We start from the raw sequence: 72,089 nt of genomic DNA, 5'->3' as shown, positions 1-72,089 counted from the left end.
AAATAAATAAATAGTACAATATACCCTGAATATAGACAGTTGTTGACAATAAGGATTGAAGAGAGGCATCAGGTCAGACTGGAATAGCTTAGATTATGCAAAAAGATTTTTTTTTGTCAAGATTGGTGGAAGAGATAGAGAACGCAAATACAAATTAAGTGAGATAGCTGAATGAGGCACTTAGAATCACATTGCACAGCACCAAGCACCATTAAAAAAATAAAATAAATAAAATAATATATATATATATACTCGTATATATATATATATATATATATATATATATATATATGTATATATATAAAATCACCTCCAAAGTCTGGCAACATTTAAATATGCATATCTCAGGAACTAAGCGATATTCTATTGCATTTTCTCTTTAAATGTTGTGTAATTCTGCTATCACATTCTGCCATGGTCATTACAATAATGGTGACTGTAATAGTGTAATGATGATTAATTTGACTATGGTGATAATGAGAATGTCAACATTGAAAGTAAAAGTATTATTAAAGTTTATTAAAGTTAAAGAAACAAGAGGAAAATAGTTTTACTGCATTATTATTTTAGTTACATTATTGGATAGTCATTCTGAGTCATGGTCAGTGCCATAATCCATGAATGCATTGTGGTTATCAGCATCAATGTCAATGTCAACCTCGGCAGCTGCCTCTCACTCTGGCTTTGGTGAAGAACTTCTCCCCCCTCCCTGTTCACCACTGATACAACTCATAGCAATCATATTTTGGTGGTAAAATAGTAAAGAAATAATAATGCTTGTGTCTCCACTTGAGTGTAAACAGTCTGTCACCAGTGATGGAATTGTGGATGCTTGATTGGCCAGGAGAGTGTGTCTCCTGCATTCTCACTGGCTTAGAAGTGCTTGATGGCACTATGCGTATTGCATGGCTAGCTCTCATTGGTTGAGAGTTCTCTACACCACGAGGTCCCTTTAAAGAGACGCTTGGTATCTTATACTTCCAAGCTCTGGACTTAGCTTGAGGCTGAGCAACAGAGGGGTCAAAGTTATGTTTACTTGATTCAAATTTCAACCGCTGACTCGTTTACCAGATAGAGGGATGTTAGGGGAACACAGTGCTATACTTAACTCAGTTTCAGGTACTATATCACTTAGTACAGTATGATTTTAAGTGCTTCAAATAAGAAAGTTAGTGGCAAAAGATATGATACAGGAAAAAAACATTCAAATGCTCTAATGTCTGGACAAAAAGTTAAACTGGAGAGAGCAACAGAAGTACAAATTCAAATCCTACATTAAATAAATTAAGCAAATACATACCATAAGAGTTGAAACAGGACATCTCATCCAGGTTGTGTGGTTGGCCACAGTTGATGTGATGGTCACACCAGAGTGATTCATGGACACACATCTCTTTCTGGTGGTCAATAAGACCACATGACCGCAATCCATCGGCACATTTTGACTCACCATCTGTTTAGAGCAAATGTTGATATCAGTGATGTAAAAGTGTCATAGCAAACTCAATATTTCCCCAAATTTGTCCCCAATGACTCAAGTACATCCTGTTGGCCAATATTTGCTACATTCCTGAAAACTTTTCCTTTTTTTCTGACAATTTTTTTTTAAAGGCTTCACACTTAATCACTGGAGCTTTACAATAAGACCTGAAGATTAAAGGACCTCTTTGAAGGAAGACATGGGTCACTAGCTTTACACTGTTTCAGCTACCCACTGCTGCATACCAATTTGAGGTCAGTATTTAAAATTTAAGTTTTATAAACACAAAACTAATATAAACAACCAAGTCATGTGTGATCACTGATGGCCCAAGAGGAGTTTCTCAGTATCAATACAGCAAGATGATAATGAAAGGTTAAGACAAATGATGAAGCAGCACTGATCTATCTACTGTATGTCTGATGCATGAACTACACCCCAGGAGATAGCTGTAGCATGAATCCACAGGGCAGTGGCCAACAACTCACAAGAGAAGAAAGTCTTATGAAATAAATATACTGGGATGAGTTCAGCCATGGCAAGCTCAAATAACAAGGATTTATGTTGTGGTTGTAAAAGCAACAACTGATTAACTGATGCTCAATGACTGGTTAAGTTGAGACATTTCCATGTCCTAGAAACAATGCTAGCTATTTTAACACCAACTTTCATTTTACACCATATTTACTCAAATTGAGACCCAATACAAGTAGGATGCTATGGATTTCTCCATTACCAACAATAGGTCTCAGAGGTATTCATATGAAGTATGGATTTAAGTCAAGTGGGAAGTTCACGGGGACATTCTCTACATACTAAGAGCCCACAGACAAGATTACCTCATCACCCAGGCAGCTTAGTGTTCCCACAACCAGCCTTACCAACAGCAAAGAAAAGCTCAGTAACATTCACCACTCATCCAGAGATCAGCCACCTGAAAGAAGCACATAAACATTGCATGTGCAAATCCTCATCACTACCTGGAGAATGGGATAAATGGATAAAGGTTAGCAGGACTCCATTCCAGCACCACCTTTGGGTATAATACAGAAGATTGATAAAGAATACAAAGGATGGTATGTGGTATGGTTGAGGACAAAAATCCTTACTTCTGGAAGAGACAAGTCATCAACTACATCACTGGTCATAACAATAATAATGATAATGATACTAACATAATGATGGAGGATGGATGTACAGATCATGGCAAGAGCAGCAGAAGGAAAATTACTGGATGATGGATGACTGAATGGGACTTACAAGAATGGCCATAGGCTGTGACAACCAGCCTGAATCCTCGGTGTCGTTCCCACTTCACATTGCTCCACAGGGGTAAGTTGTCTCGCTCTCCCACTGATACCTCCACATGTATCTCTGTTGATACCTGAAGAAGGAGGGAACAGTGAACGGTGATGGCACAAAAGGAGAGGAGGGGAATATGATAAGGACAGAACACAAAAGGAGGTAGGATGGGATGGTGAGGTTCAGATGTAAGGGAGGATGGATATGGGAGTGAGGAGTGAGATGGGAGAAGCACAGTATGGTTGATAGTAATATGGAAATGAAGGGAAAGCATGGAGATTCTGAAAGGAAAAAATGTAAAGATAGTTGAATGAAAATTAAGGGAGATAATGAAATGAAATATGGTGAAATGAAGAATAAGCAAGTAATGGGGAACATAAGTGTAATGAAAAGAACACAAGAAGAAGTAAGAAAAGAAAATAGATAGAGAACAAAAAGACAAAGAAAGCAATGTAAGGCAAATAACTGAAAGGAATGAGAATAAAGCACAGGGGAGTGCATAAAAAAAGCAAAAGGAAAAGATAAAAAATTAATGAGACAGCATACTTACACCACATCGTTGTGAGCCAGAGCTTGAAGCTGTTGAGTGAGTAGGGCAATACCCTACCAGTGCCCGCTTTGGCCCTAAAGGACTCAGTTCATCCCGTACTCCCACTGACCAAGACCCACATTGACGTCCTTGTGGCAAATCTGTCTGGTCTCTCACCTATGATAAGCACATGACAGTTCTTAGTGAAGATGCTGCTATGCAAACATTGCTTATAAGAAAAGTATCTATATTACTAACTGTGATATAACTATTTGTAGTCACTGACAGCACTGCATACTCCAGTACATCTAACATCATATAGCATATAAAAATACAAGTGGCTGCCTGAGACAAGGGGCCAACTGCCATCCATCCCAGTGTGGAGTTAATAATGTAATAATTTCTACAATTCTCCTATCTCCTGTGGCTGATGCTTAGCTTTTTGTCATCAGCCAAGCACCAGCTATCTCAGAATGGAGTAATCATATAATCAGTTCTATAATTTTCCTACATCCTGTGAGTGACACTTGGTCCCTTGTCACAAGCAGACACTCAAATATGAATATGATTGCCAATGTATTCTCTCTCTCTCTCTCTCTCACACACACACACACACACACACACACACACACACACACACACACACACACACACACACACACACCATGTTGTACAAGGGCAGGGGAAGGGGAGACTCACTATTATGTAGTCAACACAATCATTCTCGGGATGGTGATGTCTACTGGGATCGTCAAAGCGCCTCAGGTCTATATCCTCCAGCACACCAGTGAGTCCTGACCCTGAGAGAGGAGGTGGGAGTGTGAGATTGATAAAGGTCATACCATTAAATCACAGATTTCTAAACAGCTATTTTCAGCAGCTGGTTATGTGATCATAAACCTTTTCTTCAGTTTTCCCTGCAAGATCTTGCCAGATGACAATGGCAGAGTAATCATAGAAGAGTTGTCAAAAGTATACCAGCTACATGTGTCAAGCTGAATATTTGCAAGTGAACATTTGAATTACAGGGATTGAAAAATTATACTTAATTTAGAATGAAAGGTAGTCAGCCTCTAGGAAAGTACACAGGGCATGTGCTCAGAGAAACGAAAGCAATATATGAGGATTGTGAATATAATTACAGTATTACCCATGGAATCAGGAAGCTACTTTCAGACAATATATAATTTTTATGCTAATGCTCTACTTGTAGTGCAGCTTGTTAATATAAAGATGCACAACAATTCAAGTGATGATAACTTTAGCAGAGGAGAATCAGTCCCTGGAAAGGGGTCATCTTAAAATATGTTAATTATAAATCATGCAATATTGACAATGAGATGCATAACCTCAACAAAGTGAGTGAGAGAGAGAGAGAGAGAGAGAGAGAGAGAGAGAGAGAGAGAGAGAGAGAGAGAGAGAGAGAGAGAGAGAGAGAGAGAGAGAGAGAGAGAGAGAGAGTTTTGAGAATATGAACATGCAATTAAGTCATGTAGGTATAATACAATCTAGCATTTTCTCTCTCTCTCTCTCTCTCTCTCTCTCTCTCTCTCTCTCTCTCTCTCTCTCTCTCTCTCTCTCTCTCTATATATATATAAATATGCATATACTACTTCCTAAATTCTTACCAAATCACAAATAGCATCATCTTTGGGCTTTTCTCTGGCCTCTCCCTTTCCAATACCTGTCTCTAATCTCTCTTACTTCTCTTCATGCCATCATTCTACAACTCTCTGCCTCTTACTTCCCACATCCCTGACTCACATGGGTGCATGGAAGCAACAAAACGGATGTAGCAGTGCATTGGGGTGTAGTCATAGTAGCTCTTCGAGGTAAGAGTGAGAATGGCAGCTGAATTGAGTCCAGCGCCAAGGTATATGGTCTCGTTGCACACCTCCATTGCATCCAGAGTGGCTGAAGAAAAGTTTTAATAATTTTGATGCTGTAATACCTCTTTACTTAAGTACACACACACACACACACACACACACACACAGTCTCTCCCTCTCACTCTCTTTTTTTTAAATAAATGACTAAATCTATGAGATCAAGAAAAATATTTTTATTTATTTATTTATTTCCATGGTCTTGATCTACTTTGGTATATAGCTATTTATATCTGTCCTGCATTCTAGCTTTGCATTACAAACAATGAATTACAGAATAGCTCCAGTTGCAGAATTTTATTACCTAAGTCTGCTTCATCATTTGGAACATAATTCCATATTAATCAGTATCTAAAGTTTTAAATATTGTTAATTCATTGCTTACTACATCATACTAATGTTCTATACAAATCTTGCAATTAATGAAAACTGCATCACATATGTTGGTGACTCACATATCTTGTAGCTGAAGGATGGTGCAGCCAGGGACAGCAGGAGGCCCCATACTGTCCATGCATTAGTCATGATGGGCTAGTAATCTTCCACTTCTCAGCCCTGCTCTTCACCCTTTAGCTGCTGGAAAGGACTCATTGTTGCTCACTTCCCTCACTTGACTTGGATTGCACTGTAAATAATGCATGGAACATCAATTAAAAGGCAATCACAATGTTATCATAATTAATATTAACATTCATAGCATACTGCTGTTATAGTCAGCCTGGGTGTATGAATTTTTCAAAGGGTACCTGGAAATGAGGGATACATGGAGGAGTACATGACATTGCAAGTGTGCACAGTAGGAAGAAAAGGTTTTCAGTTAGGAAATTATTTCGAATTGTGATTAAATGTACTGTTAAATGTACATGATATGTACATTTAAAAGTAAAAATACAAAATGTATAAACATATCAGTTTTATTATACTGTACATTTATAGCGTATGTAACAATTATTTAGGATCGACTAACTATTTTCTGTTTAAAATATAACTAATACTTTTATTTAAATATTTTCAGTCTTAAAACTAGAAAAATGCGTAAAATATTGATGTATTTTCTTTGTCATCAATTGTCCTAATCGTGACGGCACATGAACTTCTTCAAAGCTACCGGAAGCGTGCAAAAACTTATAAAATGTTGAAGAACACTTGAATGTTGTAATCGTTTAATTTTCCATTTGTCATTCTTAGAGTAGATGTGAATAAGTAGTCACTAAAGTCTATAATCGCTTCACGGTATTGCGAAAGAAAACTGGATAACTTACAATGTCTATCTCTACTTGTTTACATGTATGTATACATGTACTCTGCATGTATATGTGTATAAATAAATTAATATATATATATATATATATATATATATATATATATATATATATATATATATATATATATATATATATATATATATATATATATATATATATATGTGTGTGTGTGTGTGTGTGTGTGTGTGTGTGTGTGTGTGTGTGTAGCCTTGACATGTTAGTCCCCAAATAAGTCTGCAAATTTGATCAATCTAAATGTGGATAATAAACACGCCACGCCTGCCTCCGTGCCTGAAGCAGGCGCCAGATGCAGACGGTATGAAATCTGGTCACACACTCCGAGGATAAACCACATCCTCTTTCGGCAAAGTGACATGTAAGAAACAAGAGCACTAGCACTACAGTACCTTTCCCAACAGGGACTCCTCACCTCTCTACACACTCCAGTAAGGAGAGTTACTCAATAACGTTCATCACCACCAAGGTCCAGTGTTATCCTTATACTCAATTTCGCCACCGCCATTTGCTAGTATTTGTCTCTTTACTTCTCGCCGTAATGCAAGTTTCACCCTTAAGGCCATGTGTTGACTAAATGCATCCTGGAGACGTACGAATGTGGCGGACACACCTACTGTAAAGATATCCACACGATGTCTGGCAGGGTCCTCGCGGCCAGGCTGAGGCCAGGCACAGGTCCTCCCTCATCCCTCCCAGCCGACCCACCACCATTGCCTCACGCCTCTTTCTCGCCTTTTTTACCATTTTCTCCCAAATTCTACGGATTCCATTTCTTCCAGTCATCAAACCAAAATACTGCCTATATCAGTTATATAAACGATGAGGAAAATAAAGAAATATGTCAGTTTCAGTGACTCAATAATTGCGATTAAACTACGATGAGGCAACTGCAAACCAGACGCGAGGGGAAGAAACATCCTCATTCTGGTCTGCCGGGAATTATCATGCCTCACGCCAGCCCCGCCTCGCTCCTTCTTTCATTTCCCTCTGCCTTCCCTCACTCTCCGCCTGACTCAGACAAGACTAAAGACCAGTCAGTTGTTGAATGAGTAAGCATCTCAAATAAACGTAGTTGTTCTACGCGAGCATGTGGTGAGGTAGCAACACCACAATCAACTCGGCAACTGAGCGCTTATTGATCGGTACTTTGTGCCATGAAAGAGACTAATATGAAAAGGAAAGCCACCAGTGCTGCATTAATTTTATTTGGTACTGATATATATATATATATATATATATATATATATATATATATATATATATATATATATATATATATATATATATATATATATATACACGCACACACACGGAATCACAAAATAAGTTGTATAAAGATTTTTCCTCCGTCACAGATTCACACGGTAAGTGAACGGCTATATGTAAGATAGCTATACCCGAGGTATAGTTACACATAGGTACGCTTTCCTAAATTCACCATCTAAGGATAAATCATGAGTTGTAGGAAAAAGTATCACTCGTGTGGCAATATATATATATATATATATATATATATATATATATATATATATATATATATATATATATATATATATATATATATATATATATATATATATATATATATATTTATATATATATTAACACATCTCTATTTACCTCTGCTTAGTCTTCTAACTTACAAATGGGTGTCCGTTACATATGGCTAATGTATGTATCATACAGACACAGCATGTATTCAATATCAGATTCACAACTCTGTTTATGCTGATTCGTTACTTACGGATCTGATAGTATTGTGAAGCGCACGCGCGCACACGCACGTGCAGGCACGCACCCACCCACACACACACACACACACACACAGAGAGAGAGAGAGAGAGAGAGAGAGAGAGAGAGAGAGAGAGAGAGAGAGAGAGAGAGAGAGAGAGAGAGAGAGATATGGTAAAAGGGGTTTGTAGCCACAGTAACCTTAGTGGCCATGTAATATTTTGAGATAGAAGAAAGGCATGAAAAGATTTTGAGCGTGTGAATATCCTAGATTTTGGAATATCGAGAAACAGAGCTAGTCTGCATATGATTTATGTAACATTTACTGTGGTGCGTTATGAAGTAGCCTGGAGGTGGAAGAGCTATGCCAGATTAGGAAGACGAAGACAAAACACTAGTGACACTACTGTCTATTCCACCTGTGTATATCAGTACTGCCAAAACTAAAAGCGAGAAAATGTGTCAATCTATGCATATAAATCAATCAAAACAATGAGAGAAAAGACGAAAAGATGATAGAAAGTAAGATATATAATTTCACAGGTATTATAAGCATCTCAGTTTGTATTTATGAAGTTACGAAGTACTCTTATGTATGTATGCAAAGGAGGGGATCATTTCATCAGTCAACCACTCACCTTTTAATACATTATTTACTATCCTAGGTGTTCATGACGTAGATAGGTACTTCATTGTCATTATAAGAGGGAAGTGTAGTACATACGTACCTTAATTTATGAAGGCATCGCCTCTTATAGTGTGCTCTGTTTCACAGTAAACACATCTTAATGTATTGTTCTCCTCAAGGCGAGATACTTTCCTTTAATGTTCTCCCTTTAATGACAAGAATTAAAGGTATGAGAGAGAGAGAGAGAGAGAGAGAGAGAGAGAGAGAGAGAGAGAGAGAGAGAGAGAGAGAGAGAGAGAGAGAGAGAGAGAGTTTTAAATAAAAGACCAAACGCTATATACATTATTCTCTAGAGTTATATTGTACTTCTATTTGAACTCAGGATGCTATGGTCACAATCTAGTTCCAGTGACACACTTATGAGACATAGGTATAGAAAACATGTCAATCAAACTATTCTCAGTGTATTCCATTGTCCACGTACAGAATAACATATCCCAACTTAATAGGCAGTATCTTCTCAACTCCAGCATGGAAAAAAAAAAAAAAACATAATACTCAACAATAACATTGTACATGCCCAAAAAAGATTTGAATACCACTTACCACAACAGTGATTAACAAAAATATAAATAAATAAAAAAAAAATAAATAAATAAAAAAAATAAAAATAAAAATAAATAAATAAATGAATAAAATAGATAAATAAATAAAATAAATAACTAAATAAAAAAATAAAATAAAATTAAATTAAATTAAATAAAAATAAATAAATGAATAAATAAATAAATAAATTAATAATAATAATAATAATAATAATAATAATAATAATAATAATAATAATAATAATAATAACAACAACAACAACAACAACAACAACAACAACAGCAGCAGCAACAACAAAACAACAACAAAAATAATAATAAAATAAATAACTAAAAACAAATAAATTAATGAAAAATAAAAGTGCATGGAGCCTTGGAACATCCCAGGTAGTTTTAATATTTTTGACACCAACCTACCCTTGTTGCCTGTCACCATCAATAACATCCCTCTGCTGGGTGAAAAAGAGGAGCTGTTGTGGTAAATGGGAAGTCTGTGAGGATAAAGTTTTAATGAAATACACATAATGATTTGTTTGATAAGGGAGGGCATGTCTTTAAGAGTAAAAAATATACATGTAGGGAATCAAGATCTAATTCTTTTTACAACCAAGCAGCAATACATACATCTTAGATCAGTGTAATCACACACACACAAACTCTCTCTCTCTCTCTCTCTCTCTCTCTCTCTCTCTCTCTCTCTCTCTCTCTCTCTCTCTCTCTCTCTCTCTCTCTCTCTCAAACACAATTTTAGCACAACCAAAAATCTATCACAATACAGGTTTCAGAGAGCTCCAGCCTCTGACTAAGGCTATAATAATCTCCCAAAAATAATATTCAAGGAAGGTGACACAAGACAAGCCTAATTGATTTTAACTTTACAAAGGCCTGTAACTAGTGAATATCATTACTATATACAGTGGAACCTCGGCTACCGAACATCTTCTTTTCCGAACAACTCGGTTTTCGGAAAAAAAAAAAAAAACTTGTAATTGCTTCGGTTGTTGTACCATAATTCGGTTTTCGAACAAAGTTACTTGATTTCAAATTCTACAAGACGTAGCAAAAGCTGTCATTTATTACTAATTTATAGTTTCTATAAATATTTCCTGTTTTTATATATTTGGAGGAAAGACACAGAGGGTAAGACCTGGAAATGTCGTGGAGCGGCCATCTTAGCAGTGGAAGCGTTGGTCATTACCCGCCAAGACATGGTAATTCAATCACTGAAACAAGTTAATGTGATGACGTTTAAGAAGTTGAAGAGCTTCGATGTAAACAAACAAGGTTTAGCGCTCAGGAGTAATCCCGAGCCTCCTGATGCTCTCTCTATGATTCACAACGCCATCACTACTGCCATCACAACTGCATTTTCCCAGCAGCAAGATGCCTAAGTGTTATGACCACCTTCATTTGGGCGATAAGTGGGTTGCTCCTCTCTGTATCACTCTGTAAGGCTTCTCTCACTTGATCGGTGACAAAGAGAATGCTTGCATGGTCTAAACAATATTTTTTGATGAGTTGTGTCACTAAATTCATTCAATACATCTTTTCTGGATAAAAAAAAAAAAAAAAAAGACCTGGAAATGTCGTGGAGCGGCCATCTTAGCAGTGGAAGCGTTGGTCATTACCCGCCAAGACATGGTGGAGCGCTGCCTGACAACATAATAATCTATTTTACATTGATTCCTATGGGGAAAATAGTTTCGGTTTTCGAACATCATTAAGAAACAAATTAAGTAGAAAAAAAAAAAAAAACGAGATTCCACTTTGTGTGTATGTGTGTGTGTGTGTGTGTGTGTGTGTGTGTGTGTATATATATATATATATATATATATATATATATATATATATATATATATATATATATATATATATACACACACACACACACACACACACACACATACACACAAATATATATATATATATATATATATATATATATATATATATATATATATATATATATATATATATATATATATATATATATATATATATATATATATATATATATATATATATATATTACACACACACAATGGAACCTCTGTTACCGAACGCTTCGCTTTTGAAACTCAATTTTGAACTCATTATTGTTTCGGTTGTGGTACCATAATTCGGTTCTAGAACAGAGTTACATATTTTCAAATATTAAAAGACATAGCAAAAGCCGTTTCTTACTAATTTATATTTTTTTATAAATATTTACTTCGTTTTTTTTTTTTATATATCTGGAGGAGATACAGAATTTAAAACAGTAATTTAATCTTTGAAATACGGTAAATGTGATCCTGTTGAAAAGCCTCGATGTAAACAAATAGTTTTCGGAACTCAGGAGTAATCCTGAGCCACCTGTGGCTCTCTCGTTGACCCCAAACGTCATCACTGTTGCACAACTGCATTTTTTCAGTAGCTTTCCCCAAAAGCAAGATGTTTAAGTGTTATGATCACCTTCGTTTTGCCGGTAAGTGGGTTGCTCCTCTCTGTGTCCCTCTGTAAGGCTTCCCTCACTATATCAGTCTAAACCAGTAGTTACCAAACTGATGGTCATGGCCCACTGGGGGGCCATACAGCAAAATTTTGGGGACCATAAGCAGAAGCTATGTACACATAAAAATCCCAAGGCCCACCACATTAGGACAATATGAGGTGCAATAAAATTACAGGTATTGCCAGAGTTTTTTTTTACATAATGGATCTTTATAAATGTAGGACTAGAGACAGTCACTGTAGTCATGAGATGTGGATTGGGGAAAGGGGGGGAGGGCATGGATGAGGATCATATATGAAAAAAAAAAAAAAAGTTTGGGAACCACTGGTCTAAACAATATCTTGTGATGAGTTCTGTGTCACTATGTTCATTCATTACATCCTTTCTAGATAAATAATTTGTGAGCTAGAGATGTTGTGAAGCAGCCATCTTGGCTATGGGAACGTCTGTCATAAGCCGCTAAGACAGGGTAGACTGGTGTCTGGGAACGGATTAATCCATTTTACATCGATTCCTATTTCAGACTTTGAACAGCATTCAAGAATGAATTAAGTTCAAGAACCGAGGTTCCACTGTGTGTGTATATATATATATATATATATATATATATATATATATATATATATATATATATATATATATATATATATATATATATATATATATATATATATATATATATATATATACCACACACATACATACATAGAAGGATGTCCAGCACAGCACTAGTGAAAGGATGAAAGACTCCATTTTTGTACACAGAGGGATGACAAACATTATATTATTGTCATTTCTGGTCATTTCAGGCAGGAATATTCATATTGATATGTTGGTACTCTTTCTCCAATATGCATGGACTTTTTGAGTGGCATCTGATCTAAGCACTGGAGATTTATGAGATAATCTTTTTAAAGTTGTGAAGAAATACTCACTGTCTGAAGACTGAATAAGATAATTTTTTTAAGGATAATTACTTTTCTCTTACTATCAGTCTATTCGGAAACGTATCTCCCTTTAAGGATAGCCATAGCTAAAGAATTCCCATCTACATCTGTGTTTGCATGTTCTGATCATCTCATTCTCCTATTATCTGTCTTTCATATACTTCAGCTGTCCTCACATCTCAATGAAAGTTGTCTTCTTGCACCCGATGCTTCTACTATAATCATGTGTAATACTTTCATAGTCACTCACTTCATTATTCTTTTCATGTTGCCAGAGGAACTAAGGATGCTAAATTTGACTCCCTCAGGCTCTCTATTTTTCATTCTTTCATTTTTACTAAATATACCAAACATTTCATACATTCTTTCAATGCTTTTACCATCCATTCTTCACATACTATAGGTACTTCTCAAGTAATTATCTTAAGCTGTTTGTATCATTGATCCTTATCTTTCATTTTACACCCAACTCTGACATGCATATGTGGTTGTTAGCATAATTAATCCATCATATAGTTCCTTTTTTACTTTACTGTTCTTTCATTTCATCATCTGCTCAAGATATCCAATCCCTTTTTCTCCCCTGCACCACTCTATCTTTTGTCCTTGTTTTAAAAGTTACATGATTTGGATGTTGCCTTTTGTTCACTGCATGGAGAGGTGGCCTCCACATGGACTACTCCTTTCAGTATCACAGGGAGGCCTTTAAGTTTTAAGAAGTAGCCAGCATAAATGGGTGCTCTTAAAATCAACTGTGTCATTCTTTGTCTCTAAAAATAGCAAATCAATACTATGCATATATCACTGCCATTTTATAACATTGTACAAATAAACTATTACATATCACTGCATTCACTTCAACCACTAAACAGTCACTATTTTCACATCATCATCAAATAGTCTTTTTTTTTTTTTTCACAAGAGCCATCATTGCCTTCCTGTCTTAACACAAGTGTAGGAGATGAGTGCAAAAAATATTGCTGAGGGATTCTTCTACCTTCTGTTCCCTACTGCCACACTCGGGCACTACACAATGTCACCATCACTCTCAGAAGATGCAGAAGTTACCCGCACCCTGACGCCCTGTGGAATGGCCAAGTACTCTGAAGTGCAATGGGAAAAAGAGAGATTAGTCTGAGTATATTTTCCCTTTGAAATTTGGTGATTCACTCAGTTGCATTTTTTTTTTTCAAGTACATGTGAAACCAAATTCCATAAGTGATCCATAAGTGATCACTAAGGCCTCAGTGATTTTTGGTTAGCTTTCACTCTCCTGGCACTACAATTTAATTATGGTTTGCAGGCATATAGTAGAAAATACACACTGAATATGCATGATAAACTGTATGTAACTAACTTCTATTCATAATAAAGCTATCTTGTTAGTGACATACTGTAACTGCACCAATGGGTCATATACAGTACTACCCACTTTCCAATAGGATTTTCATTCTCATATAAGATAATGCAATAATGCTTCACTTTGAACTGCAGTTTTTGTATATACCGCAAGGCATCAATATCCACAATTTTATTCTGGATTAAATGATCAAAACAGGAAAGTATCAGAGCTCCAAGAATAATTATAAACTGAGGAAGGGTACTTTAACTACTACAACCTATGAAATAATATTTTGTTGATATCTAGAGGATGTGACAATTGCAGGCGACTAACTTTATTTGTACTTAAGTACACTTAGAATGGTCTTATACTGTAATGCAAATGCCATTTGATTACTTGTTAGTACATTGGTGACCAAAGATGAGTGGATTATATAATAATACCAAATAAACATATTTTGAAAAAGAAAAAAATGGGAGTTTTCATGGATTTAGAAAATGTTGATGACCAGGTTGATTACAAAGTGATGATGCAGATATGTGAGGTAATTTCTTCTCTCTCGTTCATTTCTTACAACTCTATTAATATTTTCTTGCAGTTTTCCATAACTATTTATTAAGCTGTAGTCCTTCACTTCATTGTTAATTTAGATTTTCATCTTACCTGTTACCAAATCTAACTATTGTCTTTCATTTCCTAATTTTATATAAGTATAATACTTTGAATTTTATATATTATGTCATCTTCCTTTATCTTACTATCTTTTATGATAATTTCCTTTGAATCTGCATTCTCAGCTTCTTATATAAATATTATAAATTTTTAAAGAATGTTCTCCCAGACTGTCCTCTTTCTTCATGCATAATTCTGTACTGGGTATTTACCAATATTAATCTAATGAATACGTGATTCTCTCATACTGGATACTCTTTCCAGAATATTCAGTGACTGTCAAAACATTTTGGAGCAACTAGTTTACTTTGGACTACAAAAACACTGTGTAATTAAATGCCTTCCTGTCCTTTATTGAACATTTTCCATGATTGATACTAAAAGCAGCTTAATACTGAACAGATGGAGCTATAAAACATCCAAGAGAACAAGCCAATCAAAGAAAAAAGATGATAAAAATTAAAATGCTTCTTTCATTAAACACAAAGAATGAAGTGTAATGCATAAAATTTACTTTACAAATAACTAGTATTTGACTGCTCTCACAATGTCACAATGTGGAATGCTGTGTGCACACTATTCATGGTGGAATCAGAGATCCATTTTGTTACTGAACACAAACATAAGCTCACATCACTGACACACAAACACACAAGAAGAGAGATGGAGTATGTTCAATAAGGCTACAGGGATCCAAGAGAAGTGGGATGAGTTTCTTAAAATAAACAAAGGAGAAAAGGAGTTTGTGCCTAAGAGGCAGACAATAATATTTGGTAAAAAAGGGTGGTTTAATAAAAGGTGTAAAACAGTAAGAAGGACAAAAGAGAATTCATGGAAAAAGTGGAGGAAAAGTAAAAGAATTAACCTATGGAATAATTACAAACAAGCAAGAAATGATTATGTGAAGATCCTGAGAGATGAACAAAGATAGTTTGAAAAAGATATAACAGACAGGTGTAAACATGAGCCCATTCTTCTACAGACAAGTGAATGGAAAACTGAAAAGCAATGTGAGCATATAAAAACTAAGGGTGGATGGAGTGGTATATGAGGACCTGAAAGAGATAGCAGAAGTGATGAATAAGAGGTTCAAGGAAGTTTTTACAATGGAAAAAGAATTTATAAGGCCATTGGACATACAGGAAAATAAAAAAAAAATGGAGGAATTTCAAATAACAATACAGAAAATTAATGAAATTATCAAAACATCAGATGTGAGATAGGCCACAGGAGCAGATGGAATGTTGGGATGGATATTAAAAGAATGCAATAACCAGCTTAAAGGTAAATTACACACCATCATAATTATCTCTGTTAATGAATGAATAGTTCTACAGGATAGGAAAATGGTGAACATCATGACCATATTTAAAGAGACACACAAAACCCACTAAATTACAGACCAGTTTTGCTGACAAGTGTGATAGTAAAAAATATATGAAAGGATAATAAAAATAATTGGACCAAATTTTCTGGAAGATAACAAAATTCTTGCAAATTGTCAATTTGGTTTTAGAGAGGGGAGATCTTGTGTTACCAATCTGCTGTGTTACTATTAAAGAGTGATTGATATAATACATAAAAGAGATGACTGGGCAGACTGCATTTACCTAGATTTAAGAAAAGCTTTTGATAAAGTGTCACATAAAAGACTTCTATGGAAATTGGAGAAGATCAGTGGTGTAAATGAAAGACTGCTGGAGTGGATGGAGGAAAAAAAAAAAAAAAAAAAAAAAAAAAGAGAGAGAGAGAGATGAGAGCAGTAATAGGGGACCAGACATCAGTGTGGAGCCTGGTATTAAATGGGGTCTCCTAAAGGTCAGTGTTAGCACCAGTAATGTTTGTGGTGTATATAAATGATATGGTGGAGAACATATCCAGATGCAATTCTTTTTGTTGATGATGCAAAACTTATGAGAAGAATGAAGGAAATTGAAGATTGTGAAGAACTGCAAAGAGATCTAGACAAGGTGTGGGAGTGGAGCAACAGATGGCAAATGGAATTTAACTCTGAGATGTGTAAAAAGATGTAGTTTGGAAAAAGTAACAGGAGGTGTAGTCATAACTAAGATAAGGAATGAAACAATTAATAAGACAACAAAGGAAAAAGATCTTGGAGTGATATTCTCAGAGGACTTATCACTGGAAAAACATATTAATAAGGTAAGAGGTGAAACTCTCAACCTACTAAGAAATACAAGAGTTGCCTTTACTTATCTAGATGAAGAAATGATGAGGAAAATAATTACCATAGTGATATGTCCAAGATTAGAACATGCAGCTGTAATTTGGTCACCACATAAAGAATGCACAAAGGAAAGTTAGAAGCATACAGAGAGCAGCAACCAAGATGATACCAGAATTGCAAGATCTGCCATACGAGGAGAGACTAGCTAGAATGCAGCTTCCAACCTTGGAAAGGAGATGAGGAAGAGATGACATGATTGCACTTTACAGATTACTGACTGGGATGGAAAAACTAGATAAGGAAGATCTATTTGTAATCAATGAGAGAAACAAGGGGACATGAAAGAAAACTAAAGGCAACCACCTGCAGTAGGGACATAAAAAGTTTAGCTTCCCTAATAGAAGCATTGAAGCATGGAATGGACTGGAGGGGGAAGTGGTGTGTGCTAGAAATATTCATTACTTTAGGAAAAGTTGGCTAAAAACAGTTAAGAAGATGGGACAGTACAAGCCTAGCTCCTATCTGGTATGTCACAATTAGGTAAATACAACTAGGTAAGGTAAACACACACAAAATGTTTATGAGTTTTGAAGGAAAACAATGCAAATGTTGTAAGAGAGAAAGGATAATATGAAAACTGAAAGAAAACAATGTAAATGTATAAAAAAAAGGGACAGGACAACATGAATTGAAGCTCAAAGCCTAGATATTATAAGTAATCACCCACTTGAAAACACTAGAGAAACATTATCTGGCATGTAACCCCATCAAGCCCTTCACCTGAACATGTGGCATGTGAAGTGTTTACAAGTTATGACTTTAATGGATGAAAGTAAATGCATGATCCTAATTGCATGATGAAATGTTGCTCCTAAAGAGTCAAATGAATGAAATGTTAAAATGCATGATATGACAGCATAATGGGAAAGTGCATTCAGAAACCATTAGAAAACACCTCACCACAAAATTTTTATTTTCTTAATCACAGTATTGAAGACTACAGCTAATGAGCTGATTTCATAAAAATAAATATTCTGACACAAGAGAATGCAGATATAACTATACAGCCATATATATATATATATATATATATATATATATATATATATATATATATATATATATATATATATATATATATATATATATATATATATATATATATATATATATATATATATATATATATATATATATATATATATATCAATTGTACTTCATTTGGCATTGACTTGAGTACTGGTAACTTAAAAAAAAGGTTAGCTTGAATACTTAAGTGTTGTGCTGCAATTATTTTGTTTCCATAGTAAAGGCCATGACTGTTGAGTTTGACTTAACCAAATAAATGAAAATAAAAAATGAGTTTTTAGTACAGAAGCAGAATGTGTAAAACAAAGGGTGAACTTTGGCCCTTGATCATACCACCTACAAGTGACTGTGAAGAGGCAGCTTTATTGAATTAAGAAATATGTCGTTTCAAGACAGTCTCTCATTATATTACTATGTTTACTTATAATCCACACATATGAGCTAACAGAAAGAAAATTTTATTTTCTTACCAAATGAAAGCATGCACATGTGATTAGTCATTGGTGTGGTGGTATGTGATCACTGGCCATATTACATATATCCAACTTCATAAGAATGAAAAGAAGCAATCCACTTTTAATGATATTTGAAACACTGGCAATAAACAAAATGTACTGACTCTTATGTGATGACTTCATGTCTAATGTTTCTATCTGAATTACTGAGCTGAGCTATCTGGAGAGAGAGAGAGAGAGAGAGAGAGAGAGAGAGAGAGAGAGAGAGAGAGAGAGAGAGAGAGAGAGAGAGAGAGAGAGAGAGAGAGAGAGAGAGAGAGAGAGAGAGAGAGAGAGAGAGAGAGAGAGAGAGAGAGAGAGAGAGAGAGAGAGAGAGAGAGAGAGAGAGAGAGAGAGAGAGAGAGAGAGAGAGAGAATGTAAATTGCATTCAAGAACAAGTAAGTCACTAAAAGAATATAAATTCTAATGTTAATGGGTCAAATGTATAGCAGTGATACAAGTAATGCCAAGCAGTGTTCCACAGAGTTCAATTCAAGATCCAATAATATTTCTTATATAAAGCATATGCTTGACACAGAAAATGAAGCAAGTTAATTGTACAGAATATGAAGCAAGTTAATTGTTGCAATAAAATTCCAGAGACTTGAATAAGCTCAATGAGAGGAACCAATGCTGAAATTACTGTTCATGCCTACAAATGCCACATCTTAAAAAGGAAGCATAAAAAAAAACTTAATTGGAAGTACAAGAGGATTGCACAAACAACTACGAGTATGTAAGACGAGAATTTCAAGTGAATAACAACATATTGGGAATTAGTAGCATCTATATTATATTCATCTGCATATGGAAAACAAGCCAAAAAAGAAATGTAGAAAATAGTGGGTATAAAGATATTAATAAGTTTGAAAGATGCCTTATGAAAAGAGACTGGAAAACCTGGAAACTCTCAAAGAATTATATCAATGACTGACCCATGGTACTAACAACGTGGAAAATGTGGATGAAGAGAAAACCTCAATGGAAACTGATTGAAACATAAATAAAAGACTGAATGTTTAAATGATGTATATATATTCAGCTGCTTAAACAGAAGTATGAACATTTGCAAAGTGCTGGAAGTTGTGGTAGTTTGAGCAAAGAAAATCCATAAGTTTAAGACTAGATTTCATGAAAATAAATAATTAAATAATAAGAGAGGGCATGAGCTTAGTCTTGTATACTAGAACTCTTTATAAACAAATAAATAAACAAACAAGCAAAGAAGAAAACAAAACACACATATCCAAACCATACATACACAGCAAATAAAAAAAAAAATAAATAAAAATAATAATAAAAAAAAATAAATAAAAAGTAAAAAGATAACAGTATACAGTTGCAAGTCAGCAGGGTTTTGGGGATGACCATTCAAAAAATGAAGATGTTTCAAGACACTAATAAATGCACATACATGCACAACTCAAAGAAATGCTTGCAGTCAACATTAAATAAATATAAAACATTAACTTGAGCACATTACCCTCATCATGCAAGTTCTCTTTCAACCAACATACATGTTAACTGCTGGAAATGTCATCACACTGACATAACCTGGAAAAAAACTGGAACTGGTGAACTGAAATGCAATTAATCACCTAAATATACCGCTGAAAAGTGAACAAGACCTTGCACAAAACATAGCACCTATGACCTGTTCTGATAAATCTAGTGGTTGAATACTTCAATCCTCCTTGCAATAGAGGTAATTAACTAGATGGATAAGCTCTATTCCTTCAACTTCTACCTGCAATGTATGTTATTTAATGGTGCTTCATAGATGATGATGCTGGGAATACAAGAACAAGAAATTAATGAATAACTGATCACACTCAAGTGACCAAATGTACTAAAGAATATCAAAGCAATGAACACAAGAAAGGCACGAAGTGATAAAATGAAGCAATTCTTATCAATGATGAACAAGGCTTGCTCATCACTGAACTCTAAATGGACAACACAGAAAATGGCTGCACTAAAAGGCAATTAACTACATCATTTTATCATTCTATGTATAGGCTAAAGTTACTATCTGGAAGTGAGCAATGCACCATAAGTATAATGCACCATAAGTATAAAAAAAATGTTATCAACGATCTCAACTTCCAACATGCATGATCAAGCTACAGCCACCCAAGGTCTTCTTTGACACTGTTATTCTGAGCAGCATTTGCAGTACCTCATCTGTGTAGCATTATTTTATTTACTTTTTCATAAGGAGTCTGCATTTATTTGTAATTTTGCATACTTTAATCCTCTCATCCTTCCCTTTGAACCCTCCAGCACACTGTTCTGTCATCTCACTAGAGATTGTTGTTTTGCATTCACTGCACCTAAAATGTTTTAAACTTAAAATTTCCAATATCTACTGATGAAAATATGAATAGATATCATATGCCAGGGGGGGTAACCTCAACCTTGTTGAGAAGAAGAGACTTGCATACTCCAATGTTCAGGGAAGCTAAGCTAGACAGACGCAACTATACTTGACAGACCCACTAAGAGAATCTGATTAACAATTTTCCCAAGTAAGACAAGTAAGTATATCCCCTAACCATGGCTTTATAATGGACAACAATTCCAACAATAATAAGCTGACTGTTCTGTTTCAGAACAGAGGATGCTACAATTTTGATTTTCAACAGGATGCCTTTTGATTTATGACCTTGGGAAATACGAGGTATCTACAACCAAAGGGGCATCCTTGGTAAACCAATGGTTTTCAAAGCACTTGGTCTCTACTATCACCTATTTCACACATACCCCTTTATTCTATTTTTTTTCCACCTTCCAAATGGTGTTCCTCTCCTATTAGCACCTTCAACTTTGCTCACATCCATTTTTGTTATAAGCTCTTTGCTCTTCAGACTCTGAAGAGTGAAGATTCAATATTAGCTATAGGATGATAATAATGAATGATGATGATGATGATCATAATGAGTGTACACAATGTGGAGTTTGTAGCATTAGGACATTAGCTCAGTATGCTTTACTTTGCTAGCTAATGAGTAATTCTCAAATCTTCTATTGGCCTCATACATCAGTGTTACTGGACAGAATATAAAAAGATCAGCAGCCTTGAAAAAAACATGGTACATCTCATGGGATTTTTATTCCAGGCCATCTCAAAGGCCTTTTCTTAGGATAAAAGGTTTCTCCAGTCTGACATTTCATCACAAAGGAAAAAAGTTCTACTGTATTTCCATACCAAGGTAGATTAAGATAATTTTATCTAAAATTTTTCTTAATTTCAACCTTGTCATTATTCATCTCAATGATAGGGCAAGCATAATCTTTCTCTGAAGCAGCAAGATACTATGAGCCAAAATATTCTGAACCAGGCAATGAAATGTGATCTCTTAACATACTATGCAGCCTGAGCAGAAACTTCATTGCTTCCAACACCCTTTCTTCCAAAATTTTTGTGTATTGTGTCCAAAGTCCCTCATGTTATTCCTGTTATAAGCATTCTCAAGTCCCCTGAATTCATTAGAAATCTTCTATCATTCCCATACACATTTCTTAATTGCTGTCTAATGGTAAAACTAATAAAAATAACAAATATTATAACAATACATGTAAAACCTTCACCTTCTGTTCCCTGTTGGTCTGTCTCCTTTGTAGAAGCTGTTGTTGCAGCAGTTGCAGTAACACCACCACCACCACCATCACCACTATCACCATCACCACCATTATCACTACCACCACAACCACCACTGCAGCTACCCCCTAATGCTAGGATGGCATCAGTTGGGGGGTTACTGGGGCATGCTGGTGGACACCCATCCCTGGCACAGCTGCCTGGAGGGATGGGGGTGGGGTTGGAGGTGGTCTCAGAGACTTGACCTAAAGATAAATTGGGTTAGTCCTGGAGTGGAGCTGAGTGTAGGCCCCATCAGTGTGGGTCGAGCGCCTGAGAGTGGGATGCAGCAGGGAGAAGGTGCCATGAACTGTGTGGGTGTGCTGTGTAGAGAGAAGAGCTGAAAGAGGGGGATGTGGGCACAAGGGCATTAGATGGGTGAGTGAAATTATTTCCAGAAGGACCTTGAGGCAGAGAATTAATTTTTACGTTACTAGTGCCACTAATGAATGCAAGTCCTTCACATTATATGATTCATTACTATTCATCTTTATAAATTCCAAAAAGAAGATATTGCTCTAGTGTTGACATGGCATATGGCCAATGAATGTAAATAGTCATATTTTTAATGAGATACAGCCTTGCCTTTGCTGGTAATTTCATCATGAAACAGTTTATTATGATCTCATGAATTATTACACTTAAATAAATTTTTAAATTAGTAATAGCTATAAAATTTTGCACAACTACCTCTACATCTTACTTATACAATAATACTTCAAATATCAACAACTACAGGTAAAGCCCATACCAGGAGAAAGATTTTGAAGGTATAAAAAGCTGTCTTGCAAATTACTTATTCAAAGGGAGAACCAGTGTCAGATTATGTACTTTATACCTGTTGTAAGTATTTGCAGATCTTTGCAACGACTGTCACCCTGTTCATTTATACAACAGGCCTGGCTTATGAATACTTGCTGAATGATAATGATTCCCTTTATACTCATTGTGTGTGTTGTACTCAGGTCACTTACTTAAGCATTCATGTAATGGTACTCACATTATGTACAGCTGATTTTTCCTTTAATCCAAAGACAAACATGTTCTGATTTCTATAATGAAAAGGATTAACCAACATACAATTCAATGCATATACTTTGCATATGATTAAGACTACAAGGAGCAATTATCTGTGAAGCACTGTACAAAAGTTTCCTAACAGAAATGAGGGAGGGTTGAGAGAAAAGTATGTATATGGAATATGTTTCAAGAAAGTGTAAATGTGTAAAAATGGTTAATTAGGAGGGAAAATGTTGTGGGCAAAACATATAACAATGGGGTCAGGAGCAGAGCCTTTATCTAAATGGACTTTGTTGCAAAATAGCACTCAAAGTATTCTGGATGTGTAATGCTGGTGCACAATAATTAATATCAATACTGTATTCAGTAACCTGGCTCATTTGTTTCCACTGTATTTAGTATTTTCTCTTAATCTTAGATCCTTGACTCTGCTCAGAATCTGTCAGTTGTTATGTATTATAAAAAGACTGTCAGCAGACCAGAGAACTTAAAACTAAGAAAGATGCTAAACACAATGGAAGTGAGCGAAGTAGCAAGTCCATTATGATAAAAATCAACTCTATGTAAACTTAATACAATAATTCAACTACAGAGCATCCAAAATCCCATGACTTCCACCTGGTCTGATCCCTTTCTGATATAGCATGCAGGATGTCCCTTCATGGCATACACTTTTGGCTATGAGGGCTAGTACCTCCTAGCCCCATGCAAGGGGAAGGAGCAATGTGATATAACTTGGGGTATAGGCAGTCTCTAGGAGCACCATCAATACACTCAGGCATAGGAAGGTGACTTCTATGAATGCAAGGTTTGGGGAGGTTTGGCAATACACACCTTAACAGATTTTTACAGCACATCAAAACATGAAAATGTAATACTCAAGTCATGTGGTATTACCAAAACTGTATGCACATCTAAATATGCACAAAGCAAATACATGTTCTAAATGTAAAAAGCACTTAAATGTACTTAAAATATACAAGCAAACAAATCCTGAATATAAAGTTTGAAAAAGCTGAAATGCAAGAAAAAATGACTGTGAAATGGACATGAAGAAAGTGTCATGATTTTAATCACAAATGGGGAGAGAGAGAGAGAGAGAGAGAGAGAGAGAGAGAGAGAGAGAGAGAGAGAGAGAGAGAGAGAGAGAGAGAGAGAGAGAGAGAGAGAGAGAGAGAGAGAGAGAGAGAGAGAGAGAGAGAGAGAGAGAGAGAGAGAGAGAGAGAGTTGGTTTTATATAATTATATGATGTGATGTATCAAGTGAATACAAATACTGGTGGCAAATAAAATCCATCTGATATGTAAGTTTTATGGACTATGGGAATAATGAATTCTTATCTTATGTCTCTTGCACACACCTCTGCTATAGAGAAGGGTAATTTATGTTGATAAATTTTGAAAACTTTGAAATTTTTAGCAAATTTGCAATTACTTGAAAGTTATTGATACAAAGAAAAATTTTGCTATATACTGTAGAACTGCTGTTCTTAATTCTTTCCATCCCAAATACTTTAGTTCATGGGACAGTTCATGGGAGATATGAAAACATTACTACAGCATTTTCTTTTAGTGATGTGAAATAAAAGGGGCCAAATCATCACCTAACCAAGCGAATAAGTGAAATGAGATTAAGTGAAAGAATGAGATGACATGGGGAAATGGATGAGTATATGAATAAGATGGTATATGTAAATGGATTGGACAGGTAGCATATGCTTGGATGACTGGCTTACCTTTCCTGCGGTCTCCTATCTTAGCTGGGAGGAGCGATATGGCAGCCAGGAGTCCCAGCACAGCTGCTCCACCACAACAGTAGAACAGGATGTCTCGGTAATAGTTGGAACATTCAGGGCAGCAATTTCTGGAATACAACAACAAAAACTTTAGCAACACTACAACAGATATTATTATATTTTTTTTGTGAGACAATTTTTACATCCACAAATGAATAAATACACTTCCACTTTCAACAACTTGAATTGAGGAACAGTTTTACAAAAAATACATCCTTTCTAACCTAAAGACCCATCACCCTATGATTATTTGGTCACTCATAAGACTCATCCTTATTTATATTGAGACGATAGTGATGGAGCATGTGAAAGATACTGAGACAAAGATCAATAGAAAGGAGCTAAAATCTGTAGGATTAAAATGTCTGTCTTGGTTATCCTTTACTGTAGGATTCCTCTACCTGTGGTCCATTCTATGGAGCCTGTGGCCAAAATTAACACTATGCATTCCATCAGATAATTTCCTGGGTCACTGATGCACCCCAACGGTATATAAGGCAAATCCAGCCTTAGTCTTCTTCCATGCACAACTCACAGATGACCACTTGGATGATGTTCTCTTCCTGTTAGTTCCATTACCCCTGATTTTGATAAGCTTTGTGCTGAGAAATATAATCAGGTCTCATTAATAAATTCCTTGAAATCTTTTGTTCTGTATATGTGTTTTTTATTTTTTATTTTATTGATGTGGCCCTCAGGCCCTCTTGGACTTGTCAATGCAGCCTGTGGTACTCAATGGGTTAGGGATCCCTACTTTACAGAAATCTTCAAGAACAGGTATGAAATGAAACTAGCTTAAACTGGATACAAAAATACACAATAAAATGCTTAGCACTTACATGCAAGGATTAAGGTTTTGGATCAGCACCACTGCAATCCCATTTGATAGTTTGTCAGTGAAACTCATGGAACCATATACAAAGGCCCCTGATTCCACATTGGGTCCTATGAGATCAGCGGTGATTGAGAGTGAAGTGACCAGCATGACAGAACCACCTGCTCCCAGAAGTGCTGCCACCACATACAATAGGTAGCTCACATAAAGTGGTCCCTCTCCAAAGCGCAGGCCCACAGCTGCTGAAGCACCCACAACTGTCCCCAGCATGTAGGAGGCCTGATGCAGGAGAGAAATATATTTAAAGATGCATTATTGAAGAAACCCTGCATTTTCTAATAAAGAAAGGAAACCACATAAAAAAGAAAAAAACATAGTAGAAAACTACTGCTTGTGTTATGTCTTGGTACATTTTAACTCTCTCTCTCTCTCTCTCTCTCTCTCTCTCTCTCTCTCTCTCTCTCTCTCTCTCTCTCTCTCTCTCTCTCTCTCTCTCTCTCTCTCTTACCCCCGACTCCCTTACATGTACAACACATACTATGCACACTTACCTTCCGTCCTATGTACTTATTAAGAGCTCGCATGCCGGTGGTGGTGAGAAAACCAGAAACATACATGACAAGCGGTATGTATGCTACTGACTCTTCCTGCAGATGAAGGGAATCTTGCAGGTAAATTGGTACATATGCTTGTGACAGGTTGCAGAAGAGACGGGTTGCCATGTACAGAACTGCAATCTGGTAGAACTGTAATACAAAAAAACAGCAGTAAGGAGGAGGAGGATGAGGACACAAATAAAGGGGAAAAATTAGTTTTACTTGTGTATACCTATAATCTCCCATTACAAGGAAATTAATCCAATACATAGTTAAGGGAATGTCACAAGTGGTTTCTGTTGCAATTTGTGTTTTTATGGTGTGTTCAGTTTTAATTAGTTATTTTCTTGTTGATGTGCACAAAGGCTAAGGGGCAGCAATTCCCATTGGGTAGCTATCCAAAGTTCAGTACTTACACCTGCGTAAGTAAAAAATATGATCAACATTTCTGCAAGGAGGTATCAAATGTACCCTACTGTAATCTACAGTAGGGTACATGACAATATGTGGTCTTTATAATGTACAACTGCAATAATGCAGTGAAATTTTAATAATTATTTAATCAAAATAAAATAATTAAAACTGGCATAACAAACTCTCCACTAGTGCAAGCACTGGAATTTCAATAAAAATTTACTCAGAATAGCAAACCAAAACTAGCAAGAAGAACTTGCCATTTGTGTGAGCAGTGAAATTTTAATAAAAATTTAATCGGAATAAGAAACTAAAACTCGCATGACTAACTCACCAGCTGTGAAAGCTGCTGCTCACCTATCCACCACCTGTCCCTTCCTCCCTTTTCCCTCTTGTTTCAAACCTCCCTCCCTGTCACCTGCCCTCCCCCTTATCTGTCAGAGATAATGAACAAGGGAGTGAAACTCCTCTCTCTTCATCTCACTCTTGTATATGTAATTCCCTTTTCCTTCTCCAGCCATTTCATTCTATTTAGCAATCCTTAGGATTGTTCTTACTTTCACTGAGAGAGAGAGAGAGAGAGAGAGAGAGAGAGAGAGAGAGAGAGAGAGAGAGAGAGAGAGAGAGAGAGAGAGAGAGAGAGAGAGAGAGAGAGAGAGAGAGAGAGAGAGAGAGAGAGAGAGAGAGAGAGAGAGAGAGAGAGAGAGTGTGGGGGGTGGGGGAATGTGACTGGTAATTGTCAAAGCAGCATGAAACTCAGGATGATAATGCACAAAACTTGGGATGGTAAGAATTTAGGATTAGGCACAAAACTCGGGAGTGTTCTGTACATATTTGTAGTGCTATCTCAAATTTAGTAGTGTGAATGTGCTCATTTTTATGTATTTTTTTAAACTGTGTGATTTTTTTTATATTATTTTCTGGTTCCCTGGAATCAATTAATTTTTTTCCTGAATTTTCATTCAACATACAGTACATTTACCACAACGAATACTACACTGGAATGAACTGTATTTCCATTTTAGTGTTTCCAGGCTATTAAAATGAAAATTAAAAAAAATCACCAAAAATCTCTAAAGAGACAAATAAATCATTTAATCTGTTCTAAAACCCATGAAGCATCTTAGAAAACTACACATAAGCTCTACAAGACACCAAATCTCTCTTCTCCTTACCTGGGTGTTTTTAAGCCAATCTGTAGCTGTCATTCTGAAATGGTTGCACGGCACAGGTGAGGGTGGTGGTGGAGTGGAATTGGCACTGTCTGACCCACTTACTGATCCATTGCTCTCCACTTGAGGAGTTGCTAAGGTATTGTAGTCATTGCCTTTTTCCTTCACCAACCCATGGAATAGTCCCACAAACACCATGCCAATGACCAACACAATGGCAACAATGTACTGCAAAAGGAAAGCAATTAGAATCTGGATTATTGCAATGTACACAAAGACACACACAGGGCTACTAAGAAGGAATAAAAAAAAAAAAAAAATTAATGCCACCAATACCTGTCTTCCTCTTCATATTAAAACTACTATTCCAGTCAATGATCAGATTCCTTCACTAAACACTTGAACAACTTTTATTGTCACTCTGGATTGGTAATGATGCCGGTTATGTTGATAACAGAAGCTTAAATTTTAATAAATACTACAAAAAACTGTATAATTCATATAATTAAGAACAATAACTGCTCAAAAGTCCCCTTTCCACACAGGACTCAAAACTACTGTCAATCTTGGTAACTCTTTTGCTTTATTCCTTTATTACTCATCCTTTTCCCTCCAAGATTACCTTTCTTCTCAATTACAAATCTTCACTTTCATAAATAAATACCTCTCCTCACCTTTACTTACAGTTCCTATATGTCCTTTTAATTTGTGATCTCTTTCAGTTCTTCAAAAAATATGGAACCTAGATTCTAAAGGCTGAAATCATCCACTAGTAAGGGAGAAAAAAACTTATGCAATGAAATAGATCCAGACACATCACACTTCTGGAACTGTATCACTGTAAAGTTATCATTATAAATATCAGTCTCACCCTGAACTTAGCAGCATCTTCTGGTCCTATGCCAGCTTCCTGGCCCTTGGAGGAAGTGTCCAAGCCCAGCACCAACCAAGTCACCACATATACTGTCACATTGGACATCACTGTGAAGCCGTACCTGTGAAGATACCAGTCTAATGATAACCTGGTGTTGAACATTAAAGGTCATCAGGTAAGTCTGAAGCAGTGACTAACCTCACTTTCAAAACAGAGTGAAATGACGAATGGCTGATTTAATGAGGTGGAAGGGAACACCTGATTTTTATGGAATGACTCATGCAGTAATTCATTTATTCATGTGAGTCATTTTATCTTGGTCAAGCATGAATTATACTATGAAAATAAAGTTACCTACTCTATTTGCTCAATATGCCAAAACATCTGAAATTAATATTTCATTTTATTCAGTTCTTAGGCCTTATTAACACAATTTACCTATAGAAGTGAAGAGGAAGTTTTAAAGCTTCAAAATACACAAGACTGCCCTTAGACATGAGTACTTGGTATTTTTGTATATAATGGCAATACAAGGACAAATGAGATGATAAGTAAAGCTTTTGCACTGAACAAACTTCCAAATCTTGAAATGTAAGTCTACCTATTCTCGTCACCTGATTAATGCACAATACTCCCATGCTCTCCCTCAGTTCACCATAATTGATTCCAATCCCATTTTTCAGTGATGCACTGCACATCTAAATTATCATCCTAATCTCAATCTGGTATTGCCTGTATATATATATATATATATATATATATATATATATATATATATATATATATATATATATATATATATATATATATATATATATATATATATATATATATATATATATATATATATATATATATATATATATATATATATATATATATATGATGGCAGAGTGTGTTTGGTTGAAAAAAAAGTTAGCCATGTGAATGTAGGGTAGAGTAGAGATGTATCTGATGTCAGAATTCAGACTCATGGATGTGTATCTACATGTAGATATCATATGTACATATTTAGTGGATGCAGAAGTGGATGTGGATATTGATTTCTACCAAATAGCAGGTGCAGATATTAAATTATGACATCCTCACAGATGCAGATGTGGATGTGTTCAGGATTTTGGTATAAAATAGCACCAATTATTGCCAGATAGCTGCTGCAATAAGTGCTTAGTACTGCCAGTTCACATTTTTTGCATGATTACACAATATAAAGTTAAGGTCCAGATCTGTGTGAGAGAGAGAGAGAGAGAGAGAGAGAGAGAGAGAGAGAGAGAGAGAGAGAGAGAGAGAGAGAGAGAGAGAGAGAGAGAGAGAGAGAGAGAGAGAGAGAGAGAGAGAGAGAGAGAGAGAGAGAGAGAGAGAGAGAGAGAGAGAGAGAGAGAGAGAGAGAGAGAGAGAGAGAGAGAGAGAGAGAGAGAGAGAGAGAGAGATTGTGAATAAAAATTTCCATGAAAAACTACAGAATTTTGAATTATGAAATGTAAAAGTAAAATATGTATGTAGAAAGTTTATATCACTCAGTAAAGTGTAATTTTCTTTCTTCCGACATTTTTTTTTAAATGAAATATTTTAAAGTTAAATATTATTGTCTCCTATGAAACCAAAGCATACCCCACAAACCAGAATGAGACCATGCAACCTGACAAACCTCCATTAGATGGACAAGTCTTGCAAATGAAAGCATATATGGGGTCTTTCAAAATTCAATTAATGAAGCATGATGCTTGAATATCATCACATTTGGTTTCACATAAAGAAGTACTGACACTTGGAAAGGACTTTAGTGAGGTTGGTATAAAGTGTGGAATTTGTACTCAGAATATTCAAAGTTAGACAGATATATATAGAGAGAAATAAGACAACATGAACTTGACTCCAATGCCCTATACCACATGTAAGTTAACCTAACCATGTCAATCCCCACACACCTGATGGCATTGAGTTCAGTGCGGTCATTTGGATCTTGGGTGATGGAGGGGATGAGGGACAGATGGCTGATCTGTGTGGCTGCCCACCCAAACTGGAATACCACCACAAAGGGTGCATAATACACAACCTGTGCCCAGTCATGAGCATTGGCACACCCAAGGCATCCCATGAAGATGAAGGGGAAGGCACATAGCACCATTGCTGAACCTGTGGGTATGGGAGAGGAATTTCAGGTTTGTGATATAAATAAGAGTTAGATCATACAGTTTCCTAAACTACTTGTTTCATCTTTTCACACTGAATTTAGGAATATACATGCAGGCGTGCATGTGCGCATGTACGCACGCATGCATGCACGCAAGCATGCACGCGCCCGTGCACACACACACACACACACACACACACACACACACACACACACACACACACACACACACACACACACACACACACACACACACACACACACACACCTTACAATGGGATAACATTTCAGAAAACTGATCCAAAGTTATCAAGATGTCAAATTAATATACTCACAATTTGATTTCAGAATATCAATTACTTTGGGCACTTTTAAGGGAAATATTTACTTTATAACAGATTTAGAAAATAACTATCCAGCCATCAAACATGTTAATAATTCAAAATAATAAAATAATCAGTCTCATGGGAAGAAAATTTGCAATAGATATCCTGATGTGCATTATTTTTCATTGAAACATAACACCTTTCTCTGTAGACATCATCACGGAATTAACACCACACACTCCTTTTGTAAAATAACATATCATGGGTAAACTAAATTTGCAGCATTCTTGTGCTTCTTTTCATCTGAAAATCTGCATCCTTATCAAATGCCTCAACAACACTGAGGAGGATACAGTCACAATATTGCCTACCTGACCCACTCTTAATTCTATCCTAGTCTGACTTCATCCTACTCTCATTAATACTCTTACCAAATAGATGCCAGGTTTTTCTTCTGCCATAGCGAACGCAGAATGGCAGGTCATCAGTTCGGTCTGCCTCCCGCCCAACAAAAGGAGTAGAGAGGGCATCTGCAACCTGGGAGAGAGAGAGAGAGAGAGAGAGAGAGAGAGAGAGAGAGAGAGAGAGAGAGAGAGAGAGAGAGAGAGAGAGAGAGAGAGAGAGAGAGAGAGAGAGAGAGAGAGAGAGAGAGAGAGAGAGAGAGAGAGAGAGAGAGAGAGAGAGAGAGAGAGAGAGAGAAATAAAAAATTATGTACTGTATTATGTTTATAGTAATTCAACTTTCCTCTTTACCTGATTCTATTATGGCACTAGATTGAAGTGCATATTCTATGGTTTGTGCTGAATAGGCAGCACAGTATTCTTTCTTAATAGCCCTCTTCAAAAATTCTACTTTTTTTCTCTTATATAGGTAATTTTGTCTTTTATGCCTCTTCTCATTGTAAATACAGATGAATAATAATTCAGTCAACCATTTTTCCTACAATGCATTCAACCAGATATACTATACTACACTTCTGACTAACAGAAAACAGTAAGTCCAGATAGTCACTCATCCACTCTTACAGTTCATCATTGAATATTATTAACTTCTTGAAAAAATGCAGTAAACACATGGCCAACTGACTGTTCTTCCATGCAATTCAATAGTCACCCTGATACTCCACTTAACATGATGACACTCACCTGTCCGATAAGCAGCACCACCCCAGCCAGACCATTGTCAAAGAGCAGGACATGGTGGAAGTAGACTAAGAGGTAAGTGAACCACATGGCTGAGCAGAGGTCATTCAGCACATGGCCAAACCCGTACCCAAGCTTGGTGCGTAGTGAGATTATAGACATGCTGGTGGTGGTTGTAGTGGAGGTGTAGGATGGAAAAGAATTACAGGGAGACAAGGGCAGGGAAAGGAAGGATGGAGTGTATATGTGAAGAGAGAGGTGATATCTGTGGTGTGAGTAGGAAGAATTTATGTGTGAAGGACAGAATGAGGGTTATGAAACTATGTGGGGAAAAATCATGAGTATGAATTATTGTGTGAGGTTAGGGAATAATGGTGATGAAGAAGTATGTATGTTGATGAGTCTTTGGAAGGAAGTATGAGATGTGATAAACAATTAGGAATAAATATATATTTTATGAAGTTAAAGGTATGTCTAAAATCAAAGAATGATAAAGTGATAAAGATAAGGATAATACGATAAAATCAAGTTATGCAAACTTTATAAAAAATTCAACAACAAATATAATGAAAACAAAACTGAAATAATGATGCAAGTGGAATTATACACAAATGAGAATGAATAACAGTGACATAATTAAAACAAATCAAACTTGCACAACCTAATGAATGCAAAACAGACTTATATACTGCAAGTCAGACACTACAAAACAACAGAAGTTTGGCAATAAAAGGGGAGAGTGAGCTGTCATATAAGTGAGCTAAGAACTGTGAGAGGAATACTGTGGTTCTGTGGTGTGTGTGTATGTGTGCAATGGTGGTGGTGGTGGTGAGAAAGCAAGGAGGAGGAGGAGGAGGAGGAGGATCAAGAGCCAAGTATGGAGTCTACAACCAGCATCTGAAAATAATAAAAATATTTCATTAACCTGATAAATATATGACAACACAGGCAAAATTATTAGATAGCATGCAGCTCAGCATCATAGCAACTAACAGTTATATGGCTCAGTCTGTATTTTTTCTCTAAAAATTAATTATAGTCGAGACAAGAATCCCCGAGTCACACTTTTGTGGGGCTTCTTGTTTCTCTGGCTACTTCCTGTGACATAATCCTTTTCTTGCTCATGTCTACTGGGAGAGGAAGCCAAAAACTACAACTATTCAACTAGGGAAACTCAAAGCTACATTCATTCACATGTCAACACTTTCCTTTCCTCCTACATACCTTTTTCTTCATTCACTACATGCACACTTTTCTCTTGCAACTCTAGAAAAACTTTCACATACGCACTCAGAATGTGATTATATACATTTCATAGCAGAACAGATTTCAATAAGTTCATTATCTCATCCAACATCATTATACCAATGAGTTTAGAGTCCAGGAGAAACTGTTGAAATATAAAATACAGACTCATGTGTGACAATATTACTGAGTCATATGTCAGCTTAACAGATAAAGTTAAATAGTCCAGCCTGTTGTAATGTATAGTATAGCCAAAATACATCCATTAATTCTGGTGTTACATCAGCACTGCTTGTCAAACATGCAAGTTTTCCCCCTTTGCATTTCAAGTACAAGCGTGGCTTCTCAGAAATGAAGTTTTCAAAAAAATACTATGATTTCAAAACCTAAATGCTTTTTAGAGGAAATGTACATTTTACAGCAGTAGTAGTAGTAGTAGTAGTAGTAGTAGTAGTAGTAGTAGTAGTAGTAGTCATAGTAGTAGTCATAGTAGTAGTAGTAGTAGTAGTAGTAGTAGTAGTAGTAGTAGTAGTAGTAGTAGTAGTAGTAGCAGTAGTAGTAGTAGTAGTAGTAGTAGTAGTAGTAGTAGATTAAAAATGTGTAAGGATCAAGTCAACCATATTTCATATACTGCACTGTGTAAAGATGTTGAAATAGTGTTACTTGTAAAAATATCAATACTCATGCTCAACAGAATGTTTACTCACTCAGATATATATAATATTGAATTCAAAGATCACTGCACTGCAAAGTTATGCTGATTTTTCTCCAGACATAGTATGGGCTATTAATAGGTGATGAATCTTTTTTGGCCAACATCAAACTTTTCATCTCTTTTTTGACATGATATTGCATACATTAATTCAGTAATGCCAAAATATTCTGTGCACATTTTCCTCAATTGGATGAATGGGGAGCGAGACATTTTTAATAAATAAATAGATAAATAAATAAATAAATAAATAAATAAATAAATAAATAAATAAATAAAGTTATTGAACAGTGCAAAGTAAGGAGTGGTAAACAGGAAATCTATATAGTGCAGTCAGCTAAATAAGTATACTGACTAAAAAAGAATACAAAACAGAAATTAAATGATAAAATTAGGAAAAACAAATATTGAGTAAGAAAAATGGTACGTAGATGTACCAAATAATGTTGCATACAGTGCGTGCCACGTAAACTTTTTGGCTTCCTGTAGCTTCCTTTATGTTATTATGTTCTTAAATTCACTGAGGGGAGGCGTTTTCTAACGCTGCCCTTCCAAACTGAGGCACACTACAAAACACAGCATTCCTAAAACAATGATATGTTCAACGACACATAAACACATGATGCCATTTAGCATTCATGTAATTTATGCATACTGGAGGTCTATGCGCACGGCAGAAAAGTCTGTCACAACTTTAAATTTTCCCGAGTTGCTGGAAGCCTAACAGATGCTCTTTCTCTCCCCCTCCCGCTACCTTCTCTCTCTCTCTCTCTCTCTCTCTCTCTCTCTCTCTCTTACCTTCCCCTACTGAAACACAATCCCTGCCCACCTCGGTCAGGCCTCACATGACAACCTCAATACCAGGATCGGTTTTCTCTTGCGTTGCTAGTAGTCAGCAGCACCGCACTCAACACTGCTCTTCATCACCATCTTCCTTCTACTCTTTTAGTATTTACAGTTCAATGATAACAGAGTCCAGCATGACCATTACTACTATACCGGTAAAACGCCTGAAAGGCGATTGATGAGCGAAGCTGTCAGTAATGCAACAATGAAAGGACCACGCACATTGAGAATTTGCCTCATATTCAAATAACTCTAGCTCAAAACTTGGTGAGACCCCAATGGTTGTGCTATAGGATATTTCATTCTGCGCTCAGTGGTATGTGACAAATCTTGATGAGACAAAATAAAGTTAGTGAAAATTGCAGGAAACTGACGAAATCCCTTTTTCGACATCCTTCTACTTTTTGCAAGTTACCAATTGACTTCACCTAATATAAGAGATGAAAGCTATATCATATAAAATTGATAAAGTTGTGCTATCATATGATGCTAATTTCGTTATGATCGGCCGCGTAGTTCAGGAGGTATTAGCGTTTGAATAGCGTTACCGTCGGGTCGGGCCGGGCCGCTCAAAATGAAATAACAACCTTCACAGTAAAATTCGCTTCTCTCGTAATAAATAATGTAACATATTACTATTTGTTTTCATCGGTCTCCTGTTAGGCCCGCTTCAGTCACGCTACCCCTTCTAGGAGTTCGTCTGGAGGAGTGGGTCATCAGTGACGTCACTGTCGACGAAGGAATTAATGTGACAAATATCTTTCTATGAGCGTTATTGCCATTATTTACGTGGCAACAACACTTTGACGCCTCACGGAGAGATATTTGGCAGCTCCGATTATTTATTTATTTTTTTTTCGTGGACGGAGTAACATCACTAATGACCCATTACACTTCCAGACAGGCGTGCGGAATGAACAGTATGAGGCGGGATCTGCAAGACAACGGACGTAAGCGTAACACTCCCCTATATCAAAACATGCATGCATACTTAACTATCATCCCTGTCCATAAACATGTCCTACCTTTTTAACAGCTTCTTATTAACTCAAGGCTAACGATATGATAATTACGTAAATTCAGTCCTATATCACTCTAATTCTAAGTCACTATCTATTTCCTCATTGTCATCACTTGGTAACGCATCATCGACTCAGACGAAGTATTTGAGGAAAAATACGTGAGTGTGGCAACATGCGTCAGTGCCTTCCTGTATTGCTTGAGTAATCATATTTGTGTAAAAAAAAAAAATAAATAAAAAAAATAAATAAATAAAAATAAATAAATAGGTAAATAAAGTGAAACAAAAATAAGTAAAGAAGAGCAAGGGTTTGGTTCGAGCCTGGCAGTATTATACAGATTTAACAACCATAACATGAGACAAGTCGATTTTCTTTCTTAGTATTTCGCTTTTGTTAGGGGTAAGAGACGCACGGATAGGATCAGTTTTCATATGTAAATCTAGAACAACAGGTGTTACAGTGCGTATGTATGAGTACTTGATTCAAACTACATCACATTCTCTCTCTCTCTCTCTCTCTCTCTCTCTCTCTCTCTCTCATGCCTGAACGATAAAATGTACAGCTTTTCATCATTAAAAATAAAGTTATTTGGAAAATGTAGAAGCAAGAACCAAGGGAGTGTAGCTCAGACCTTGCATACTACGTACTTACATACAACTATAGGTGACTACCCTGGCTCTCACACACAAGTCACTATCAATAAAGCCACCCTCCGTCGACACACACACACGCACACACACACACAGTCAAGCCGAACCATTAACTGCAGTACGAACCATCCTCGTATACCAAACCACACAGCCATCACCACCACCACTACCTCAAATCACCTACCTTCTACAAATTCCATCATCTACTGCATCACTACCATAGGTATCACTTTCCAATCATCACCATCACAATTCCACCACGCCAGATGTCTGTCAAACTCCCTACCACAGCTATCAGGCTACAGCCGGCTCCCCGCTGCAACCATGAGTCCCACCTCTGCCATTCATTCAGTCTGCCTGTGTATAGCAATAGGAGCAGCAGCAGCAACAGCAGCAGCAGCAGCATAACGCAGGGTACAAAGTAACTACAACCTGACCTAATAAACAACGAATGAATAGAGTACAGTGTGAGGGAGAGGAGTAGGGCGAGAGAGAGAGAGAGAGAAGGGAGATAAGTCAGTTCATGAGCTCTCTCTCTCTCTCTCTCTCTCTCTCTCTCTCTCTCTCTCTCTCTCTCTCTCTCTCTCTCTCATTATTCTGTTACATAAAACAAATACTTGTTGCTATTGTTCTTCGCTTCATTAACAACAATTCTATAAAAGTTTCGCCACTATTAATGTCGCGTATTAATTAAAACTGATAAAACCTCATTATAGATTTCAACAACACTTGATTCACTCTAATGATGAATAACACACACACACACACACACACACACACACACACACAAAGAAAAAAATACCCACGAAATACTCATCCACGTGACTCACCATCCCCCGTCCTCACCACACACAATAAAAACACATATTCATCTACGTGACTCACCGCCTCACTTCCCACACACATCAGGTTTTGACCCCAAGAGCCGTGGGTGATGCAATGAGGCCTGGTGACCATGCAGCAAGTATTGTACTAGTCCAGGTGTATCACTCAGCGGATGTTATGTTCAGGCCATGTAGAGACGCATGATTTGTGAGGGAGAGTCATCCAGGGCAAGTCCCAGACGGAAGTGAGAGAGAGAGAGAGAGAGAGAGAGAGAGAGAGAGAGAGAGAGAGAGAGAGAGAGAGAGAGAGAGAGAGAGAGAGAGAGAGAGAGAGAGAGAGACTATCATAGTTTCAGATAATTGATTCCTTGGCAAACATTGACAACAGTTACTGAAATAACACTTTAATTAATAGCACTGCTGCTGGTGGGAAGCGTCTCATGCTGCTCTCGCTCCCAGCTGATCATCCCATGCCCGGTATCGCGTTCGTAGTTGTCCCCTTGATGGTACGAGTATACACATAGCTCGTGGTTCGGAATCACTCCTGAACCTTTGTATTGTAAGTAGCTGTCTTCTCTTTGTTTACAAACAGAAGCTTGACTACTGTGACCACTTTATAAAGTCTATTTCATCACTATATTTGACAAATGTTTTAACCAAGTCTTCAGCCATGTTGTGTACAGCAGCGTACAGATATGTTTATCAACACGGTTTTGTTTGTAAACAATAGTTTTTGAGCATGCGCAGTTCGCGGACGGACAATCGCATACAAGAGGGCAGATGGGAACACAACATGCTCTCTTTAACATAGCTGAAGACTTGGTTAAAAAATTAGCCAAATATAGGGGTGAAATAGATTATATAAAATGTTCACAGTAGTCACTGTTATTTGTAAACAAAGAGCGGACGGCTACGAACATTACACAAGTAACGCCGCCTCGTCACCATTCGCCTCAACTTCAGGAAAACTTTACAGGGAGACTCCTCAAGGACACCAGTATATTAATTCCAACTTGACCTCTAATCGACCTTATATCATCCGCACCAAACGCCTTTTGATCACTAACCTGGATAGTTCCACGGATCACTGGGAGTCAGTATCGACCATGATGGTGACCAGAGAGAGAGAGAGAGAGAGAGAGAGAGAGAGAGAGAGAGAGAGAGAGAGAGAGAGAGAGAGAGAGAGAGAGAGAGAGAGAGAGAGAGAGAGAATATACTACAAACTTCCACCATGAATTAGCTCCATGACTAGCGTTACAGTACATACCTACCTAGCAACAATATTGGACACTTCAGTCATTTGCACAAACTTCCAATCACCCCCTCTCCCCTAAACACACAATGGATACATATACTTATATAACCATACTTAATATAAATGTGGGCGTCCTCCCGGTAACAGTGTGGAGCTCCAGCAGAGCACTCTGTGGGTAAGATTGAGATCTTTCCACACCACGCCCGATCCACCTCAATAAATGTTTTGGAATCAGTGAGGCACGAATCTTACCCTGCTTGATGATACAAAAGAACGTTACTAATATGTGTGTGTGTGTGTGTGTGTGTGTGTGTGTGTGTGTGTGTGTCACTCGTTCCTGTGTGTGGTTGGTGGAGCTGTGGGTGTGTCGGTATCTACGCGGACCTAACTGGAATTCACTATCGGTGCTGGTTACATTGTTTATCGTAACAACCACATAATTAACAGAGAGAGAGAGAGAGAGAGAGAGAGAGAGAGAGAGAGAGAGAGAGAGAGAGAGAGAGAGAGAGAGAGAGAGAGAGAGAGAGAGAGAGAGAGAGAGAGAGAGAGAGATTATTAGGCAATTATGCAATTAAGCAAATTAAGCAACGAATCAAAGGGAATTAAAAATACTGAACGGAGAGATCCATGCTACATAATATTTTCTTGTAAAGCCGTGAGAGAGAGAGAGAGAGAGAGAGAGAGAGAGAGAGAGAGAGAGAGAGAGAGAGAGAGAGAGAGAGAGAGAGAGAGAGAGAGAGAGAGAGAGAGAGAAATGCCGAACGCAGCCTTCCTAAGGATTTCACAAGCAACGGTAATATTGACAACAACACATGGAAACGCAAAATAACCTTAACATACAGTTGATGAAACCCTTTCACCTGACACACACACACACACACACACACACACACACACACACACACACACACACACACACACATACACAGCTACAAGAAAGGGAGGGATAAAAATAAGCCATGTTACCACGTAAGGAAGTCAGGCAGGGAGATACGGTATATCCCACAGCTATTTATATAACGGCCTGTAAGGATATTTAATACATCAGAGATTAATCTACTGTCGTGATATCAATGAAGCAAAGTAAAGCACTCACGTCAAAAGGCAGTTATTATGTTAATAAATACGAAAGGACTCAGTAATTACATCTAAATAAATAAAGATAATGTGATTTTAACCTCCTGGACAGTGGAGGAGACGTCGCACGCAAGCAGACCATGACGTCAAAAGGGAGACATTACATAAATAAGCACGAAAGGAGACTCAGTAAAACGTGCAAGGTCTGCCGTCGACGTGATCTTAGCCTCGTCGAGCTGAGAGAGGACAAGCACGGCGCACTCCCTGCACTCAAGAGGAGGAGGCTTACAGCAGATTTATTTCCAATCCCGAAGCACAAAGCAATGCCGACACTACTGATACAAATGCTCATAGCTGATGACGGATGTAAAAATCTGGGTTAATATCTAAGTACCGATGACAGATCAGCAAAATTAATTAAATATATCTATGAACAAACAAAGGGGCAAATTAATTCTTTAATACTAATGCATGAAGCAACGCCGACAATATGGATGAAATATTCTGAGTTGATTTGACATTAAGTACTCGGATTAAAGAATAAAACTGAGTAAACGAATAAATAAATAAATAAATAAATAAATAAATAAATAGATAAAAAGATAAATAGAAGGAAAAAACGTTTCTGAATAAGGAGAGCAAAACCACTACTGTTCAATACTAATGCAAAAATCAAAGCCAATACTACAGATGCAAGAAAAAAATAAATAAAAATATATACAAATAAAACACTAATACAGGAAACCGGTTTAAATACAGTGAAAAAGAAAATCGAACAAGGAAAGTAAAACCACTGTTCAATATAAATGTGCAAAACAATGCCGACACAACAAATACAAATGTTCAAAGAAGTTACAATTAAGCAAAAACTAAGCTGAAGAAAGTATATTACTATGATTATTATTATTATTATTATTATTATTATTATTATTATTATTATTATCATTATTATTATCAATGTTAAAAGTCAAAATATACAATACTTGTATCAACATAGGACGGAAAACGTAAAGGCTTCCAAGCCCATGAGACGCTGTCATGGATACGAAAAACGTAAAATAAATCGAGCAGCTATACTTAAATATACATTCGACCAATGCACAAGCCAATGATGTCAATTACTTTTTCGGCAGAAAAATCAAACCAGACATGTGGCTTGAGGGAGGTTAAGGACAGGACTCAATATCGAAAAAGTCACCCAGCCAAACAAACCAGAATGTCAAGGGCTTAAGGGCAACAATGAATGAAGAACCCAGGTGAGAGGTGAGCGGGACACGAGACCTGAAGGATGGATAAGGGATGGAGCACCGTCTTCGGTCCGTATTTTTAAGTTTTGCTCTTTCATACGGACTAACTTTCAAGAACTACAGAGATTAATATACTGATTCTTGTGTGTGGTTTTCCTACTGCTTGAAAAATTCTTAAACTTTCACTAGGATCATGAAAAACAACCAATATACTAATAACTTTCAATGAAGTCTGATTAAAGGGTAGCCGAGATATAACGCCGAAACAGAAGAATATGGTTTGGTCAAAAGTTGAGTACTGTTCCAAATAAAATTCCATTATGCTCTGCGTCTTCCTTCAGTCACGAGTCTCTCGAAATACTAAACCTGATGGAAAAGACTGTGGAATATTAGCAGTCTCTTGTCCGGGACTAAACGATGCTTACTGACAATACCTGAGGCTAGAGTAAGAGGCAGTAAGTGCAGTGCAGGGAGCAGGTGGTGAAGTGATACTGGAAATGCTGTAGCATTGCAGGTCTGACAGTTGGGAAACCAAGTTAATGATAAGGGTGTAAGAGCACGTGGCATGAGTGTTTCCATTTGCACTTTTTCCTTAAGTCACAACATCTATGAAACATCTATGACATCTCTGATCACTGTTTGTTCTCTTATTCACGTTGCCACACTATTGACTCGGCTACTTTTAAGGTTTTATCCATTGACAGAATGAGTCGCTTTTTGATGGTGTAAAAAACGAATTCCAATATTGTAATTGTCCCTCTGGCACAATCACTGAACACCACCACGCTCCACACACACACACACACACACACACACACGCGCACACACACACACACACACACACACACACACACACACGATACATATCACAAAATCAAGATCATATGGCCGAAACAAAACATATTAGTGAAATTTATTATTTATTTAATTATCAATTATTATTATTATTATTATTATTATTTATTTACTTATTTATTTTTGTCGATCGATGTCTGAATTACTGTCGGCACGCGGTGGAGAAAAGGCATAATTCCTCTTCTGGGACATCATGATAATCTACGCCCGTATTCTTTAGAACACGTTGAACTCTAATTAAAAATATTTTCAAAGGTTACTGACATGATTAGTTGGGTTCTCATAGATATTTTGCAATTAATGGAGCAGAATCATTGTTAAAATGCCACTAGAATCATGAAAACACCATCGAAAATCCCAGTAACTTCCATTACAGCTTGTTTAACTATCAACTGAACCGTGAAAATGCTCTCTGAAAATCACAATAACCTCCACTTACCTCCTTTAAACGTCCACTAGAATCACGAAAACACCCTTGGAAAATCCAGTAACTTCCACCAGTCAGTTTAATGTACTCGAAATAAAACACCGAAATATTTGAGAATATTCCTATTTCTCTACCACAGTCGGTCATAAACTATTCTTTCGTAGATTGGTACGTCCACATGTGACCTCAATACAAACCAAAGCCATGATAACTGATCCATACAATGACAGTATCACCATTGTGTGGAGAGATAAAGTTATATTTCATCATTGGTGCATTGATAATAAACATGAGTGTGACAGATATTAAGTCCCAAAGAGCTTCAGTTAATCATTAATATCACCAGGTATTTTTTTTTACACTTTCCCACTTTCACTGGTGCCTGTACGCATCGTTTTAATGCGAGTACAAGGTATAAAGCACCCAATACATTATCAATCATGATTATGCCATGATGATAATTGATAAATGAAGGTGACTGCAGTGGTCCAACATGGTTTGATATTCAAACGTCAATCATGACGCCTGCACAATCATGAATGACAGTGTGTGACAATGATTACGCAAACAACGCCAGTCTTCCACCAACAGCCATGGCGAGTACACGGGGGATACTCAGCAGTTTTCGCGGGAATTTCTTGAACTATATCGAGGTTTCCCAGCATTGCGGAAGATCAGAAGTGATAAATACAAAAACGTGCCTTTTCTTAAGCTAATACTTCATTCACACCTTTCTTTTCTTTTTCTTCTTTGGTCCCATGCTCTCTAGGGCAAGGATAATGGCAACACATGCAGCCTCCCTATTCATCTTGACTGGATGAATCACACACGACAACTGACGATGGCATAATCTCATTAGTGTGTGGCCAAAACCAGTAATTAAACTGGTTGTATAATCACCATGATTGTGTAGTTATGATTAGTAGTGTATGGGGGACTGAACGCGTATGAATGAATTTAAGTTACATAAAACTATATTTAAAAAGGAAATAAGCAAACAATGGTTCACTTAGCAAGAACGTGGTAAGTGCAGATACTCGACGGTTTCCAGAGGAGGTTGGATGAATTTATGAATGATGATGGCAGATGATAAATTTTACATGCTCAGGAGCTGCCTCTTGCAGGTCAACTGGCCTTACGTTCTTATTAGTGTGTTTCGTCACAAACCATTCATACATTTATTTTCCTTCTACAGTTACCTCTAAACATGGTACAGGTGTGACATAGTAAGTATTTTCTTTCAATCTCCTTTTCTTTCTTGTAGGTGCGTGTGAAGGCTTTGTACAGTGCTTTTAGTGATGTGCACTGTTGCGTACCACAGTGAAATCAATACGACCTCAATGGACAAGTGTTTTCACTTTCAGAGAGGTCAACGGTAATATTTTTACTTGAATATCCAATCACGAGTCAAAGCAAGTGAGTCAAATTACAATGCAATTAACTGAACATGTACGCAATAAGTCTACATTATTTTCGCCACATAATAGTGCCGCTCCTCAGAGTTGATGCCAAGATACGGTAGACTAATTTCTCGCTGTTTTACAAAGACGAAAGACGTTTGTAATGATGAATTATCATCATTACCGTCATCATTATCAGCATTATCAACAGTCGACTGGAGTCTGAAAACTTGTCTCAGAAGATCCAGACTGTCGGTGCATAGGTTTATCGGAGGCTTGAATGGCCGGCCTCCGTCATAGCATCATGATTGTGTGCGTTACATCTCCCCCTTCCTCCTTTCTCTCTCTAACAACGGCTACGAGAATGAGAGAGAGAGAGAGAGAGAGAGAGAGAGAGAGAGAGAGAGAGAGAGAGAGAGAGAGAGAGAGAGAGAGAGAGAGAGAGAAAATCATGTCTCGCACTTTAGGAAAGAAAACGGAAAATGCATTATGAAAACCGTATTCATAAACATTTCGTCATCTTATCTATTGAAACTTACAAACAGTTGTGAAAATTATTATTCTGGGACGTCTTTAATCTACACATGAAAAAAAAAAAAAGCAGAACTCGACTAATCACGATTAATGTGTTACCTTTGAAAACAGTACCAATGAGGAAACAAAGCGACTAACAGCTAGGCCCTGACCAGCGACACAGGTATGGAACTGTTCCTCTTATGTTACAAATTCAACAAGTTATGGTGCAGGAATATGCAGGAAGAAGCAACATAACATGACTTTCTCTAATATGCCACTGCTTTATCATGCGTTTTTCTTACGCCATGAACTCAACTTTCATCTCTTCCGGAAAAAAAAAAAAACTCAGCAATACTCAGCTTTCTCTGGCATACTACCACTGGCTGTTTCATCATGTTTATCTACTACTTGGCTTCATCTTCAATTAAAATTCACCATGACACTATCGACCACTAATTATGGAAGAAACGCGTCACTTGCGCTGAGTAATGTATGTATGCACAATCACACACACACACACACACACACACACACACACACACACACACACACACACACACATTAAAAAAAATAAATAGAAAAAAATAAATACACAAAAATAATACATAAATAAAAAAAATAACAATAAATACTTTTTTTCGTTCATTCTCATCGCAGGAAAGTAAAAGATAACACTGATAAGTAGATGCATGATTGGATTCAACACTTTCCCTTTTGTGTGTGTACATGTGAGATACGTGCCCAGAAGTGAGAGTGACGGAGAGATGGACGGTAGATTTGCACCTTCGTGTTCATATTGAAGGAAAAGGTCTCTCTCTGTCTGTCTCTTTCTCTCTACAAAATCTCGCGTGAAACACAACACAGAACACACAATACCTTGCATACTTTCAGTTCTCACACACTCACGTAAGTAACAGTGAGTGAAAATAGTCTGAAGAAACAAGAAACTGAACAACAAACTCCCGACACTCCCACACACCACAATAAACTGTATCCTTACGTCTCTTTCTTTCTCCACGGGGGGGGTGAATTACTCCTATGTTCAGACTGTCAGCAAGTAACGGAGCAGCGCAACAACCAACCTCTCCCTACACTAGTCCCGCTCGCACTGACTCGCACTGTTGACTCACCCTCCTGCTGACCCGACGGAGAAGGAGAGAACAGGCTGCTAGGGGGAGCTGCAGTAGTGTGTGTGGTTATTTAGGTGGTGAGGACTAGGCAGCGGATAGGAGATAGCAGGACGAAGGAAAAAAAAAAATAGGTTGTGGGTGGAAGGGGAGACCGTGTGTGATGGAAGAGGAACAAAATATGGGGGAGAGAGAGAGAGAGGGGGGAGGGAGGGAGGGAGAGAGCAAGGTGAAGGAATGATTCGGAATGTGGTCGGTGGGGAGGTTAGAGGAAGAAAAGAAAGAAAATAGGGGTGAAAAATTGAAAAGGAGAAATATGGGAAGAGAGAACAAGAAAAGGAAAGAAATAATGAATGAATGAAGGAGTTGAACAGAAGGAAGATACGTATGTGGGGAAAATTTTAAAACGTTAATGGAAATAGAGAGAGAGAGAGAGAGAGAGAGAGAGAGAGAGAGAGAGAGAGAGAGAGAGAGAGAGAGAGAGAGAGAGAGAGAGAGAGAGAGAGAGAGAGAATAGCGAAGTGGAACAAAAGAAGACATGTTAAGATGTTAATACGGGAAAAGAGGAGGATGGATGACAGGAGTGGGAAAGAAGATGTGGAAGAAAAGCCAGGGAAGAAAGAAGTGTTGCAAAAGGAACAGGAGAAAGAAGAAGGCACACAATTATCTTCGAACCTTCCTTCCCTTCTATTATCAGCCAAGGCTATCCACCCATCACCGTGACCTTGCTCATCACCCAACCACGCCTCCACCGCTAGCGAGCACACCCGTCTCACCCACCAAACAATCACATTTCCAGCCACGCCCTTCACGTTCCAACACACACACACACACACTACCTCTGCCTCTGTCTCTCTACACAATCACCCGTAACTAACCAGCTACATCCAGTTACTGCAAAACGCACACACGCATACTCTCACCCAGATCATGAGAAGAAAAAAAAAACATGAAAGTTCGTGGGGATTCGTGAATGTGGGCCTGTGCATTCCCCATCCTTTTTCTGTACCGTGATTCAGTCTAACAACGTGACGACGCACAGACCCATATACGTCAGAACGGTGACTTCTTGTACCCGTGTAAGAAAGGATTGTTTGTCAAGTGTTTGTTATCGGTTGTCATAATCAGTTACATATTCAGCGGCAACCATAATCAGCTACATATTCAGTGTCATATAATATGGTATGAATGAAGATGCCTGTACTACATATAAAGACAAAAATAATGTTAATCTGTCACTAGAATCGTAAAAAACATCCTTAAAAACCCGTGTAGCTTCAACTGGAGTCTTCTGAATGTAGTGGAGGTGAGGCGCTTAAGTGTTTCAGAATATGGTTCTCACTCATGTTGGGTTAGATACCTACCATGTATATTACTCATGTTCATACAGTTACCACAAAGAACAGCAACAGCAGGTGACGTGAACACACACACACACACACACACACACACACACACACACACACACACACACACACACACACACACACACACACACACACACACACACATATGCGCACTAGGGCGTCCCTCTCCCCCTCCCCTCAAATACATCCTGTTCCCGAACATAGTAATACGCCCACACTATCTTACACACACACACACACACACACACACACACAGAAAGAGAGAGAGAGAGAGAGAGAGAGAGAGAGAGAGAGAGAGAGAGAGAGAGAGAGAGAGAGAGAGAGAGAGAGAGAGAGAGAGAGAGAGAGAGATTATTACAGCCCTCAACAGTCCCGTTACAAACTTCCTTGCCTCTTCCTCCCATCACTCCACACAACTGCACTCACTTCACCACCACCACCACCACCACCACCACCACTATCTACCATACTGTGCTTTAAGGATTGTACAGAAGTCCGTCTTCTCAAACGTTTGGTAATTACCTCGACAATTCTTAATATGCGCTAATGAAAGTTACTGTGGTTTCCCGAGATGCTTTCATGATTCTAGGGAGAGTTTAACTATGGTGTTATGCATCAGCAGAGAGAGAGAGAGAGAGAGAGAGAGAGAGAGAGAGAGAGAGAGAGAGAGAGAGAGAGAGAGAGAGAGAGAGAGAGAGAGAGAGAGAGAGAGAGAGCATCCATTAGAACCGGACAAATACTCAATGTCGTCCTTAAGAACTAGTTTTGATGAGAGAACAAAGCGTTGGAATACGAACGTTATCACCGTCGGTTCAGCAAGCACACGTAGTCCTCGACCAGGCCCAAATATAATACCTCCTAAAGACACGCAGGGATGACAAGGAACTCAGACACATGCAGCGATTCATGTGTCCTGCAACCGCGCCCTGTGCCCCACCAGCAGCAAGGGCAAGGTGCACACCACAGCACGTCCTGACACACACTGTTACTGTACCCACCCAGCCTACCTAGCGGCTCTCAGTTGAACCTCAAGGCCGCCGGGTGGAGGGGAATGACGACAGACAAGTCTCTCGGAATACCTGGCCAGTATTCTGAAGCGCTTTGGGCTTTCACTATAGGACTATTTTCAAAGCCACATATATAATAAGTCAGATTCTCATGCGTGTTTTTCTCATTGATAAGGCAGACTGCTTGTGAAACTATTATTAGAATTATGACCATATACTTGAAAATTCCAATAGCGTCCATCAGAGCCTTTTATCAGTAGTCGAGATAGTATGACGACCGCTTGGACGGCACTGAATCACAGCAACAAAAATGACAGTGCCACAAATTCAACTGGAAAAGACCAGATTCTCAACATTAGAATTACATGGATTAGTAATTGAACGATTCGTTGTTTTCTTTCTACTGACATGTAATGGTTGCAGGTGACCAAAATGCACCTACAGTAAGTAAAAGAACACTCGGATCATGAATATAGAACACGTGGTGGGCGTTGTTGTATAGAATATGTACATACTTATATCCACCAATGATCTTAATCCATAAATTTATCTGAGCTTCTAAGGGATCCTACTGATAACTACACACAGAGGCATAACGCAACGAACTGGATGCGTGAGACCCTCCATCCAGCCTCGCCTGCATCGTGAGAGCGCTCTGTGGAAGTCAATCAGTGTCACAGAGCCGAGGTTGTTGCACTTGGTTGTTCTCAATTAACTGAATTATATATTTACCGTCATCCTTCCTTGTTCTTTCTCTTTTGCTGGACTTCTTTCTTCCTTTCCTTTTCTTCTACTTCGTTCACTACCTCTCTCCTTATCCAGTCCCTTCTTACATCCTCTTATTTTTTTTTTCCTATTTCAACTTCTCTTATTTATTGTCTCTTCTTCTGTTCCATTTCGATATTTAGTATCCTACCCCTTTCTCTCTTTTTTTCTCTCACTCTCTCTCTGGTAACATCATCGAGTATCCACACCCAGGTTTTAGCAGTCAGTCAGGCGTTGTCCATCAGGAGACACACAGAACCCACCCCCCAACCAGGTTCCAGCCATCACAAGGACGACACTTATCACAAGCAGATATTCACTGATAATCCTGTCATCTCCTCTTCCCGTGCCATATACAAAGTGAATTCACACACTCATTCACATCTCCCAGAAATAATTTTTTTCTTTCGAGACAACCACAAATCGAACTTAAAGGAACGAAAAAAAAAAAAATGTATAGCTTACACATTTTCATAATCAGAACTGAGGTGTGGTGGAGTGGTAACACACACACACCCACCACACACACACACACACACACACACACACACACACACACACACACACACACACACACACACACACACACACCGCACACACAGCCGTTCCCTTACGGAAAGAGCTCAGAGCTTATAGTGACCGATCTTTGGGTAGGACTGAGACCACTGACATACCACACACCGGGACAGCGAGGTCACAACCCCTCGGGTTACATCCCGTACCTACTTGCTGCTAGGCAGCTTGGTGAATAGGGGTGACACATTAAGAGGCTCGTCCATTTGCGGCGGGATGTAACCCGAGGGGTTGTGACCTCGCTGTCCCGGTGTGTGGTGTGTCAGTGGTCTCAGTCCTACCCAAAGATCGGTCACTATGAGCTCTGAGCTCTTTCCGTAGGGGAGCGGCTAGCTGGGTGACCAACAGACGACCGTAAGTGAATCACACACACACACACACACACACACACACACACACACACACACACACACACACACACACACACACACACACACACACTGTATATTTCATACAGGGACTGCCACATGTAAGCCTGGTCGATTCTTGCAGCCTCCCTTATATATGTTCTTATGTTCACTCACACACACACACACGGAGAGAGAGAGAGAGAGAGAGAGAGAGAGAGAGAGAGAGAGAGAGAGAGAGAGAGAGAGAGAGAGAGAGAGAGAGAGAGAGAGAGAGAGAGAGAGAGAGAGAGAGAGAGAGAGAGAGAGAGAGAGAGAGAGAGAGAGAGAGAATATTGAATAACAAAATGGAAAGACAATAAACTGCGGCATGTTACTCAACTAATGACCATGATCATGCAAGGTTCACGGCTAAATTGATTAATAAAACGTGAAGTGTAACATCTATTAAGTTCCAGTTTAATTATGGTACAACAGTCTGCTGCAAGCAAAGGAATACGAGAATCACATCACATAATCTCTTCCTATTACACCAGTCTGTTATTTCATCCCTGAGCGAAGTTCTGCATCCTTCCCCTTTCCCTTCCTCAAATTCCATGCCCCTCGCTCTCTCGATCCTGTTAACAGTTATCACATAGTTACTTTTCCCTGGATGATTTATGTTGGGTGTGCGATATTTCAAGGGTTTAGAGAGGAAACGGTCCTGTTGAAAACGGCCACACTCAAAACAAAACAACCTCATCTTATTGCCACCAAAACGGTCCCACTTTGTGACCAAAAACGGCCACACCCTATCACTCTATTGATTTAAAAATTTTGTTTTAAATTCATATTTAACCTTGTTTAATAAGAAAATAGCAGAACAACATATACAAGCTACCCTGCTTAACCAATTGTTATCGTGTCTGTTACTACTTCTATAGTAGTGGATGCAGTGACAAATATATATATATATATATATATATATATATATATATATATATATATTATATATATATATATATATATATATATATATACTCGTATATATATATATATATATATATATATATATATATATATATATATATATAATATATATATATATATATATATATATATATATATATATATATATATATATATATATATATATGTTTCTGACCTCAGCATAGGACTGGTGGGAAGAATCGTGACAGGTCCATACGCAGGATTCACATATTTAAAGCTGTGTGGTATGGCTTGGTGCGAAATGCAAGGCAAGGGCTCACATGATCTTGTTGCAGCGTCTACCCTTCGATCCCCGAAAACAAAAGAAAAAAAAATACAAAAAGGAAAACAACATGAAAGTACAATAAATGCGTCATATTCATTGAAGTAGCAGGATATGTCACTATCTCTTGTCTCCTTAACTATAAGTTCACAGATAACAGCCTCTGATGAAATATGTGAATCTATCGATAAATTATCATATCAAGTAGGAGGAGGCAGCCACATGTACTGCCTCCTAATTCAAATTAAATATCAGAGAGGGAGGCGTGCAGACGACACTGTTTATGTGTCCTTATTACGAAAAGTACGTACGTCACACGTGATCCAACCAGACTGAAGAAAGAGAGGCACGCGTGACTCAGTCCCATGTGACGCGGCATCACACGGAGGCTATGACTGTGCCCGTTTTGAATCGCTTTGTTCTCTCAACACAGACATTCTGTTCTCATGAGTGTTTATTTTTTCCTATGATGATGCAGAGTCCTTGTTAAACCATCACAAATATCATGAAAACATACACGAAAACCCCAGTAACCTCCACTAAAGTAGGAGAGCCGAAGCGTTGGAGACCACAGCCCCAGGTTCGTCTAATTGAGTAAGGCATGAACACATGACCGAAAACGCGTCATACAAATGCGTCACATGATTCGGTTGAAAGACTGAGCCTCTATTATCAAATGCTACATTATCTCATCAAGACTATTTTAAAGGGCCACACATACGAGTATGATTAGCAGTTAAATTCTCATAGGCTTTTTTCTCACAGGTACTACATAATACTTATTAAACTGACAGTTCAATCAGGAAAACACCCTTAGAAACCATAACAACTTCTAGCAGGCCTTGCAAAAATGACACAAAACACCTTAGAATGTCGTCTCTGGATTCGTCTAACTGTAACATAAACCCTTGCCGCCACGTAAGTCTGATATCAATAAGTGTGTGAAATGATCTTTGATTCCCTCAGCAGACTTCATGCGCAGCAATTTTCTTTTTCTTGATTTCTTTTTACTTATCAGTTATCTACGTTATAATGCTATTTATTCAATATTTCCTACAGAATATTCAAAAGCTGAAATGTATATACTGCATACATGGATTACTTACGAGTAGATAGGATATATGATAGGTTCATAAACCATCAATAATCAGGCAACATATTCCTCCTTCCATACTTATCATAAAAAAACTTCTGCTCTCAAGTCCTAATGCAAATATCATTAGAAAAAAGTTAATAAAGTAATGATTCTTATATCCATCAATTTCGTGACAAGTCTCTCTCTCTCTCTCTCTCTCTCTCTCTCTCTCTCTCTCTCTCTCTACAAAGATATGATACATGTTTGCTGGTATAAAACACACAGTTTAATAACAGGTGTTAAAGGTACAGTACCACCTGTGCATGTGTGTGTGTGTGTGTGTGTGTGTGTGTGTGTGTGTGTGTGTGTGTGTGTGTGTGTGTGTGTGTGTGTGTGTGTGTGTGTGTGTGTGTGTGTGTGTGTGTGTGTGTGTGTGTGTGTGTGATCCCAACACCTGTACATGTGTGACCTCTCACTCAGGTGCAACTCAAGGACTTCAGTGAATCACAAGATGACTGTTTCAGACAACCTGTTACAATGGCAGTACGGGTGATGGTGGTGTTAACAGTGATGGTGATGGTGGAGTTAACAGTGATGGTGGTGGTGATGAGAGAGAGAGAGAGAGAGAGAGAGAGAGAGAGAGAGAGAGAGAGAGAGAGAGAGAGAGAGAGAGAGAGAGAGAGAGAGAGAGAGAGAGAGAGAGAGAGAGAGAGAGAGAGAGAGATGAGAGACGAGAGAGAGAGAGAGATAGACGAGAGAGAGAGAGAGAGAGAGAGAGAGAGAGAGAGAGAGAGAGAGAGAGAGAGAGAGAGAGAGAGAGAGAGAGAGAGAGAGAGAGAGAGAGAGAGAGAGAGAGAGAGAGAGAGAGAGAGAGAGAGAGAGAGAGAGAGAGAGAGAGAGAGAGAGAGAGAGAGAGACTTGTCACGAAATTGATGTATTCAACCTCTTTCTCACCAATGCATTGTTGAATCTCTTGCTATCTTCTACCACTATTTTCACACTGACTGTTCTTCTGATCTTGATAAGAGTAGTATGAGTGGAACAGCCCCATACGTGTAAAGAAAACTCCATCCATGGATGAATAAGGCCCTTGTACAGAGTTAGAGTTAGAGAAAACTGGTGGGGACAACTCAGAATGCCTAACTTCATAAAAAATGTTTTAGCTAGAGATGAGAAATGAAGTTTCCAGTTTGTATTCTAAGTAAAGGACACACTGAGAATGTCCAGTGTAGAAGAGGGGGGGACAATTGAGTGTCATTAAAGAAGAGGGAATAGTTATCTGGAAGGTTGTATCAAGTTGATTGATAGAGGAATTAAGTCTTTGAGGCAATGAACTAAGTTTGCTCTGCACCAATCAGAAATTTTAGCGAGATCAGAAGTCAGGCATTCTGTGGCTTCCCTACACGAGCTGTTTGATTCCTGAAAGGTTGAGTATCTAAGAAAAGATGTGGAAAAGTGCAGGGTGGTACCATCAACACAAGAGTGGATAGGACAAGAAGTTTGGCATAGAAGATCATTGGTGAATAATAGGAAGAGAGTGGTTGACAGGACAGAACCCAGAGGAACACCACTGTTAATAGATTTAGAAGAACAGTGACCATCTACCATAGCAGCAATAGAACAATCAGAAAGGAAACCTGAGATGAGGTTACAGAGAGAAGGATGGAAGCCATAGGAGGATAGTTTTGAAATAAAAGCTTTGTGCCAGATTCTATCAAATGCTCTTGATATGACTAAGGCAACAGTGAAATTTTCATCAGAATCCCTAAAATGACTCAATTAGGAAGGCCACAAGATCACCAGTAGAGCAGCCATAATGGAACTAATACTGGTGATCATACTGGTGATACAGGGTTGTGAAATCATAGGAGTTTAAGTCTCTTCCTGTTGAGGATAGATTAAAAAACTTTAGACAGGCAGGCTACAGACAGCAAGTTCATGGAAAATATCACTGTGAAGGATCTTAATGGATAGCATGAAATAGTTAGAGGGTGGATGAGAGGTATATATCATAAATTCAGTTTGATAGTGACCTTGTAGTCATAGCCAAACAGCAGAAAATTCAGAAGATTCAAGAGCCTAGGCAAGAAAGTAAGTTAGGTTGTTGCACACAGACACAACATCCAACTTCAGATTGAAAATGAGAATAGAGAAACTAAGAGGGAAGAAAGAAGGGGTTACTGACATTTGCCTCAGACACCTGCATTTTGGTGAAGAAAAGAAAAGTAGAGGTGGTCTAATCAGATTAAGATCATGATCATTAAGGTCATGAATGCTGCAGAAGTTAATGAAAAAAAAGTTAAAGGTGTGTCAAGACATTTAGGCTTAATATCAGAAGAACAGCAGTCCAACCTGGAGATATTAAATTTTGTGGTACCCTCCACAGATGGAGACTCCAATGCTGGTGTAGGAATCACCATATTGAATTTTGAGTGAAAGGTGTGTGTGTGTGTGTGTGTGTGTGTGTGTGTGTGTGTGTGTGTGTGTGTGTGTGTGTGTGTGTGTGTGTGTGTGTGTGTGTGTGTGTGTGTGTGTGTGTGTGTGTGTGTTAGGTGAATGTACAGTTCTGTGAAGGTAGAGAGTTGTCCTTAGAGGGCAGGCTGTGACTGCCCTCATGTGTTGTAAGACACCAAGGGAAATGTTCATTGAGGTCACAGCTGAGTCAATGGAAAGTTAATTGCACCCCCTGATCCAGTACAAAACCTGTCCAGTTCTTGAGAATATTTATTGTTTCAGCAGATGTCTATGGCTTTATTGCCATAATTATTCCATATTCTAAATCATATTAAAAATAACAATTATGTATATGGCCTATGTATACAAAAAAAAAAAAAAGACCATTAATATCCTCTCTACTGGTTTTATTTGTAACTAACAGTTTGTCGCAAATGCAGTTGAACAAGACTGGCAGCTGTCACACTTTGTGACATTGAATCTGAGTATGGTGAAATTTGAAATTTTCTAAGCCCAGTGAGGTCTGCATCAATCAAAAGTAAACACTGAAATGATTTGCCTTTGCTTATGACTGAGGTTTGTGGGTAACAGCATATTAGGATTTCATGGTATCTATACAGCTGATCCCTACAACCATGCGCTGCCACTCGTGAGGCCATTCCTGAGGCCACCAATTACGATTTTCCATGGTAGGTTCAGTTACACTTTTCATTTGTTTTAGAGATATGTCAGGTGTCCTGAAAGAGGCTCACTGTCACTTGTTAATATGGCTACCCAGTGGAGGGAGGTTAAGCAAACAGTGCCAGTGTTTGGCAGGAAAAAAAAATAACCATGTGGGATATTTAGCAATAGCAATGTTTAAGAAGTGATATACAGATGTAAAGAGGAGGTTCCATGTGTTTATTAATGAAGCCACCAAACTGTACTCACCTCCATTGACCTGAAAATTTCCACACCACGCCGGCAAGGCATAATGGTGTAATTTTTGAGGTTAACGTCCTAGTGGGGAAGGGTCCAGGAGGGTGCAGCCCCCCTGGACCCTTCCAGGGGTAAATTTCATTAGATTTTTCTTCCCCCCATAAAACGCCGATTCTCCACAAACCCCCAAGCTTGTTTGAGGGGTTGGGGAGGGGGAATTTGGGGGCTGACTTCTTACCAAAAAATGCCAATATTTATTCATGAGAAGCCACAGTCAAGGATAGCCCCTTAGACACACAAACATAACACTTGTCAGGTTCCAAAAATATGCTTGAGTCCTTTATACTCCCTGCCACTACAGCACATTAATTAATTATGTTATGAAGGTCCGAGTTTTCACCTTTTTCACTCACCACTTGCTAGGTGAACAGTGGGACAAGAGTCGGGCAGCTGGTGACGTAACAACGTAATACTTGACATCCTGCACTAAACCACAGCCGTTGCAGGTAACAAACCATCCTGACCACCTCTAACTCGCTGACTACAGGTGCCACAGTAACATTCCTAACAGCCTTCCTCCAGCCTCCGTGTGCCCGCCAGATGTTGGCCAGTCTATTTCATTCCTGTCTATCACTTCATCTCCTATTAGTTTTTTTTAATACGTTCTATATTTTGCGGATACCAACTTACCTCTTCTTAATGAATGTTTTACACAGTAACTGCTTATTTTCTGAGTATTTCCTTACAATATTGCCGAGAAAAACAAAAGCACTCCAAATATTTTGATCTTGATCTTGATCTTGATGGTACAGGTGGCACAGGATCACTCCTGAGCCAGGCCTTTGGATCGGCAACTCCTGTAGAAAGGGGGAAAAAAAAAAAAAAAGGAGAAACGAACAGCATCCTCTATCCTAATTGTTCATACACCTGGCACGCCACATTCTCTCCAGAAACTCTTTCACCGCCTCAATCATCCTTTCATTGGCCTCTCTACCCAGTCCCAGCAACAACACCATCCATTCCTTTCCTGTCTTCTCCACTCTTTCATTCCTATCATGCCCTAACTCAGTCAGTATCACTTGCATCATCTCATTCCTGTCTCTGGCATACTGCACACACTCCAGCACCACATGTTCCACCGTCTCATCCTCTCCCATGTCACACATCTGGCACACTTTGCTGCGGGACTCAGACCACCTGTAACTCCTTGCATTCACATCCATACACTGTGCCCTCGCTCGGAAGAGAAGATCACCGCCCAGGCTTCCATCATACCACCTTTCATACCTCGGGGCCTCTTTCTCCTTGTACCATTCCAGGGTCTTCTTTCTTTCCATCTCATTCTTCCATTCATTCAGTCCCACACATTTCACTTCTTTGTCTATCTCATTCTTCCATTTTCTCACATCCCATTCGGCTCCCACTCTTCCTCCTCTTGTTACCACCCATTCACGCTCATTTTGATTCCTCCCAGCCATTCTTATCGCCCACACAACTTGCAATCCATTCCTGTCTGTCATTCTCATGCATCTCTTCCTCCATTTGCTTCCACTTTCATTCCACAGGTACACCTTCCTTGCTATTCTTGCATCATCCATTCTCTCAAGCCTAATCTTGTACCTAAGTGTGGCTTTTGTCAGTCTTTCTCTGAAGGTGCTCCATCCCATGTCACCTCTCAAGGCTTCAACTGCTGTGCACCTCGGTGCACTCAGTGCCATCCTTGCTACTTTGTTCTGGCCCACTTCTAACTTATCAATTTCACTTTCATTCCATGCAATCACATCCATACCATACATTATACATGGCACAGCCACACTCTTCCACACTTCTCTCAACACATCATACTTACTTGCTCTCATCCTTGCCGCGCTTCCCAATCGACCTACCCACTGGTTTAGCATACTTATCTTTTCATTCTTTGCCTTTGCACACCCACTAGGACTCATCCACATCCCTAAGTACTTGTATTCTTGCACCTGTCTCAACTCATTCTCTCCAAGTCTCCATACCACATTACTTTCATCCTCTGACCTATTCACAATCATTACTTTGCTTTTCTCACTGCTAAACCTTACTCCAAAGTCTTTACCATAGCCATCCACTACATCCAACAAACTTTGAAGCTCATCTGCCGATTCACTCATAACAACTACATCATCTGCATAAAGGAGCACACATACTTTATCATTCCCCACACTTACCCCTACATTCATTCTTCTCATCCTGGCTGCTAGCTCCTCTGTATACAGGCTAAAAAGGGTTGGTGACAATATACAGCCCTGCCTAACTCCTCTCTCACTCTTCACCCAGTCTGTTTCTATGTCTCCTAGCCTGTATCTAGCTCTTGTGTCCACGTACATACTTTGCACTACGTTAACTATCTTTGCACTCAATCCAATCTTTTCTAAGACTCTACCTAACATTTCTCTGTTCACTCTATCATAAGCTTTCTCTATATCCAAAAAACCTAGGTACAATTTACCCCCATCCTTCTTTTTCTTCTCAATCATTTCATTCACCACAAACATATTGTCCTCAGCTCTCCTGTCCCTACGAAAACCATTCTGTTCTTCACCCAGCACTCCAGCTCTCTCAATCCATTTACACAGTCTCTCATTCAACACTGCACTGAAAACTTTACCTACTGTATTCACTAATGCAATTGGCCTGTAGTTCTTCAGCTCATTCTTACTCTTAAATCCTCCCTTATGTAACAGACACACTCGGCTCTCATTCCACTTTCTTGGCACTCTCTCTTCATCCCACACTCGGTTGAATAACTCAGTCATTCTGTCTATCACTACCTCCCCACCATTCTTGTAGAACTCATAGGGTATATCATCTGGACCTGCTGCCTTGCCATTCTTCTGCCTTCTCACACACCTCTCCACTTCATCCCTACTGATTCTTTCATCCAGTTCATCTGCATTCTTCCTTTCCAGTGTTACACATTCTTCTCTCACACTAAACATCTCACCTACCCCACCTACTTCTTCCCAGAACCCTTTGATTGCCTCCCTGATTCCATCCTTCTCTGTTATAACTACACCCTCCACTTTTAGGCTCTCCACACCAACACTGCCTGACATATTCTCACCTCTCATGAACTTATACCATTCACGGCCACCTTCCATACCTTTCTCCCTTAAAGATTGAATCACGCTCCTTTCACTCTTCACTTTAGCATTCATTATCATTCGTCTCGTCAACCGCTGCTGCTTCACATACGCTGCCCATGCATTCAGATACTCATTCTCTGCCTCATCGCTTTCATGCCTCTTTTTCCTCAGCCATCTACACTGTCTACTCATTCTCTTTCGCTCCTTCCTAGCCGCTCTGATTTCATCATTCCACCATGGTTTACATACATTCTTTCTTCTACCTACTCTCACAAACCCTATCTGGTTCTCAGCAGCACCCCTCACGTCCTCAACCAGTTTCTCATTCAGATGCTCCACGTCATGCACACTTTCGTCGTCCCAGCTTCTCTCACTCAGATCAACCTGAAAGTTCTCCCACCCTACATCTCTCAGTCTCCACTTCTTTCTCTTACTTGCCACTTTCACTTCATTCCCACCCTGCATCAAGCACTCCACAACCAGCATGTTGTGATCGGACACAATATCAACCAAACCATCCTCATCTATCCACATGTGCGACACAATTTCACGCATTCTTCCATTCACCAACATGTAGTCAATTGCCGATTCCTGTTCTCTTGCACTCCAAGTCACACGCCCCTCTGCCAAAGTAACGTTCAGATTTTCCAGCTCCAGTTCATCAACAAACTCTCCAAGCATTTCACCATTCCTGTTCACCTGTTCCCCCAGTATTCCCACATGTGCATTCATGTCACCCATAACTAGCACTCTCTCCTCTCCATGCTCTCTCACAACTTTCTTAAGTATGTCATACTTCTTCCTATTTTCCCTCTCTGCTCTTTCACCCATGACAGTCATGTACGCTACCACCAGTACCACCTTCTCTGGTCTGCCACGACCATCCATGCATTCCACTCTTACTGCAAGCACATCCTCACTACTTGTACACTCCCCCACATCAATCTCCTCTACTTTCAGTCCTCTTTCTTTCTTGTAGAGTAGGGCTCTTGATCTTAATTATACATCTTGATCTTGATCTTGATGGTACAGGTGGCACAGGATCACTCCTGAGCCAGGCCTTTGGATCGGCAACTCCTGTAGAAGAGGGAAAAAAAAAAGAGAAACGAACAGCATCCTCTATCCTAATTGTTCATACACCTGGCACGCCACATTCTCTCCAGAAACTCTTTCACCGCCTCAATCATTCTTTCATTCGCCTCTCTACACAGTCCCAGCAACAACACCATCCATTCCTTTCCTGTCTTCTCCACTCTTTCATTCCTATCATGCCCTAACTCAGTGAGTATCACTTGCATTATCTCATTCCTGTCTCTGGCATACTTCACACCACCACATGTTCCACCGTCTCATCCTCTCCCATGTCACACATCTGGCACACTTTGCTGTGGGACTCAGACCACCTGTAACTCCTTGCATTCACATCCATACACTGTGCCCTCGCTCGGAAGAGAAGATCACCGCCCAGGCTTCCATCATACCACCTTTCATACCTCGGGAACTCTTTCTCCTTATACCATTCCAGGGTCTTCTTTCTTTCCATATCATTCTTCCATTCATTCAGTCCCAAACATTTCATTTCTTTGTCTATCTCATTCTTCCATTTTCTCACATCCCATTCGGCTCCCACTCTGCCTCCTCTTGTTACCACCCATTCACGCTCATTTTGATTCCTCCCTGCCATTCTTATCGCCCACACAACTTGCAATCCATTCCTGTCTGTCATTCTTATGCATCTCTTCCTCCATTTGCTTCCACTTTCATTCCACTGGTACACCTTCCTTGCTATTCTTGCATCATCCATTCTCTCAAGCCTAATCTTGTACCTAAGTGTGGCTTTTGTGAGTCTTTCTTTAAAGATGCTCCATCCCATGTCACCTCTCAAGGCTTCAACTGCTGTGCACCTCGGTGCACTCAGTGCCATCCTTGCTACTCTATTCTGGTCCACTTTTAACTTATCAATTTCACTTTCATTCCATGCAATCACATCCATACCATACATTATACATGGCACAGCCACACTCTTCTACACTTCTCTCAACACATCATACTTACTTGCTCTCATCCTTACCGCGCTTCCCAATCGATTGCACACCCACTAGGACTCATCCACATCCCTAAGTACTTGTATTCTTGCACCTGTCTCAACTCATTCTCTCCAAGTCTCCATACCACATTACTTTCATCCTCTGACCTATTCACAATCATTACTTTGCTTTTATCACTGCTAAACCTTACTCCAAAGTCTTTACCATAGCCATCCACAACATCCAACAAACTTTGAAGCTCATCTGCCGATTCACTCATAACAATTACATCATCTGCATAAAGGAGCACACATACTTTATCATTCCCCACACTTACCCCTACATTCATTCTTCTCATCCTGGCTGCTAGCTCCTCTGTATACAAGCTGAAAAGGGTTGGTGACAATATACAGCCCTGCCTAACTCTCTCTTACTCTTTACCCAGTCTGTTTCTATATCTCCTAGTCTGTATCTAGCTCTTGTTTCCACATACATACCTTGCACTGTGTTAACTGCCTTTGCACTCAACCCAATCTTTGCTAAGACTCTACCTAGCATTTCTCTATTCACTCTATCATAAGTTTTCTCTATGTCTAGAAAACCCAAGTACAGTTTACTACCATCCTTCTTCTTTCTTTCAATAATTTCATTCACCACATACATGTTATCTTCTGCTCTTCTGTGCACACGAGACCCATTCTGTTCCTTACCTAACGCTCCGGCTCTCTCAATTCACTAACACAATCTCTCATTCAACACTGCACTAAAATTTTTACCTACTGTGTTCACTAATGCAATCGGCCTGTAATTTTTCAACGCATTCTTACTCTTATATCCTCCCTTACCCAGCAGAGTCACCCTACATTCATTCCACATTCTCGGCACTCTCCTCCTCCTCCCGCACCTGGTTAGATAACTCAGTCATTCCATCAATCACAACTTCACCTCCATTTTTGTACATCTCATAAGTTATTTCATCTGGTTCTGCTGCTTTCCCATTCTTCTGCCTATTCACACATTTCTCCACTTTCTCCTTGCTGTTTCTTTCATTCAACTCATCCGCATCCTTCCTCTCCAGTGTCACGCACCCTTCTCTCACATCAAGTACCTCATCTACACCTCCAATCTCTTCCCAGAACTTTTGTTGCCTTTCTCATTTTTTCCCTGTCTGTCACCACTGCTCCATTCACCTTCAGACTCTCCACATTTTTCACTGTCAGGCATTCCCTCACCCCTCAAGAATCTGTACCCTTCCCCAGCCACCTTCAACACCTTTCTCTCTTAGGGACTGAATCACACTTCTCTCACACTTAACTTTAGCATTCATTATCTTTCACTTCGTCACTCGTTGCTGACTCACATACGCTGTCCATGTATTTTGTTACTGCCTTGCGTAAATTATCTTGATCGTACCACGTCTACCTCTCACTCGGTAGTCACCATGCTCGGAGGAAGGGACCCGAATACATGAAACACTCCAATCCAAACACGAAAATATATGTTGAAGCAGTATTACAAATGACTGGTTTAATATGCTATTCCGGATTTCATGGTAGTTGTTCTATAGAGAGCATTGCCTTGTAAGGCAATATATATATATATATATATATATATATATATATATATATATATATATATATATATATATATATATATATATATATATATATATATATATATATATATATATATATATATATGTATATATATATATTTGGTTTCTATTGCCACCGATCCTAACATATACTTGCTGGTTATTGTTACATTGACAGATTTTTTTTTACAAGAGTCCACAATATAACTAAGGAAAACGTACATACTTGATCTCAGAAAACGATTGTCTTAATGGGTAACAAATGCATTACAAAAACACTTTTATTGTTTATAAAGGCAAGACACTTCAACTTGCATGTAGAGCTTCAAGATTCATGATGTTGCATACATTTTGTATGTGATGTCCATGTTGGAACGCATATATGCAACTGGCGAGTGACTAACTACATTGCTTTGTCCTCACGGTGATCCCTGACCACAAGTTTGACCTTTCATCACTGATGTGTGCTGTTATTAGATGCATTTCCCCCTGTAGGTCAAGGATGTATTGTTTTTTTAAGAATTTAATGAAAAGTTCAACACTTGCAACCTACTGAACTGTGCTATTGACGCCGCACGGCCTCATCCAGCAGGCGATTGCTATGTATGCATGTAGAACACATTCCCTGTGGCGATCAAGGTAAGAGTTAATCTATTTAAATTAGTGGTCACCTACATTTAAATAAGAAGTAGGAAAGAACCCCAAAGTATAATTAATTGATAGAAAGCCCATCACTTCATGTTTTTTTATAAAGCTCCTTATCATTACTCTTAGTACCGTATCGAAAATTTCATGAGAGAGAGAGAGAGAGAGAGAGAGAGAGAGAGAGAGAGAGAGAGAGAGAGAGAGAGAGAGAGAGAGAGAGAGAGAGAGAGAGAGAGTTTTTGCCAGATCGTGATATGTGTTCACCTTACTTATTTTCGAACTTGGTTTTCCCGAGTTATGGCCACCAACCTTCCTGGGCCGCGGCATTCAAGATCATGTGAACAAAAACGAAAACTGGTCTGAGTATGACGTCTGTCAAGTCCGGAAGTCCATTTTGTAATAATTTGCCATGGTTCTTGATTCTGTTACATCTTGGTAACCTGAATTAATGAGCAGCGTTGCTTCTCCTCTTATCGCCTATTTTTATTTCCATGTTTACTGCTCCTCTAAGCATGTTGACCTCATGTATCCTCCAACGCTCTCGCGATACAAACTTTTTACTCACTCTCAGCCTTATTCTCTCCACCTTAATATTTCACCTGTATTCACTCTTTCATCCCTCTCAATGGTAAACGTTGGACCTCTCTGCCTATTCTGTTTTTCTTCCTTCCTATGATTTTAACTAATTCAAGAGAGAAATATGAAGACACTTTCAGAACTAAACGAGCCAATGTTTTTGAAACTTCAGTTTTTTTTTTATTTGTTATTTATTTATTTATTTATCTTTGAGAATGACAAATTAACATTTTCTTCTTTTTTTTTTTTTTTTTTTTTGTGCTCTCATGCCACGTGAAAAAAGCTATGCGTTCGAGTTTGAGTGACATCCAATATCTCTTATATACGCATGTAACGTCCTGTGTCATTTCGCTACTTTGATATAGTACATTTTTGCCAAGATGGTACCTATATCTGCCTTCCAAGCCCTAAGTCTTGAAACCCAACATGCATTAAATTTTCTGTTGGCCTTCATTGCTACTTAGATTAATACGAAAACATACCTGATAAACTCTGTTATTCAGAGTCTCTTAACCTTTTTTTATTTTCTTCTTCCAGTGACTTCACGACTTCAAGAGGTTAGTACATGAGAGGGCAACTTTATCAACTAAATCTGAGTCTTTTCATTTGTTTGTGAGCGAAAAATATAAACAAAATATTTCTTGGGTCTAGACACACACACACACACACACACACACACACACGAAACTGCACGTAATAAGTAGTTTTTTTCTTTTTCCTCAGGGACGGTGGATGAAGGTCAATATGGTATATTCAAATGTTGAAACTAAACTGAAGTTGGATCACATGTACAACGCGTACGTAGATAAGTAGATCAGCGAACAACGTGATGGATACACCGAAACTGTCATCATCCCAACACATCCTCAACCTTCACCTTCACGATAACACACTAATAAGTAACAACTAACAGAGCACGCTAAAAAAAAAAAAAAAAAAAAAAACTCATCTCACTGTAAGCCACTAGTGTTAAGGATCTTGCCTCTCTTAAGCCATGACAGTGCCCTTTGGCAGTTATTTGGCACATGTCTCTTTAATTACTAACCATTCTGAGACTTTTTTTTTTTTTGTCCCACAGCCACCTGCAGTCATTGTACTGTCTAGAAATTGCTAAATGTATTTTTTTTTTATCCCTTCCTTTCCTGTACGTGCACATAAAGATTCCATATATTGCCTTTAGCGTTGTGAACTATTGCATATCGCAATAAAAAGGATTAAAGTATCCCATTAAGCGCATTCAAATTTTCCTTATAAGATTACTTTTTCTAAGAAACTATAATATATGAATTTTATACTAGTGAATTTAATAATCATGTCTTGTAACATGTATCGTAAATTCCATACCACTAAGCTTCAATGTAGCCAGTAATAATGCCATTAATTGATTCTGACGTTGATGGCTTTCTCACTAAACTCACTAAACTCATTCACTGCTGGACTTTTTTTTTTTTTTTTAATAATCAGCTACAAATTTCTAGACACTGTTTAGGCACTTATTTTTTATATTACAGTCTCTTGAATACCTCTGCACCCTGCATACGACAAAATTCACCTCCCCCACTCTCTCTCTCTCTCTCTCTCTCTCTCTCTCTCTCTCTCTCTCTCTCTCTCTCTCTCTCTCTCTCTCTCTCTCGTCTACGTCCATACAAACAATACTTTAGTGTTGTGAATGTTAACAAAGGGAGATCATAACAACAAAGGCAACAGTCAAGGGGAGGGCGGGCGAGTGCAGTGGTGTGGGAAGTGTAGCAAAGCATCCATCATAACACCTTGTGACCCCTAATCTCCGAACAAATCCGGAATTTACGAAGGGTTCAGTGTGGGGAAGTCATATTTTCTTCCCGGGGCCGGCATCTCAGGGTAAAGGCACGTCGCCAGCACTCAGGTCACGTCTCCTCCACCCAGGCAGAATGGTAAGTTGGGAAGCCGGATGTGTGCCGCGTGAAGTTTCGTGCTGCCAGTTAAGTATTTACAACGGACGTATCACACAACCGGTTCTTGCTTTCCCGTGTTACATAAAGTACTCACTGTTGCCGCATCCATACATCTAAATGAATGAGAAGGTGTGACTATAGTATGTGTGTATGTGTGTGTGTGTGTGTTGTATGCCTCGCTGTCTGTAATAAATGTCCCTCTGTCGTATGCCTTCTCGTCTGTCTACGTGTACAGAGGTGTGATGTGTCGTCTGTGTGTCTGCATGCCCGTCTGATCTTTTCCCTGTCTGTCTATGTAGAGTAGGTGTAGTGAAGTTAGGTTAGATGACGTTAGGTTAAGCTAGGAGTTGAGGAGCTTTGAGATAGGAGGATGGAGCTTGAAGATCAAATTCGTATATCTTACCAAGTACCATTCAATAAATTCTAGGCATACTCCTCAAAGTCAGTCAAGAGAATTTTCATTTAAATCTTTCAAATAATTCATATTTATGCCTTCCTTAACTGCGCTATCCCTGTCAATATGCAGCTGTTCCGTTTGGAATTCCCTAGTACAAACAGATCAAGACTTTCATGTAAATCACACTGCTGTTCCTTCACTGGTTATCCCCGCACGTGCAGGCATGATAAGAAGTCAGGTAACATGCCATTCGTATTCATTGTGCTTAGTACTTTAATCTATCACTTGAATGGTTGTTGTAAAAAAGAGGGTTTGTCAATAGACTATAACACAGGCAAAACGTTGCACCTTTTAATGTTCCCCAGGCACAGCAACATAGGCATCACTGTACTAGTGATTTCAGTTTTTTTTTTTTCGTGTCAGTGATGCGTAATATTAATAAAATACTACACCGACAAACTTAAGCTTTACGTTCATATGTATGCCAATTAAGTAAATGTAGTACAAAGAGTAGTTCGCTGATTTCAGTTCTTTCTTTTCGCGCTAGTAACAAATCGAATGTATAATATATTATATAAAGAAGCCTTACAATTTTTTTTCAATAAATTTTTCAATGAATTTTTCAATTAATTAATTTTCAATGAATTAACTGCTGTAAAAAGAGCAGCCAATCATTTTAACCTTTCGCTGGGCGCTGGTAATGGCGACGGTGGGTTGTTGCATCACAGCGTCAAAGGAGAACCAGGTGTTTTTGGAAGCATTTTAAAGAAACATGAAAATTTCAATCTTACATGACGAGCAGTTATCTCTTTGTTTTTTCTTTGCCTTTCCTACAGTCCCTTATCTTTCTTTTGGTTCTTATTAATACTTTTGTTCGCTTTCTTTCATCTCCTGTTATTTCACGTTTTCTCTCTTTTATCATATGTTTTCTGCTTTCCTTTTGTAATGTAACTTTGTAATGTTGCTATCTCCCTCTGCATATTCGCCATTTTATTCCGTATCTTCGTTTCCTTTCATCGTTCTTTTCTTCCATCCTTTACGTCATGCACGTTTAAGCCCTTCCTCTTAAACGTTTGATGACATACACAGAAAAGTTGAAGGTTATTGTGCAGTTCAATTCAATTAAACTCAAAATGTTTCCTGAAACTATAAATATTATATTTCTGGACTATTCAACTTTATCTTTACTTCCTAAAACTCTTTCTTTCATATATTTTTTTTTCCGTGACCCATTCATATCCCACCATCTCCCTACAATTTCCACATTTACTTACTTCCAGTCCATCTGTTTTCTTCCCTTTCCATTCTGATTTGTTTCTTTCCTTCCTCCTGTATTCCTAAACGCTTTGGAGTCTCGTAAGGAGCATTTTTAAACTGCAGAAAGATGATGAGTCCAGTTTTCACGGATGTTTTTTTCCATTAATGTCACAAAATCCTTGTTGAACTATCACTGGGATCATAAAGATACCCTTGAAAACCCGGAAAATTTCCCATGGAGCTCATAAAAAAAAGTAGTCGTTTTAAGATGCCAAGAAGTAAAAGAATGCTGTTGTGATTCATGGAAGGTACAGTTTGGTGTTTGATTTCTCCAAGTGACGATATCAAAAGATTCTCATTTAATTTTATTCACAATCTTACCTGTTTTTCGCACGCTCCACTTTGCAAGCTTCAGGTATGTAAATATATGATGAGACAGTAAGTTAATCCTACCTCATATTTTGAAATGCTTTGGTTTTTCATAAGGACTATACTTTTATCCCATGGGTGCTACAAAATCCTTGTCGATATTACACTAGAATCATGAAAACATCATTGAAAACTTCATTGACTTCCAAATGAGCCTATTAGTCGAGATAAGACGGTAACATTTTCAGAATGCTATCATCTGATTCTTCTACGCTGCTATTCGGTAAATAAATGCACTGTCATTCTTACGGAGCAAATTTCCTGACATCACACCTGTTCCTTCTCTTATCGGGGAAGAAAATCGTGGGAGGGATGCGTGTCCGCGTTTGCCTACAGCTCACCCGACACAGGCGCAACAGTCATGCTCACTCAGCCATTACCCAGCAAGCCTTCGTCACACTGGGAAACACTGATCTTAACCGTAGTTTTTTCCTTCTCTCTCTCTCTCTCTCTCTCTCTCTCTCTCTCTCTCTCTCTCTCTCTCTCTCTCTCTCTCTCCTCTCTCTCTCTCTCTCTCTCTGTCTCTCTCTCTCTCTCTCTCTATCGAGCCGATGATGTAACTAACTCAGATGGTTTCATAAAGTTTCGTCTATCATCACAGCTGGCGGCAGTGTGTGTGTGTGTGTGTGTGTGTGTGTGTGTGTGTGTGTGTGTGGCATGTAAGTGCAGCACCTGAGTGGTCTGGGGAGAGGACTGTGGAGAAGCAGAAGTACGTAACTTTTCTGTGACGTAATATAATTTGTAATAAGAAAATTAACTCCTCTCTCTCTTTCGTCCTAATATTTTTCTTTTTAATCCCAATATATGGTTTTAGGTTGTTTGCCCTTGAAGTGGAGGCTTACTGTATGCATGTGTCCTGATAAGATGATACCAGCTACTACTACACCAACGCAACTCCATCATAAAAAAAATAAAAGATGTCTTGTATCCATGATGAAATCCTGATCAGCGCTTGATATGCCTCACCTTACGCCTTCTATTGTTACGCAGTGAAAAGAATCCACAATTCATGTATTCATACGCACTTCTGCACCTTGAGGAGTGTGTTTTTTTTCCGGAGTCAGCGGATTCATGGTCGGTAGACACTAGATTATCCATTGTGTGTATAGACTGCGCCACAGAACTATTAAACACACACACACACACACACACACACACACACACACACACACACACACATGAAAACCCCTCATCTAGTCGAGGCAATCTTTAAAACGTGTGTATCAGTCTCAATAATTACTATTATATAATATATATATATATATATATATATATATATATATATATATATATATATATATATATATATATATATATATATATATATATATATATATATATTCATCCCACATGTACCATGGCCAGCCAGTCCTCTCTCCACCTCTCAAGGGAATTTCACACCCACTTCCAGTCCTTAGGGATAACTATCTGCTCAGATATATACAGCAGTCACGAGCAGTCAGTCTTGGTTTCTCATTCAGTTCCGCTCAGACACAGTCAGCTTGAGAGACGCTGCTCAGTCATCATCCATATCAATTCAGAGAGAGAGAACAATCAATCATCACGTTATAAATCTGTCTCGAATCCAGTGTGTACAAACTATCTACTATTAAATCAAGAAGAACTCTCATCATCGTGTCTTTTATTCGTACATATCAACATATCAACCAACTACCCACGACCTCCAAGCTACCAGAATCACCGCCTCACTCCGGTCCTCCACGCTACCAACACACCAAGCATTATCAACTCAGAAAAGAGGTGACAATCAACTCCAGAAACAGTGGTGGACAAACAAATCTGATACAGTGTTGGTTCACAAGCCAGAACATGTGCAGGCTTAGTAAAGAACTGCCTCCCTAATCCATAAATCTTGCTTAAATCTTTTCTGAATCATAACTTACCTTACTTCATTAATGCAAGCTTTTAACTGACCATTTATGGTAATATCTTTTTTCGTATAACCTTTAATTGTCCTTGTAATAACTCCACTACGTATACGTAAGCTTGGATCGTCCAGTATTCGAGGAGAATGCAGATTGACGTATTTTCGTTTATCCGTGCCTGACACATCAATAGCGATGCATAATGCACCACACTTGATGGCAGGACTGTCGCGTCCTCTATGTCAGTCATTATTCTGTTCTGTATTGACATAAACTGCGCTGGATTTTGCCTGGCGCCGGAGTGACCTCTGAGAAGTTGCTAATTCTTCATTCTTTGTCCCAGAAATGTCACAGGATTTACGTGCACATAAGTTTCCCTCCTATGAATGAATTCTAAAATTTACTGCAAACGATGGAAAAATAAAAACATCGCTGAAAATAAAGATAAAGTTCATAACGTCAAATAAAATCAAATAATGAAGTATAACAGCCTCCAGGTCTGCATAATATACAAAGAGGAATTGGAACGTCGGGAAATTAAATGTCATCGTCTACATTTCACAGGAAAATTGTACCGATAAACTGCAACTGACAACCAGCAAAATAGCAAGCGGCGCAGGGACATCGACGGCTGCAGGATGGATGGAGTCCCTGGGGATGGGAAGGCAAGGGGAGAGGATATGAGGAGCCTATAAGGAGTAAGGAGGTAGGAGAGGCAGGAAATTGGTGTTTAGGATAGAACCTCAGTCACTCACTGACGTAGGACTTCAGTTCTTGGTGACACGAATGTATGTACATTCGTATACTTTAAGCTACTTGAGAGAGAGAGAGAGAGAGAGAGAGAGAGAGAGAGAGAGAGAGAGAGAGAGAGAGAGAGAGAGAGAGAGAGAGAGAGAGAGAGAGAGACGTAAATTCAATGAAGGCTACCCAACAAAGGTGACGAAATACAATTTCCAGTTAGAATGACCAATTAGCATTTACTGTAAAGTTGATAAGAGAGAGGAAATAAAATAAGTGCTAAGGGTTAAAAGGAGAAATGCCAGTTCCTGCGAGACTGAAGGCTTAGATACGCTGTGCATTACTGAGGAATGAGGCCAATGTCATAGTTCAGCAACATTTATTTATTTATTTATCTTTTAAGAAAAAAAGTAATTGATGAGACGATGAAAAATGTGAAGTTAATCTGAAAGAAGTGAATAGGACATCAAGTTCTAGGCAATGGTACCAAGAAGCAACATAATGATAGCAGAAAATATTCCTATTGGTATAGTAGTTTAAAATTAATTATTTCTATCAATTCACTCTAAGGTTTTAAGAGTGGTTATAACAACAACCAGAGATTCTGTATGCCTCTGGAGGATCTATAGGATGAATAGGATCTAGTAAAGGGAACAAGAGGATTAGCAACAGATAACCCTTTACAGGATTCATGCCAGCTGACGAAGACGAGGTCCGTAGTTTGAAGCACTTTGAACTCCCTAAACTCTCAAATCCTACTGAGATGATTGGTCGGGTTCTCATGGGTATTTTTTCCCATTCATGTTGTGGAGTCCATACCTGCTGAATGAACACATGTCGCATAATGATATGCGTTTTTTGGAAAAGAACGACAATATTGATGTGTTAATAAATCATCCACTGTAGACTCTGAAGAATGTAGGACAATAGAAGTCGCTTTTCAACACAACAATGTATTCAACAGTTACAATAAGCAGGAGAGGGAAGTGGAACGAGCGCACAGCCTGTCAGGACAATAGTTCTCGTCGCCCACTGGGAAGCACGCCGGCGGACAGAGGCACATGGTACATGAAGGCTGAAGTAAATGTGCACTATATATGTAGTATACATATATCACATTGATGCACATCACAGTAATATGCCCGTTCATTCATAATCATTACGAAACAAAGACTGTTATAAACATGTGCTGCTTTCTAAATTAGAGAAGAATGAACCCTTGACTTTCACATGATAAATTGCACTGTAGCTTAACTCTCCAACAATAACTATCATACGAGCTGCTGCACTGAACACCCTCCCTTCATTGTCCTTTCACTCCTACGATGAAACCAAGGCATGCATTCCGTATTTTGAAGAGTTTCGGAGCCTTATCTTGACTACTTTTAACAGGCTGCACTGAAAGTTATTTGGGGTTTTCAAGGGTAGTCTTTTTTGCAGTGTAGACTCTGTTTAACCAGCAGTGATTAGGTACCTGGTATAAGTCGGGAGTTGTGACCCGCTGCTAAGTGGGAGAAACAAAATATGAATTGAAGAAAACACACGGGGTGGCCTGAGCATCCCGGGTCATCTGGCAATCATAGTGTCAAATTATAAGATACTTCCTTAGGGTTAAATGTATACATAAGATGTAGTATGCATGTTAGTGTATAAGTATGTGTAAAATGTGGATTAATAAGCCAAACATTATTAATATTTCACACACACACACACCACCACCATAACGTAGCCACCAGCAAGCAAGGGTCACCTACAGGACGAGAGCCTCGATTCCTTTTTAACCTTGGGAAAAAGCTGGACTTCCCAGGCGCTCACATACCAACCTGGAATGTTTTTCACTCAGTGTTGCCATGTGCAAAGAAAGTGTACGTACATCCGGTAAGCAACATGCGAGCGTTCATATACG

General features: G+C 38.4%; 2 protein-coding genes across 14 annotated transcripts in view; both read right to left on the bottom strand.

The window, feature by feature from the left end:
• LOC135107549 (uncharacterized) overlaps positions 1-7,193 on the bottom strand; it is a 9,277-nt gene extending 2,084 nt beyond the window's left edge. Inside the window, exons 1-7 of one of the 4 annotated variants that reach the window (XM_064017546.1) lie at positions 7,091-7,193; positions 5,653-5,822; positions 5,076-5,225; positions 4,011-4,111; positions 3,333-3,488; positions 2,741-2,864; positions 1,301-1,453 (exon numbers count right to left, since the gene is read on the bottom strand). In XM_064017546.1, coding sequence (XP_063873616.1) covers positions 1,301-1,453; positions 2,741-2,864; positions 3,333-3,488; positions 4,011-4,111; positions 5,076-5,225; positions 5,653-5,722 — 754 coding nt within the window. In that variant the 5' untranslated portion in view covers positions 5,723-5,822; positions 7,091-7,193. Of the gene's footprint in view, positions 1-1,300; positions 1,454-2,740; positions 2,865-3,332; positions 3,489-4,010; positions 4,112-5,075; positions 5,226-5,652; positions 5,823-6,892 lie in introns of all 4 variants that reach the window. The other 3 variants (XM_064017547.1, XM_064017545.1, XM_064017548.1) reach the window with 3 other exon arrangements.
• A 4,921-nt stretch (positions 7,194-12,114) lies between these two features.
• Positions 12,115-56,125, bottom strand: LOC135107548 (major facilitator superfamily domain-containing protein 12-like). Of its 10 annotated transcripts, none has more exons than XM_064017540.1 (11): positions 55,995-56,125; positions 32,624-33,517; positions 31,909-32,014; positions 30,946-31,153; positions 29,015-29,138; positions 28,147-28,371; positions 26,513-26,707; positions 25,966-26,240; positions 25,067-25,194; positions 22,263-22,517; positions 12,115-13,988 (listed from the first exon to the last, which is right to left on the bottom strand). In XM_064017540.1, the coding sequence occupies exons 2-11, from the start codon at positions 32,780-32,782 to the stop codon at positions 13,912-13,914; spliced, it is 1,752 nt and encodes a 583-aa protein (XP_063873610.1). In that variant the 5' UTR covers positions 32,783-33,517; positions 55,995-56,125; the 3' UTR covers positions 12,115-13,911. The 10 variants fall into 10 exon arrangements, with proteins under 10 accessions (XP_063873610.1, XP_063873609.1, XP_063873604.1 ...); XM_064017539.1 differs by having other exon boundaries at positions 55,982-56,001; XM_064017534.1 differs by lacking the exon at positions 55,995-56,125 and adding an exon at positions 47,988-48,177.
• Positions 56,126-72,089: the final 15,964 nt, after the last annotated feature.

Source organism: Scylla paramamosain, chromosome 15 (assembly GCF_035594125.1).
Source record: "Scylla paramamosain isolate STU-SP2022 chromosome 15, ASM3559412v1, whole genome shotgun sequence".
In the NCBI taxonomy this organism is placed as follows: Eukaryota; Metazoa; Arthropoda; class Malacostraca; order Decapoda; family Portunidae; genus Scylla; species Scylla paramamosain.
This window is presented reverse-complemented; position numbering and strand designations above follow the sequence as displayed.

Excerpts from the sequence above, each read along its gene's own strand:
- LOC135107548 (XM_064017540.1), bottom strand. The coding sequence starts at position 32,782 with ATGTCTATAATCTCACTACGCACCAAGCTTGGGTACGGGTTTGGCCAT. Across the intron at positions 26,241-26,512 it reads ATAAGTACATAGGACGGAAG|GCCTCCTACATGCTGGGGAC; the intron begins GTAAGTGTGCAT and ends CTCCTGCATCAG. Across the intron at positions 22,518-25,066 it reads GATAGGAGACCGCAGGAAAG|GTCAAGTCTCTGAGACCACC; the intron begins GTAAGCCAGTCA and ends ATTTATCTTTAG.